General features: G+C 56.9%; 1 protein-coding gene across 3 annotated transcripts; it reads left to right on the forward strand.

The window, feature by feature from the left end:
* Positions 1-25,278: 25,278 nt before the first annotated feature.
* Positions 25,279-43,683, forward strand: LOC136605485 (autophagy-related protein 13-like). Of its 3 annotated transcripts, XM_066588959.1 has the most exons (11): positions 25,279-25,371; positions 25,621-25,719; positions 28,597-28,687; positions 31,122-31,220; positions 35,569-35,679; positions 36,625-36,752; positions 36,836-36,953; positions 38,418-38,495; positions 38,618-38,725; positions 40,648-40,773; positions 42,586-43,683. In XM_066588959.1, the coding sequence occupies exons 1-11, from the start codon at positions 25,361-25,363 to the stop codon at positions 42,661-42,663; spliced, it is 1,047 nt and encodes a 348-aa protein (XP_066445056.1). In that variant the 5' UTR covers positions 25,279-25,360; the 3' UTR covers positions 42,664-43,683. The 3 variants fall into 3 exon arrangements, with proteins under 3 accessions (XP_066445056.1, XP_066445057.1, XP_066445058.1); XM_066588960.1 differs by lacking the exon at positions 25,621-25,719; XM_066588961.1 differs by lacking the exons at positions 31,122-31,220; positions 35,569-35,679.
* The last annotated feature ends 24,311 nt before the right edge of the window (positions 43,684-67,994 follow it).

A 67,994-nucleotide genomic window follows, 5' to 3' on the forward strand; every position in this document is an offset into this window, starting at 1 on the left:
GCTGGTGGGGTGCTGCGTATGCCAAAAGGCAGGTAACCTCCAGCAGCCGGTGGGATTCTGTGGGTGCCAAAAGACAGGTAACCTCCAGCAGCCAGTGGGGTGCTGCGGGTGCCAAAAGGCAGGTAGCCTGCAGCCAGGGTGCTGAAAGGGGGGCCAAAAAGCAGGGAGCCTGCAGCAGCCGGTGGGTTGCTGCGGGTGCCAAAAGGCAGGTAGCCTGCAGCAGCCAGTGGAGTGCTGCGGGTGACAAAAGGCAGGTAGCCTGCAGCAGCCGGTGGGGTGCTGCAGGTGCCAGAAGGCAGGTAGCCTGCAGCAGCCGGTGGGGTGTTGCGGGTGCCAAAAGGCAGGTAGACTGTAGCAGCTGGTGGGGTGCTGCGTATGCCAAAAGGCAGGTAACCTCCAGCAGCCGGTGGGATTCTGTGGGTGCCAAAAGACAGGTAACCTCCAGCAGCCAGTGGGGTGCTGCGGGTGCCAAAAGGCAGGTAGCCTGCAGCCAGGGTGCTGAAAGGGGGGCCAAAAAGCAGGGAGCCTGCAGCAGCCGGTGGGTTGCTGCGGGTGCCAAAAGGCAGGTAGCCTGCAGCAGCCAGTGGAGTGCTGCGGGTGCCAAAAGGCAGTTAGCCTGCAGCAGCCAAAGGGGTGCTGCAGGTAACAAAACGCAGGTAGCCTCCAGCAGCCGGTGGGATGCTGTAAGTGCCAAAAGGCAGGTAGTCTGCAGCAACCGGTGGGGTGCAGGATATGCCAAAAGGCAGGTAGCCTGCAGCATCCTTGGGATGCTGCGGGTGCCAAGGGCAGGTAGCCTGCAGCGGGGGTGCTGCGGGTGCCAATGCAGGTAGTCTGCAGCAGCTGGGGTGCTGTGGTTGCCAAAAAGTAGGTAGCCTGCCGCAGCCAGTGGGGTGCTGCGGGTGCCAAAAGGCAGGTAGCCTGCAGCCGGGGTGCTGCGAATGCCAAAAAGCAGGGAGTCTGCAGCAGCCGGTGGGGTGCTGCGGGTGGCAAAAGGCAGGTAGCCTGCAGCAGCCGGTGGGGTGCTGCGGGTGGCAAAAGGCAGGTAGTGTATAGCCGGGGTGCTGCGGGTGCCAAAAGGCAGGTAGGCTGCAGCAGCCGGAGGGTTGCTGCAGGTGGCAAAAGGCAGGTAGCCTGCAGCAGCCGGTGGGGTGCTGCCAGTGCCAAAAGTAGGTAGTCTGTAGCAGCCGGTGGGGTGCTGGATGTGCCAAAAGGCAGGTAGCCTGCAGCCGGGGTGCTGCGGGTGCCACTGCAGATAGTCTGCAGCAGCCGGTGGGGTGCTGGAGGTGCCAAAAGGCAGGTAGCCTGCAGCAGCCGGTGGGATGCTGCGGGTGCAAAAACGCAGGTAGCCTGCAGCAGCCGGTGGAGTGCTGCGGGTGCCAAAAGGCAGTTAGCCTGCAGCATCCGGTGGGGTGCTGCAGGTGCCAAAAAGCAGGTAGCCTGCAGCAGCTGGTGGGGTGCTGCCGGTGGCAAAAGGCAGGTAGCCTGCAGCAGCCGGTGGGGTGCTGCGGGTGCCTAAAGGCAGGTAGCCTACAGCAGCCGGTGGGGTGCAGCGGGTGCCACAAGGCAGGTAGCCTGCAGCAGATGGTGGGGTGCTGCGGGTGCGAAAAAGCAGGGAGCCTGCAGCTGGGGTGCTGCGGGTGCCAAAAGGCAGGTAGCCTGCAGCAGCCGGTGGGGTGCTGCGGGTGACAAAAGGCAGGTAGCCTACAGCAGCCGGTGGGGTGCTGCAGGTGCCAGAAGGCAGGTAGCCTGCAGCAGCCGGTGGGGTGTTGCGGGTGCCAAAAGGCAGGTAGCCTGTAGCAGCCGGTGGGGTGCTGCGTATGCCAAAAGGCAGGTAACCTCCAGCAGCCGGTGGGATTCTGTGGATGCCAAAAGGCAGGTAACCTCCAGCAGCCAGTGGGGTGCTGCGGGTGCCAAAAGGCAGGTAGCCTGCAGCCAGGGTGCTGAAAGGGGGGCCAAAAAGCAGGGAGCCTGCAGCAGCCGGTGGGTTGCTGCGGGTGCCAAAAGGCAGGTAGCCTGCAGCAGCCAGTGGAGTGCTGCGGGTGCCAAAAGGCAGTTAGCCTGCAGCAGCCAAAGGGGTGCTGCAGGTAACAAAACGCAGGTAGCCTCCAGCAGCCGGTGGGATGCTGTAAGTGCCAAAAGGCAGGTAGTCTGCAGCAACCGGTGGGGTGCAGGATATGCCAAAAGGCAGGTAGCCTGCAGCATCCTTGGGATGCTGCGGGTGCCAAAGGGCAGGTAGCCTGCAGCGGGGGTGCTGCGGGTGCCAATGCAGATAGTCTGCAGCAGCTGGGGTGCTGTGGTTGCCAAAAAGCAGGTAGCCTGCCGCAGCCAGTGGGGTGCCGCGGGTGCCAAAAGGCAGGTAGCCTGCAGCCGGGGTGCTGCGAATGCCAAAAAGCAGGGAGTCTGCAGCAGCCGGTGGGGTGCTGCGGGTGGCAAAAGGCAGGTAGCCTGCAGCAGCCGGTGGGGTGCTGCGGGTGGCAAAAGGCAGGTAGTGTATAGCCGGGGTGCTGCGGGTGCCAAAAGGAAGGTAGGCTGCAGCAGCCGGAGGGGTGCTGCAGGTGGCAAAAGGCAGGTAGCCTGCAGCAGCCGGTGGGGTGCTGCGGGTGGCAAAAGGCAGGTAGCCTGCAGCAGCCGGTGAGGTGCTGCGTGTGCCAAAAGGCAGGTAGCCTGCAGCAGCCGGTGGGGTGCTGCCAGTGCCAAAAGTAGGTAGTCTGTAGCAGCCGGTGGGGTGCTGGATGTGCCAAAAGGCAGGTAGCCTGCAGCCGGGGTGCTGCGGGTGCCACTGCAGATAGTCTGCAGCAGCCGGTGGGGTGCTGGAGGTGCCAAAAGGCAGGTAGCCCGCAGCAGCCGGTGGGATGCTGCGGGTGCAAAAACGCAGGTAGCCTGCAGCAGCCGGTGGAGTGCTGCAGGTGCCAAAAGGCAGTTAGCCTGCAGCATCCGGTGGGGTGCTGCAGGTGCCAAAAAGCAGGTAGCCTGCAGCAGCTGGTGGGGTGCTGCCGGTGGCAAAAGGCAGGTAGCCTGCAGCAGCCGGTGGGGTGCTGCGGGTGCCTAAAGGCAGGTAGCCTGCAGCAGCCGGTGGGGTGCAGCGGGTGCCACAAGGCAGGTAGCCTGCAGCAGATGGTGGGGTGTTGCGGGTGCGAAAAAGCAGGGAGCCTGCAGCTGGGGTGCTGCGGGTGCCAAAAGGCAGGTAGCCTGCAGCAGCCGGTGGGGTGCTGCGGGTGACAAAAGGCAGGTAGCCTGCAGCAGCCGGTGGGGTGCTGCAGGTGCCAGAAGGCAGGTAGCCTGCAGCAGCCGGTGGGGTGTTGCTGGTGCCAAAAGGCAGGTAGCCTGTAGCAGCTGGTGGGGTGCTGCGTATGCCAAAAGGCAGGTAACCTCCAGCAGCCGGTGGGATTCTGTGGGTGCCAAAAGACAGGTAACCTCCAGCAGCCAGTGGGGTGCTGCGGGTGCCAAAAGGCAGGTAGCCTGCAGCCAGGGTGCTGAAAGGGGGGCCAAAAAGCAGGGAGCCTGCAGCAGCCGGTGGGTTGCTGCGGGTGCCAAAAGGCAGGTAGCCTGCAGCAGCCAGTGGAGTGCTGCGGGTGCCAGAAGGCAGTTAGCCTGCAGCAGCCAAAGGGGTGCTGCAGGTAACAAAACGCAGGTAGCCTCCAGCAGCCGGTGGGATGCTGTAAGTGCCAAAAGGCAGGTAGTCTGCAGCAACCGGTGGGGTGCAGGATATGCCAAAAGGCAGGTAGCCTGCAGCATCCTTGGGATGCTGCGGGTGCCAAAGGGCAGGTAGCCTGCAGCGGGGGTGCTGCGGGTGCCAATGCAGGTAGTCTGCAGCAGTTGGGGTGCTGTGGTTGCCAAAAAGCAGGTAGCCTGCCGCAGCCAGTGGGGTGCTGCGGGTGCCAAAAGGCAGGTAGCCTGCAGCCGGGGTGCTGCGAATGCCAAAAAGCAGGGAGTCTGCAGCAGCCGGTGGGGTGCTGCGGGTGGCAAAAGGCAGGTAGCCTGCAGCAGCCGGTGGGGTGCTGCGGGTGGCAAAAGGCAGGTAGTCTATAGCCGGGGTGCTGCGGGTGCCAAAAGGCAGGTAGGCTGCAGCAGCCGGAGGGGTGCTGCAGGTGGCAAAAGGCAGGTAGCCTGCAGCAGCCGGTGGGGTGCTGCGGGTGGCAAAAGGCAGGTAGCCTGCAGCAGCCGGTGAGGTGCTGCGTGTGCTAAAAGGCAGGTAGCCTGCAGCAGCCGGTGGGGTGCTGCCAGTGCCAAAAGGCAGGTAGCCTACAGCCGGGGTGCTGCGGGTGCCACTGCAGGCAGTCTGCAGCAGCCGGTGGGGTGCTGCGTGTGCTAAAAGGCAGGTAGCCTGTAGCAGCCGGTGGGGTGCTGGATGTGCCAAAAGGCAGGTAGCCTGCAGCCGGGGTGCTGCGGGTGCCACTGCAGGTAGTCTGCAGCAGCCGGTGGGGTGCTGGAGGTGCCAAAAGGCAGGTAGCCTGCAGCAGCCGGTGGGATGCTGCGGGTGCAAAAACGCAGGTAGCCTGCAGCAGCCGGTGGAGTGCTGCGGGTGCCAAAAGGCAGTTAGCCTGCAGCATCCGGTGGGGTGCTGCAGGTGCCAAAAAGCAGGTAGCCTGCAGCAGCCGGTGGGGTGCTGCCAGTGCCAAAAGTAGGTAGTCTGTAGCAGCCGGTGGGGTGCTGGATGTGCCAAAAGGCAGGTAGCCTGCAGCCGGGGTGCTGCGGGTGCCACTGCAGATAGTCTGCAGCAGCCGGTGGGGTGCTGGAGGTGCCAAAAGGCAGGTAGCCTGCAGCAGCCGGTGGGATGCTGCGGGTGCAAAAACGCAGGTAGCCTGCAGCAGCCGGTGGAGTGCTGCAGGTGCCAAAAGGCAGTTAGCCTGCAGCATCCGGTGGGGTGCTGCAGGTGCCAAAAAGCAGGTAGCCTGCAGCAGCTGGTGGGGTGCTGCCGGTGGCAAAAGGCAGGTAGCCTGCAGCAGCCGGTGGGGTGCTGCGGGTGCCTAAAGGCAGGTAGCCTGCAGCAGCCGGTGGGGTGCAGCGGGTGCCACAAGGCAGGTAGCCTGCAGCAGATGGTGGGGTGTTGCGGGTGCGAAAAAGCAGGGAGCCTGCAGCTGGGGTGCTGCGGGTGCCAAAAGGCAGGTAGCCTGCAGCAGCCGGTGGGGTGCTGCGGGTGACAAAAGGCAGGTAGCCTGCAGCAGCCGGTGGGGTGCTGCAGGTGCCAGAAGGCAGGTAGCCTGCAGCAGCCGGTGGGGTGTTGCTGGTGCCAAAAGGCAGGTAGCCTGTAGCAGCTGGTGGGGTGCTGCGTATGCCAAAAGGCAGGTAACCTCCAGCAGCCGGTGGGATTCTGTGGGTGCCAAAAGACAGGTAACCTCCAGCAGCCAGTGGGGTGCTGCGGGTGCCAAAAGGCAGGTAGCCTGCAGCCAGGGTGCTGAAAGGGGGGCCAAAAAGCAGGGAGCCTGCAGCAGCCGGTGGGTTGCTGCGGGTGCCAAAAGGCAGGTAGCCTGCAGCAGCCAGTGGAGTGCTGCGGGTGCCAAAAGGCAGTTAGCCTGCAGCAGCCAAAGGGGTGCTGCAGGTAACAAAACGCAGGTAGCCTCCAGCAGCCGGTGGGATGCTGTAAGTGCCAAAAGGCAGGTAGTCTGCAGCAACCGGTGGGGTGCAGGATATGCCAAAAGGCAGGTAGCCTGCAGCATCCTTGGGATGCTGCGGGTGCCAAAGGGCAGGTAGCCTGCAGCGGGGGTGCTGCGGGTGCCAATGCAGGTAGTCTGCAGCAGTTGGGGTGCTGTGGTTGCCAAAAAGCAGGTAGCCTGCCGCAGCCAGTGGGGTGCTGCGGGTGCCAAAAGGCAGGTAGCCTGCAGCCGGGGTGCTGCGAATGCCAAAAAGCAGGGAGTCTGCAGCAGCCGGTGGGGTGCTGCGGGTGGCAAAAGGCAGGTAGCCTGCAGCAGCCGGTGGGGTGCTGCGGGTGGCAAAAGGCAGGTAGTCTATAGCCGGGGTGCTGCGGGTGCCAAAAGGCAGGTAGGCTGCAGCAGCCGGAGGGGTGCTGCAGGTGGCAAAAGGCAGGTAGCCTGCAGCAGCCGGTGGGGTGCTGCGGGTGGCAAAAGGCAGGTAGCCTGCAGCAGCCGGTGAGGTGCTGCGTGTGCTAAAAGGCAGGTAGCCTGCAGCAGCCGGTGGGGTGCTGCCAGTGCCAAAAGGCAGGTAGCCTACAGCCGGGGTGCTGCGGGTGCCACTGCAGGCAGTCTGCAGCAGCCGGTGGGGTGCTGCGTGTGCTAAAAGGCAGGTAGCCTGTAGCAGCCGGTGGGGTGCTGGATGTGCCAAAAGGCAGGTAGCCTGCAGCCGGGGTGCTGCGGGTGCCACTGCAGGTAGTCTGCAGCAGCCGGTGGGGTGCTGGAGGTGCCAAAAGGCAGGTAGCCTGCAGCAGCCGGTGGGATGCTGCGGGTGCAAAAACGCAGGTAGCCTGCAGCAGCCGGTGGAGTGCTGCGGGTGCCAAAAGGCAGTTAGCCTGCAGCATCCGGTGGGGTGCTGCAGGTGCCAAAAAGCAGGTAGCCTGCAGCAGCCGGTGGGGTGCTGCGGGTGCCTAAAGGCAGGTAGCCTGCAGCAGCCGGTGGGGTGCAGCGGGTGCCACAAGGCAGGTAGCCTGCAGCAGATGGTGGGGTGCTGCGGGTGCGAAAAAGCAGGGAGCCTGCAGCTGGGGTGCTGCGGGTGCCAAAAGGCAGGTAGCCTGCAGCAGCCGGTGGGGTGCTGCGGGTGACAAAATTGGCAGTTAGCCTGCAGCAGCCGGTGGGGTGCTGCAGGTGCCAGAAGGCAGGTAGCCTGCAGCAGCCGGTGGGGTGTTGCGGGTGCCAAAAGGCAGGTAGCCTGTAGCAGCCGGTGGGGTGCTGCGTATGCCAAAAGGCAGGTAACCTCCAGCAGCCGGTGGGATTCTGTGGGTGCCAAAAGACAGGTAACCTCCAGCAGCCAGTGGGGTGCTGCAGGTGCCAAAAGGCAGGTAGCCTGCAGCCAGGGTGCTGAAAGGGGGGCCAAAAAGCAGGGAGCCTGCAGCAGCCGGTGGGTTGCTGCGGGTGCCAAAAGGCAGGTAGCCTGCAGCAGCCAGTGGAGTGCTGCGGGTGCCAAAAGGCAGTTAGCCTGCAGCAGCCGAAGGGGTGCTGCAGGTAACAAAACGCAGGTAGCCTCCAGCAGCCGGTGGGATGCTGTAAGTGCCAAAAGGCAGGTAGTCTGCAGCAACCGGTGGGGTGCTGGATATGCCAAAAGGCAGGTAGCCTGCAGCATCCTTGGGATCCTGCGGGTGCCAAAGGGCAGGTAGCCTGCAGCCGGGGTGCTGCGGGTGCCACTGCAGATAGTCTGCAGCAGCCGGTGGGGTGCTGGAGGTGCCAAAAGGCAGGTAGCCTGCAGCAGCTGGTGGGTTGCTGCGGGTGCAAAAACGCAGGTAGCCTGCAGCAGCCGGTGGAGTGCTGTGGGTGCCAAAAGGCAGTTAGCCTGCAGCATCCGGTGGGGTGCTGCAGGTGCCAAAAAGCAGGTAGCCTGCAGCAGCTGGTGGGGTGCTGCCGGTGGCAAAAGGCAGGTAGCCTGCAGCAGCCGGTGGGGTGCTGCGGGTGCCTAAAGGCAGGTAGCCTGCAGCAGCCGGTGGGGTGCAGCGGGTGCCACAAGGCAGGTAGCCTGCAGCAGATGGTGGGGTGCTGCGGGTGCGAAAAAGCAGGGAGCCTGCAGCTGGGGCGCTGCGGGTGACAAAAGGCAGGTAGCCTGCAGCAGCCGGTGGGGTGCTGCGGGTGACAAAAGGCAGGTAGCCTGCAGCAGCCGGTGGGGTGCTGCAGGTGCCAGAAGGCAGGTAGCCTGCAGCAGCCGGTGGGGTGTTGCGGGTGCCAAAAGGCAGGTAGCCTGTAGCAGCTGGTGGGGTGCTGCGTATGCCAAAAGGCAGGTAACCTCCAGCAGCCGGTGGGATTCTGTGGGTGCTAAAAGACAGGTAACCTCCAGCAGCCAGTGGGGTGCTGCGGGTGCCAAAAGGCAGGTAGCCTGCAGCCAGGGTGCTGAAAGGGGGGCCAAAAAGCAGGGAGCCTGCAGCAGCCGGTGGGTTGCTGCGGGTGCCAAAAGGCAGGTAGCCTGCAGCAGCCAGTGGAGTGCTGCGGGTGCCAAAAGGCAGTTAGCCTGCAGCAGCCAAAGGGGTGCTGCAGGTAACAAAACGCAGGTAGCCTCCAGCAGCCGGTGGGATGCTGTAAGTGCCAAAAGGCAGGTAGTCTGCAGCAACCGGTGGGGTGCAGGATATGCCAAAAGGCAGGTAGCCTGCAGCATTCTTGGGATGCTGCGGGTGCCAAAGGGCAGGTAGCCTGCAGCGGGGGTGCTGTGGGTGCCAATGCAGGTAGTCTGCAGCAGCTGGGGTGCTGTGGTTGCCAAAAAGCAGGTAGCCTGCCGCAGCCAGTGGGGTGCTGCGGGTGCGAAAAGGCAGGTAGCCTGCAGCCGGGGTGCTGCGAATGCCAAAAAGCAGGTAGCCTGCCGCAGCCAGTGGGGTGCTGCGGGTGCCAAAAGGCAGGTAGCCTGCAGCCGGGGTGCTGCGAATGCCAAAAAGCAGGGAGTCTGCAGCAGCCGGTGGGGTGCTGCGGGTGGCAAAAGGCAGGTAGTGTATAGCCGGGGTGCTGCGGGTGCCAAAAGGCAGGTAGGCTGCAGCAGCCGGAGGGGTGCTGCAGGTGGCAAAAGGCAGGTAGCCTGCAGCAGCCGGTGGGGTGCTGCGGGTGGCAAAAGGCAGGTAGCCTGCAGCAGCCGGTGAGGTGCTGCGTGTGCCAAAAGGCAGGTAGCCTGCAGCAGCCGGTGGGGTGCTGCCAGTGCCAAAAGTAGGTAGTCTGTAGCAGCCGGTGGGGTGCTGGATGTGCCAAAAGGCAGGTAGCCTGCAGCCGGGGTGCTGCGGGTGCCACTGCAGGTAGTCTGCAGCAGCCGGTGGGGTGCTGGAGGTGCCAAAAGGCAGGTAGCCTGCAGCAGCCGGTGGGATGCTGCGGGTGCAAAAACGCAGGTAGCCTGCAGCAGCCGGTGGAGTGCTGCGGGTGCCAAAAGGCAGTTAGCCTGCAGCATCCGGTGGGGTGCTGCAGGTGCCAAAAAGCAGGTAGCCTGCAGCAGCTGGTGGGGTGCTGCCGGTGGCAAAAGGCAGGTAGCCTGCAGCAGCCGGTGGGGTGCTGCGGGTGCCTAAAGGCAGGTAGCCTGCAGCAGCCGGTAGGGTGCAGCGGGTGCCACAAGGCAGGTAGCCTGCAGCAGATGGTGGGGTGCTGCGGGTGCGAAAAAGCAGGGAGCCTGCAGCTGGGGTGCTGCGGGTGCCAAAAGGCAGGTAGCCTGCAGCAGCCGGTGGGGTGCTGCGGGTGACAAAAGGCAGTTAGCCTGCAGCAGCCGGTGGGGTGCTGCAGGTGCCAGAAGGCAGGTAGCCTGCAGCAGCCGGTGGAGTGTTGCGGGTGCCAAAAGGCAGGTAGCCTGTAGCAGCCGGTGGGGTGCTGCGTATGCCAAAAGGCAGGTAACCTCCAGCAGCCGGAGGGATTCTGTGGGTGCCAAAAGACAGGTAACCTCCAGCAGCCAGTGGGGTGCTGCGGGTGCCAAAAGGCAGGTAGCCTGCAGCCAGGGTGCTGAAAGGGGGGCCAAAAAGCAGGGAGCCTGCAGCAGCCGGTGGGTTGCTGCGGGTGCCAAAAGGCAGGTAGCCTGCAGCAGCCAGTGGAGTGCTGCGGGTGCCAAAAGGCAGTTAGCCTGCAGCAGCCGAAGGGGTGCTGCAGGTAACAAAACGCAGGTAGCCTCCAGCAGCCGGTGGGATGCTGTAAGTGCCAAAAGGCAGGTAGTGTGCAGCAACCGGTGGGGTGCTGGATATGCCAAAAGGCAGGTAGCCTGCAGCATCCTTGGGATGCTGCGGGTGCCAAAGGGCAGGTAGGTTGCAGCGGGGGTGCTGCGGGTGCCAATGCAGGTAGTCTGCAGCAGCTGGGGTGCTGTGGTTGCCAAAAAGCAGGTAGCCTGCCGCAGCCAGTGGGGTGCTGCGGGTGCCAAAAGGCAGGTAGCCTGCAGCCGGGGTGCTGCGAATACCAAAAAGCAGGGAGTCAGCAGCAGCCGGTGGGGTGCTGCGGGTGGCAAAAGGCAGGTAGCCTGCAGCAGCCGGTGGGGTGCTGCGGGTGGCAAAAGGCAGGTAGTCTATAGCCCGGGTGCTGCGGGTGCCAAAAGGCAGGTAGGCTGCAGCAGCCGGTGGGGTGCTGCGGGTGGCAAAAGGCAGGTAGCCTGCAGCAGCCGGTGGGGTGCTGCGGGTGGCAAAAGGCAGGTAGTGTATAGCCGGGGTGCTGCGGGTGCCAAAAGGCAGGTAGGCTGCAGCAGCCGGAGGGGTGCTGCAGGTGGCAAAAGGCAGGTAGCCTGCAGCAGCCAGTGGAGTGCTGCGGGTGCCAAAAGGCAGTTAGCCTGCAGCAGCCGAAGGGGTGCTGCAGGTAACAAAATGCAGGTAGCCTCCAGCAGCCGGTGGGATGCTGTAAGTGCCAAAAGGCAGGTAGGCTGCAGCAGCCGGTGGGGTGCTGCGGGTGGCAAAAGGCAGGTAGCCTGCAGCAGCCGGTGGGGTGCTGCGGGTGGCAAAAGGCAGGTAGTTTATAGCCCGGGTGCTGCGGGTGCCAAAAGGCAGGTAGGCTGCAGCAGCCGGAGGGGTGCTGCAGGTGGCAAAAGGCAGGTAGCCTGCAGCAGCCGGTGGGGTGCTGCGGGTGGCAAAAGGCAGGTAGCCTGCAGCAGCCGGTGAGGTGCTGCGTGTGCCAAAAGGCAGGTAGCCTGCAGCAGCCGGTGGGGTGCTGCCAGTGCCAAAAGTAGGTAGTCTGTAGCAGCCGGTGGGGTGCTGGATGTGCCAAAAGGCAGGTAGCTTGCAGCCGGGGTGCTGCGGGTGCCACTGCAGGTAGTCTGCAGCAGCCGGTGGGGTGCTGGAGGTGCAAAAACGCAGGTAGCCTGCAGCAGCCGGTGGAGTGCTGCGGGTGCCAAAAGGCAGTTAGCCTGCAGCATCCGGTGGGGTGCTGCAGGTGCCAAAAAGCAGGTAGCCTGCAGCAGCTGGTGGGGTGCTGCCGGTGGCAAAAGGCAGGTAGCCTGCAGCAGCCGGTGGGGTGCTGCGGGTGCCTAAAGGCAGGTAGCCTGCAGCAGCCGGTGGGGTGCAGCGGGTGCCACAAGGCAGGTAGCCTGCAGCAGCCGGTGGGGTGCTGCGGGTGACAAAAGGCAGTTAGCCTGCAGCAGCCGGTGGGGTGCTGCAGGTGCCAGAAGGCAGGTAGCCTGCAGCAGCCGTGGGGTGTTGCGGGTGCCAAAAGGCAGGTAGCCTGTAGCAGCCGGTGGGGTACTGCGTATGCCAAAAGGCAGGTAACCTCCAGCAGCCGGTGGGATTCTGTGGGTGCCAAAAGACAGGTAACCTCCAACAGCCAGTGGGGTGCTGCGGGTGCCAAAAGGCAGGTAGCCTGCAGCCAGGGTGCTGAAAGGGGGGCCAAAAAGCAGGGAGCCAGCAGCAGCCGGTGGGTTGCTGCGGGTGCCAAAAGGCAGGTAGCCTGCAGCAGCCAGTGGAGTGCTGCGGGTGCCAAAAGGCAGTTAGCCTGCAGCAGCCAAAGGGGTGCTGCAGGTAACAAAACGCAGGTAGCCTCCAGCAGCCGGTGGGATGCTGTAAGTGCCAAAAGGCAGGTAGTCTGCAGCAACCGGTGGGGTGCAGGATATGCCAAAAGGCAGGTAGCCTGCAGCATCCTTGGGATGCTGCGGGTGCCAAAGGGCAGGTAGCCTGCAGCGGGGGTGCTGCGGGTGCCAATGCAGGTAGTCTGCAGCAGCTGGGGTGCTGTGGTTGCCAAAAAGCAGGTAGCCTGCCGCAGCCAGTGGGGTGCTGCGGGTGCCAAAAGGCAGGTAGCCTGCAGCCGGGGTGCTGCGAATGCCAAAAAGCAGGGAGTCTGCAGCAGCCGGTGGGGTGCTGCGGGTGGCAAAAGGCAGGTAGCCTGCAGCAGCCGGTGGGGTGCTGCGGGTGGCAAAAGGCAGGTAGTCTATAGCCGGGGTGCTGCGGGTGCCAAAAGGCAGGTAGGCTGCAGCAGCCGGAGGGGTGCTGCAGGTGGCAAAAGGCAGGTAGCCTGCAGCAGCCGGTGGGGTGCTGCGGGTGGCAAAAGGCAGGTAGCCTGCAGCAGCCGGTGAGGTGCTGCGTGTGCCAAAAGGCAGGTAGCCTGCAGCAGCCGGTGGGGTGCTGAATGTGCGAAAAGTAGGTAGTCTGTAGCAGCCGGTGGGGTGCTGGATGTGCCAAAAGGCAGGTAGCCTGCAGCCGGGGTGCTGCGGGTGCCACTGCAGATAGTCTGCAGCAGCCGGTGGGGTGCTGGAGGTGCCAAAAGGCAGGTAGTCTGCAGCAGCCGGTGGGGTGCTGGAGGTGCCAAAAGGCAGGTAGCCTGCAGCAGCCGGTGGGATGCTGCGGGTGCAAAAACGCAGGTAGCCTGCAGCAGCCGGTGGAGTGCTGCGGGTGCCAAAAGGCAGTTAGCCTGCAGCATCCGGTGGGGTGCTGCAGGTGCCAAAAAGCAGGTAGCCTGCAGCAGCTGGTGGGGTGCTGCCGGTGGCAAAAGGCAGGTAGCCTGCAGCAGCCGGTGGGGTGCTGCGGGTGCCTAAAGGCAGGTAGCCTGCAGCAGCCGGTGGGGTGCTGCGGGTGCCTAAAGGCAGGTAGCCTGCAGCAGCCGGTGGGGTGCAGCGGGTGCCACAAGGCAGGTAGCCTGCAGCAGATGGTGGGGTGCTGCGGGTGCGAAAAAGCAGGGAGCCTGCAGCTGGGGTGCTGCGGGTGCCAAAAGGCAGGTAGCCTGCAGCAGCCGGTGGGGTGCTGCGGGTGAGAAAAGGCAGGTAGCCTGCAGCAGCCGGTGGGGTGCTGCAGGTGCCAGAAGGCAGGTAGCCTGCAGCAGCCGGTGGGGTGTTGCGGGTGCCAAAAGGCAGGTAGACTGTAGCAGCTGGTGGGGTGCTGCGTATGCCAAAAGGCAGGTAACCTCCAGCAGCCGGTGGGATTCTGTGGGTGCCAAAAGACAGGTAACCTCCAGCAGCCAGTGGGGTGCTGCGGGTGCCAAAAGGCAGGTAGCCTGCAGCCAGGGTGCTGAAAGGGGGGCCAAAAAGCAGGGAGCCTGCAGCAGCCGGTGGGTTGCTGCGGGTGCCAAAAGGCAGGTAGCCTGCAGCAGCCAGTGGAGTGCTGCGGGTGACAAAAGGCAGGTAGCCTGCAGCAGCCGGTGGGGTGCTGCGGGTGACAAAAGGCAGGTAGCCTGCAGCAGCCGGTGGGGTGCTGCAGGTGCCAGAAGGCAGGTAGCCTGCAGCAGCCGGTGGGGTGTTGCGGGTGCCAAAAGGCAGGTAGACTGTAGCAGCTGGTGGGGTGCTGCGTATGCCAAAAGGCAGGTAACCTCCAGCAGCCGGTGGGATTCTGTGGGTGCCAAAAGACAGGTAACCTCCAGCAGCCAGTGGGGTGCTGCGGGTGCCAAAAGGCAGGTAGCCTACAGCCAGGGTGCTGAAAGGGGGGCCAAAAAGCAGGGAGCCTGCAGCAGCCGGTGGGTTGCTGCGGGTGCCAAAAGGCAGGTAGCCTGCAGCAGCCAGTGGAGTGCTGCGGGTGCCAAAAGGCAGTTAGCCTGCAGCAGCCAAAGGGGTGCTGCAGGTAACAAAACGCAGGTAGCCTCCAGCAGCCGGTGGGATGCTGTAAGTGCCAAAAGGCAGGTAGTCTGCAGCAACCGGTGGGGTGCAGGATATGCCAAAAGGCAGGTAGCCTGCAGCATCCTTGGGATGCTGCGGGTGCCAAGGGCAGGTAGCCTGCAGCGGGGGTGCTGCGGGTGCCAATGCAGGTAGTCTGCAGCAGCTGGGGTGCTGTGGTTGCCAAAAAGTAGGTAGCCTGCCGCAGCCAGTGGGGTGCTGCGGGTGCCAAAAGGCAGGTAGCCTGCAGCCGGGGTGCTGCGAATGCCAAAAAGCAGGGAGTCTGCAGCAGCCGGTGGGGTGCTGCGGGTGGCAAAAGGCAGGTAGCCTGCAGCAGCCGGTGGGGTGCTGCGGGTGGCAAAAGGCAGGTAGTGTATAGCCGGGGTGCTGCGGGTGCCAAAAGGCAGGTAGGCTGCAGCAGCCGGAGGGGTGCTGCAGGTGGCAAAAGGCAGGTAGCCTGCAGCAGCCGGTGGGGTGCTGCGGGTGGCAAAAGGCAGGTAGCCTGCAGCAGCCGGTGAGGTGCTGCGTGTGCCAAAAGGCAGGTAGCCTGCAGCATCCGGTGGGGTGCTGCCAGTGCCAAAAGTAGGTAGTCTGTAGCAGCCGGTGGGGTGCTGGATGTGCCAAAAGGCAGGTAGCCTGCAGCCGGGGTGCTGCGGGTGCCACTGCAGATAGTCTGCAGCAGCCGGTGGGGTGCTGGAGGTGCCAAAAGGCAGGTAGCCTGCAGCAGCCGGTGGGATGCTGCGGGTGCAAAAACGCAGGTAGCCTGCAGCAGCCGGTGGAGTGCTGCGGGTGCCAAAAGGCAGTTAGCCTGCAGCATCCGGTGGGGTGCTGCAGGTGCCAAAAAGCAGGTAGCCTGCAGCAGCTGGTGGGGTGCTGCCGGTGGCAAAAGGCAGGTAGCCTGCAGCAGCCGGTGGGGTGCTGCGGGTGCCTAAAGGCAGGTAGCCTACAGCAGCCGGTGGGGTGCAGCGGGTGCCACAAGGCAGGTAGCCTGCAGCAGATGGTGGGGTGCTGCGGGTGCGAAAAAGCAGGGAGCCTGCAGCTGGGGTGCTGCGGGTGCCAAAAGGCAGGTAGCCTGCAGCAGCCGGTGGGGTGCTGCGGGTGACAAAAGGCAGGTAGCCTACAGCAGCCGGTGGGGTGCTGCAGGTGCCAGAAGGCAGGTAGCCTGCAGCAGCCGGTGGGGTGTTGCGGGTGCCAAAAGGCAGGTAGCCTGTAGCAGCCGGTGGGGTGCTGCGTATGCCAAAAGGCAGGTAACCTCCAGCAGCCGGTGGGATTCTGTGGGTGCCAAAAGGCAGGTAACCTCCAGCAGCCAGTGGGGTGCTGCGGGTGCCAAAAGGCAGGTAGCCTGCAGCCAGGGTGCTGAAAGGGGGGCCAAAAAGCAGGGAGCCTGCAGCAGCCGGTGGGTTGCTGCGGGTGCCAAAAGGCAGGTAGCCTGCAGCAGCCAGTGGAGTGCTGCGGGTGCCAAAAGGCAGTTAGCCTGCAGCAGCCAAAGGGGTGCTGCAGGTAACAAAACGCAGGTAGCCTCCAGCAGCCGGTGGGATGCTGTAAGTGCCAAAAGGCAGGTAGTCTGCAGCAACCGGTGGGGTGCAGGATATGCCAAAAGGCAGGTAGCCTGCAGCATCCTTGGGATGCTGCGGGTGCCAAAGGGCAGGTAGCCTGCAGCGGGGGTGCTGCGGGTGCCAATGCAGATAGTCTGCAGCAGCTGGGGTGCTGTGGTTGCCAAAAAGCAGGTAGCCTGCCGCAGCCAGTGGGGTGCTGCGGGTGCCAAAAGGCAGGTAGCCTGCAGCCGGGGTGCTGCGAATGCCAAAAAGCAGGGAGTCTGCAGCAGCCGGTGGGGTGCTGCGGGTGGCAAAAGGCAGGTAGCCTGCAGCAGCCGGTGGGGTGCTGCGGGTGGCAAAAGGCAGGTAGTGTATAGCCGGGGTGCTGCGGGTGCCAAAAGGAAGGTAGGCTGCAGCAGCCGGAGGGGTGCTGCAGGTGGCAAAAGGCAGGTAGCCTGCAGCAGCCGGTGGGGTGCTGCGGGTGGCAAAAGGCAGGTAGCCTGCAGCAGCCGGTGAGGTGCTGCGTGTGCCAAAAGGCAGGTAGCCTGCAGCAGCCGGTGGGGTGCTGCCAGTGCCAAAAGTAGGTAGTCTGTAGCAGCCGGTGGGGTGCTGGATGTGCCAAAAGGCAGGTAGCCTGCAGCCGGGGTGCTGCGGGTGCCACTGCAGATAGTCTGCAGCAGCCGGTGGGGTGCTGGAGGTGCCAAAAGGCAGGTAGCCTGCAGCAGCCGTTGGGATGCTGCGGGTGCAAAAACGCAGGTAGCCTGCAGCAGCCGGTGGAGTGCTGCAGGTGCCAAAAGGCAGTTAGCCTGCAGCATCCGGTGGGGTGCTGCAGGTGCCAAAAAGCAGGTAGCCTGCAGCAGCTGGTGGGGTGCTGCCGGTGGCAAATGGCAGGTAGCCTGCAGCAGCCGGTGGGGTGCTGCGGGTGCCTAAAGGCAGGTAGCCTGCAGCAGCCGGTGGGGTGCAGCGGGTGCCACAAGGCAGGTAGCCTGCAGCAGATGGTGGGGTGTTGCGGGTGCGAAAAAGCAGGGAGCCTGCAGCTGGGGTGCTGCGGGTGCCAAAAGGCAGGTAGCCTGCAGCAGCCGGTGGGGTGCTGCGGGTGACAAAAGGCAGGTAGCCTGCAGCAGCCGGTGGGGTGCTGCAGGTGCCAGAAGGCAGGTAGCCTGCAGCAGCCGGTGGGGTGTTGCTGGTGCCAAAAGGCAGGTAGCCTGTAGCAGCTGGTGGGGTGCTGCGTATGCCAAAAGGCAGGTAACCTCCAGCAGCCGGTGGGATTCTGTGGGTGCCAAAAGACAGGTAACCTCCAGCAGCCAGTGGGGTGCTGCGGGTGCCACAAGGCAGGTAGCCTGCAGCAGATGGTGGGGTGTTGCGGGTGCGAAAAAGCAGGGAGCCTGCAGCTGGGGTGCTGCGGGTGCCAAAAGGCAGGTAGCCTGCAGCAGCCGGTGGGGTGCTGCGGGTGACAAAAGGCAGGTAGCCTGCAGCAGCCGGTGGGGTGCTGCAGGTGCCAGAAGGCAGGTAGCCTGCAGCAGCCGGTGGGGTGTTGCTGGTGCCAAAAGGCAGGTAGCCTGTAGCAGCTGGTGGGGTGCTGCGTATGCCAAAAGGCAGGTAACCTCCAGCAGCCGGTGGGATTCTGTGGGTGCCAAAAGACAGGTAACCTCCAGCAGCCAGTGGGGTGCTGCGGGTGCCAAAAGGCAGGTAGCCTGCAGCCAGGGTGCTGAAAGGGGGGCCAAAAAGCAGGGAGCCTGCAGCAGCCGGTGGGTTGCTGCGGGTGCCAAAAGGCAGGTAGCCTGCAGCAGCCAGTGGAGTGCTGCGGGTGCCAAAAGGCAGTTAGCCTGCAGCAGCCAAAGGGGTGCTGCAGGTAACAAAACGCAGGTAGCCTCCAGCAGCCGGTGGGATGCTGTAAGTGCCAAAAGGCAGGTAGTCTGCAGCAACCGGTGGGGTGCAGGATATGCCAAAAGGCAGGTAGCCTGCAGCATCCTTGGGATGCTGCGGGTGCCAAAGGGCAGGTAGCCTGCAGCGGGGGTGCTGCGGGTGCCAATGCAGGTAGTCTGCAGCAGTTGGGGTGCTGTGGTTGCCAAAAAGCAGGTAGCCTGCCGCAGCCAGTGGGGTGCTGCGGGTGCCAAAAGGCAGGTAGCCTGCAGCCGGGGTGCTGCGAATGCAAAAAAGCAGGGAGTCTGCAGCAGCCGGTGGGGTGCTGCGGGTGGCAAAAGGCAGGTAGCCTGCAGCAGCCGGTGGGGTGCTGCGGGTGGCAAAAGGCAGGTAGTCTATAGCCGGGGTGCTGCGGGTGCCAAAAGGCAGGTAGGCTGCAGCAGCCGGAGGGGTGCTGCAGGTGGCAAAAGGCAGGTAGCCTGCAGCAGCCGGTGGGGTGCTGCGGGTGGCAAAAGGCAGGTAGCCTGCAGCAGCCGGTGAGGTGCTGCGTGTGCTAAAAGGCAGGTAGCCTGCAGCAGCCGGTGGGGTGCTGCCAGTGCCAAAAGGGAGGTAGCCTACAGCCGGGGTGCTGCGGGTGCCACTGCAGGCAGTCTGCAGCAGCCGGTGGGGTGCTGCGTGTGCTAAAAGGCAGGTAGCCTGTAGCAGCCGGTGGGGTGCTGGATGTGCCAAAAGGCAGGTAGCCTGCAGCCGGGGTGCTGCGGGTGCCACTGCAGGTAGTCTGCAGCAGCCGGTGGGGTGCTGGAGGTGCCAAAAGGCAGGTAGCCTGCAGCAGCCGATGGGATGCTGCGGGTGCAAAAACGCAGGTAGCCTGCAGCAGCCGGTGGAGTGCTGCGGGTGCCAAAAGGCAGTTAGCCTGCAGCATCCGGTGGGGTGCTGCAGGTGCCAAAAAGCAGGTAGCCTGCAGCAGCCGGTGGGGTGCTGCGGGTGCCTAAAGGCAGGTAGCCTGCAGCAGCCGGTGGGGTGCAGCGGGTGCCACAAGGCAGGTAGCCTGCAGCAGATGGTGGGGTGCTGCGGGTGCGAAAAAGCAGGGAGCCTGCAGCTGGGGTGCTGCGGGTGCCAAAAGGCAGGTAGCCTGCAGCAGCCGGTGGGGTGCTGCGGGTGACAAAAGGCAGTTAGCCTGCAGCAGCCGGTGGGGTGCTGCAGGTGCCAGAAGGCAGGTAGCCTGCAGCAGCCGGTGGGGTGTTGCGGGTGCCAAAAGGCAGGTAGCCTGTAGCAGCCGGTGGGGTGCTGCGTATGCCAAAAGGCAGGTAACCTCCAGCAGCCGGTGGGATTCTGTGGGTGCCAAAAGACAGGTAACCTCCAGCAGCCAGTGGGGTGCTGCAGGTGCCAAAAGGCAGGTAGCCTGCAGCCAGGGTGCTGAAAGGGGGGCCAAAAAGCAGGGAGCCTGCAGCAGCCGGTGGGTTGCTGCGGGTGCCAAAAGGCAGGTAGCCTGCAGCAGCCAGTGGAGTGCTGCGGGTGCCAAAAGGCAGTTAGCCTGCAGCAGCCGAAGGGGTGCTGCAGGTAACAAAACGCAGGTAGCCTCCAGCAGCCGGTGGGATGCTGTAAGTGCCAAAAGGCAGGTAGTCTGCAGCAACCGGTGGGGTGCTGGATATGCCAAAAGGCAGGTAGCCTGCAGCATCCTTGGGATCCTGCGGGTGCCAAAGGGCAGGTAGCCTGCAGCCGGGGTGCTGCGGGTGCCACTGCAGATAGTCTGCAGCAGCCGGTGGGGTGCTGGAGGTGCCAAAAGGCAGGTAGCCTGCAGCAGCTGGTGGGTTGCTGCGGGTGCAAAAACGCAGGTAGCCTGCAGCAGCCGGTGGAGTGCTGTGGGTGCCAAAAGGCAGTTAGCCTGCAGCATCCGGTGGGGTGCTGCAGGTGCCAAAAAGCAGGTAGCCTGCAGCAGCCGGTGGGGTGCAGCGGGTGCCACAAGGCAGGTAGCCTGCAGCAGATGGTGGGGTGCTGCGGGTGCGAAAAAGCAGGGAGCCTGCAGCTGGGGCGCTGCGGGTGACAAAAGGCTGGTAGCCTGCAGCAGCCGGTGGGGTGCTTCGGGTGACAAAAGGCAGGTAGCCTGCAGCAGCCGGTGGGGTGCTGCAGGTGCCAGAAGGCAGGTAGCCTGCAGCAGCCGGTGGGGTGTTGCGGGTGCCAAAAGGCAGGTAGCCTGTAGCAGCTGGTGGGGTGCTGCGTATGCCAAAAGGCAGGTAACCTCCAGCAGCCGGTGGGATTCTGTGGGTGCCAAAAGACAGGTAACCTCCAACAGCCAGTGGGGTGCTGCGGGTGCCAAAAGGCAGGTAGCCTGCAGCCAGGGTGCTGAAAGGGGGGCCAAAAAGCAGGGAGCCAGCAGCAGCCGGTGGGTTGCTGCGGGTGCCAAAAGGCAGGTAGCCTGCAGCAGCCAGTGGAGTGCTGCGGGTGCCAAAAGGCAGTTCGCCTGCAGCAGCCAAAGGGGTGCTGCAGGTAACAAAACGCAGGTAGCCTCCAGCAGCCGGTGGGATGCTGTAAGTGCCAAAAGGCAGGTAGTCTGCAGCAACCGGTGGGGTGCTGGATATGCCAAAAGGCAGGTAGCCTGCAGCATCCTTGGGATGCTGCGGGTGCCAAAGGGCAGGTAGGTTGCAGCGGGGGTGCTGCGGGTGCCAATGCAGGTAGTCTGCAGCAGCTGGGGTGCTGTGGTTGCCTAAAAGCAGGTAGCCTGCCGCAGCCAGTGGGGTGCTGCGGGTGCCAAAAGGCAGGTAGCCTGCAGCCGGGGTGCTGCGAATACCAAAAAGCAGGGAGTCAGCAGCAGCCGGTGGGGTGCTGCGGGTGGCAAAAGGCAGGTAGCCTGCAGCAGCCGGTGGGGTGCTGCGGGTGGCAAAAGGCAGGTAGTCTATAGCCCGGGTGCTGCGGGTGCCAAAAGGCAGGTAGGCTGCAGCAGCCGGTGGGGTGCTGCGGGTGGCAAAAGGCAGGTAGCCTGCAGCAGCCGGTGGGGTGCTGCGGGTGGCAAAAGGCAGGTAGTGTATAGCCGGGGTGCTGCGGGTGCCAAAAGGCAGGTAGGCTGCAGCAGCCGGAGGGGTGCTGCAGGTGGCAAAAGGCAGGTAGCCTGCAGCAGCCAGTGGAGTGCTGCGGGTGCCAAAAGGCAGTTAGCCTGCAGCAGCCGAAGGGGTGCTGCAGGTAACAAAATGCAGGTAGCCTCCAGCAGCCGGTGGGATGCTGTAAGTGCCAAAAGGCAGGTAGGCTGCAGCAGCCGGTGGGGTGCTGCGGGTGGCAAAAGGCAGGTAGCCTGCAGCAGCCGGTGGGGTGCTGCGGGTGGCAAAAGGCAGGTAGTGTATAGCCCGGGTGCTGCGGGTGCCAAAAGGCAGGTAGGCTGCAGCAGCCGGAGGGGTGCTGCAGGTGGCAAAAGGCAGGTAGCCTGCAGCAGCCGGTGGGGTGCTGCGGGTGGCAAAAGGCAGGTAGCCTGCAGCAGCCGGTGAGGTGCTGCGTGTGCCAAAAGGCAGGTAGCCTGCAGCAGCCAGTGGGGTGCTGCCAGTGCCAAAAGTAGGTAGTCTGTAGCAGCCGGTGGGGTGCTGGATGTGCCAAAAGGCAGGTAGCTTGCAGCCGGGGTGCTGCGGGTGCCACTGCAGGTAGTCTGCAGCAGCCGGTGGGGTGCTGGAGGTGCAAAAACGCAGGTAGCCTGCAGCAGCCGGTGGAGTGCTGCGGGTGCCAAAAGGCAGTTAGCCTGCAGCATCCGGTGGGGTGCTGCAGGTGCCAAAAAGCAGGTAGCCTGCAGCAGCTGGTGGGGTGCTGCCGGTGGCAAAAGGCAGGTAGCCTGCAGCAGCCGGTGGGGTGCTGCGGGTGCCTAAAGGCAGGTAGCCTGCAGCAGCCGGTGGGGTGCAGCGGGTGCCACAAGGCAGGTAGCCTGCAGCAGCCGGTGGGGTGCTGCGGGTGACAAAAGGCAGTTAGCCTGCAGCAGCCGGTGGGGTGCTGCAGGTGCCAGAAGGCAGGTAGCCTGCAGCAGCCGTGGGGTGTTGCGGGTGCCAAAAGGCAGGTAGCCTGTAGCAGCCGGTGGGGTACTGCGTATGCCAAAAGGCAGGTAACCTCCAGCAGCCGGTGGGATTCTGTGGGTGCCAAAAGACAGGTAACCTCCAGCAGCCAGTGGGGTGCTGCGGGTGCCAAAAGGCAGGTAGCCTGCAGCCAGGGTGCTGAAAGGGGGGCCAAAAAGCAGGGAGCCTGCAGCAGCCAGTGGAGTGCTGCGGGTGCCAAAAGGCAGTTAGCCTGCAGCAGCCGAAGGGGTGCTGCAGGTAACAAAACGCAGGTAGCCTCCAGCAGCCGGTGGGATGCTGTAAGTGCCAAAAGGCAGGTAGTCTGCAGCAACCGGTGGGGTGCTGGATATGCCAAAAGGCAGGTAGCCTGCAGCATCCTTGGGATGCTGCGGGTTTAAAAGGGCAGGTAGCTTGCAGCGGGGGTGCTGCGGGTGCCAATGCAGGTAGTCTGCAGCAGCTGGGGTGCTGTGGTTGCCAAAAAGCAGGTAGCCTGCCGCAGCCAGTGGGGTGCTGCGGGTGCCAAAAGGCAGGTAGCCTGCAGCCGGGGTGCTGCGAATACCAAAAAGCAGGGAGTCTGCAGCAGCCGGTGGGGTGCTGCGGGTGGCAAAAGGCAGGTAGCCTGCAGCAGCCGGTGGGGTGCTGCGGGTGGCAAAAGGCAGGTAGTCTATAGCCCGGGGGCTGCGGGTGCCAAAAGGCAGGTAGGCTGCAGCAGCCGGAGGGGTGCTGCAGGTGGCAAAAGGCAGGTAGCCTGCAGCAGCTGGTGGGGTGCTGCGGGTGGCAAAAGGCAGGTAGCCTGCAGCAGCCGGTGAGGTGCTGCGTGTGCCAAAAGGCAGGTAGCCTGCAGCAGCCGGTGGGGTGCTGCCAGTGCCAAAAGTAGGTAGTCTGTAGCAGCTGGTGGGGTGCTGGATGTGCCAAAAGGCAGGTAGCCTGCAGCCGGGGTGCTGCAGGTGCCACTGCAGGTAGTCTGCAGCAGCCGGTGGGGTGCTGGAGGTGCCAAAAGGCAGGTAGCCTGCAGCAGCCGGTGGGATGCTGCGGGTGCAAAAACGCAGGTAGCCTGCAGCAGCCGGTGGAGTGCTGCGGGTGCCAGAAGGCAGGTAGCCTGCAGCAGCCGGTGGGGTGTTGCGGGTGCCAAAAGGCAGGTAGCCTGTAGCAGCCGGTGGGGTGCTGCGTATGCCAAAAGGCAGGTAACCTCCAGCAGCCGGTGGGATTCTGTGGGTGCCAAAAGACAGGTAACCTCCAGCAGCCAGTGGGGTGCTGCGGGTGCCAAAAGGCAGGTAGCCTGCAGCCAGGGTGCTGAAAGGGGGGCCAAAAAGCAGGGAGCCTGCAGCAGCCGGTGGGTTGCTGCGGGTGCCAAAAGGCAGGTAGCCTGCAGCAGCCAGTGGAGTGCTGCGGGTGCCAAAAGGCAGTTAGCCTGCAGCAGCCGAAGGGGTGCTGCAGGTAACAAAACGCAGGTAGCCTCCAGCAGCCGGTGGGATGCTGTAAGTGCCAAAAGGCAGGTAGTCTGCAGCAACCGCTGGGGTGCTGGATATGCCAAAGGGCAGGTAGCCCGCAGCGGGGGTGCTGCGGGTGCCAATGCAGGTAGTCTGCAGCAGCTGGGGTGCTGTGGTTGCCAAAAAGCAGGTAGCCTGCCGCAGCCAGTGGGGTGCTGCGGGTGCCAAAAGGCAGGTAGCCTGCAGCCGGGGTGCTGCGAATGCCAAAAAGCAGGTAGGCTGCAGCAGCCGGTGGGGTGCTGCAGGTGGCAAAAGGCAGGTAGCCTGCAGCAACCGGTGGGGTGCTGCGGGTGGCAAAAGGCAGGTAGCCTGCAGCAGCCGGTGTGGTGCTGCGTGTGCCAAAAGGCAGGTAGCCTGCAGCAGCCGGTGGGGTGCTGCCAGTGCCAAAAGTAGGTAGTCTGTAGCAGCCGATAGGGTGCTGGAGGTGCCAAAAGGCAGGTAGTCTGCAGCAGCCGGTGGGGTGCTGGAGGTGCGAAAAGGCAGGTAGCCTGCAGCAGCCGGTGGGGTGCTGGAGGTGCCAAAAGGCAGGTAGCCTGCAGCAGCCGGTGGGATTCTGTGGGTGCCAAAAGACAGGTAACCTCCAGCAGCCAGTGGGGTGCTGCGGGTGCCAAAGGGCAGGTAGCCTGCAGCCAGGGTGCTGAAAGGGGGGCCAAAAAGCAGGGAGCCTGCAGCAGCCGGTGGGTTGCTGCGGGTGCCAAAAGGCAGGTAGCCTGCAGCAGCCGGTGGAGTGCTGCGGGTGCCAAAAGGCAGTTAGCCTGCAGCAGCCGAAGGGGTGCTGCGGTTGCCAAAAGGCAGGTAGCCTGCAGCAACCGGTGGGGTGCTGGACTTGCCAAAAGGCAGGTAGCCTGCAGCAGCCGGTGGGGTGCTGCCGGTGCCAAAAGGCAGGTAGCTTGCAGCTACTGGTGGGATGCTGCGGGTGCCAAAAGGCAGGTAGCCTGCAGCAGCCTAAGGGGTGCTGGATGTGCCAAAAGGCAGGTAGCCTGCAGCCGGGGTGCTGCGGGTGCCAATGCAGGTAGTCTGCAGCAGCCGGGGTGCTGTGGGTGCCAAAAGGCTGGTAGCCTGCAGCAGCCGGTTGGGTGCTGCGGGTGCAAAAAGGCAGGTAGCCTGCAGCAGCCGGTGGGGTGCTGCGGGTGCGAAAAGGCAGGTAGCCTGCAGCAGCCGGTTGGGTGCTGCGGGTGCGAAAAGGCAGGTTGCCTGCAGCAGCCGGTGGGGTGCTGCGGGTCGCAAAAGGCAGGTAGCCTGCAGCCGGTGGGGTGCTGCGGGTGCCAAAAGGCAGGTAGCCTGCAGCAGCCGGTGGGGTGCTGCGTGTGCCAAAAGGCAGGTAGTCAGCAGCAGCCGGTGGGGTGCTGGAGGTGCCAAAAGGCAGGTAGCCTGCAGCAGCCGGTGGGGTGCTGCAGGTGCCAAAAGGCAGGTAGCCTGCAGCAGCCGGTGGGGTGCTATGGTTGCCAAATGGCAGGTAGCCTGCAGCCGGTGGGGTGCTGCGGGTGCCAAAAGGCAGGTAGCCTGCAGCAGCCGGTGGGGTGCTGCGGTTGCCAAATTGCAGGTAGCCTGCAGCAGCCGGTGGAGTGCTGCGGGTGCCAAAAAGCAGGTAGCCTGCAGCAGCCGATGGAGTGCTGCGGGTGCCAAAAAGCAGGTAGCCTGCAGCAGCCGGTGGGGTGCTGCGGGTGTCAAAAGGCAGGTAGCCTGCAGCAGCCAGTGAGGTGCTGCGGGTGATAAATCGCAGGTAGCCTCCAGCAGCCGGTGGAATGCTGCGGGTGCCAAAAGACAGGTCACCTGCAGCAGCCAGTGGGGTGCTGCGGGTGCCAAAAGGCAGGTAGCCTGCAGCAGCCGGTGGGGTGCTGGATGTGCCAAAAGGCAGGTAGCCTGCAGCTGCCGGTAGGGTGCTGGACGTGCCAAAAGGCAGGTAGCCTGCAGCAGCCGGTGGGGTGCTGGACGTGCCAATAGGCAGGTAGCCTGCCGCTGCAGGTGGGGTGCTGCGGGTGCCAAAAGGCAGGTAGTCTGCAGCAGCCAGTGGGGTGCTGGAGGTGCCAAAAGGCAGGTAGCCTGCAGCAGCCGATGGGGTGCTGGAGGTGCCAAAAGGCAGGTAGCCAGTAGCAGCTGGTGGGGTGCTGCCGGTGGCAAAAGGCAGGTAGCCTGCAGCAGCCGGTAGGGTGCTGCAGGTGCCGAAAGGCAGGTAGCCTGCATCAGCCGGTGGGGTGCTGCGGGTGCCGAAAGGCAGGTAGTCTGCAGCAGCCGGTGGGGTGCTGCGGGTGCCAAATGTTGCGGATTTTCCGTGTGGAAAATTTGGATGGAAAATCTGCTCCATGTAGATGTAGCCTAAAGGAATGCTAAATCTGGAAGTACATAAAGCCAAAATACCGAAAACCCGTTTTTAAGTCGGTGGAGGGAAATTGTCCTAAAAGCCAATAAGGCATGCTGCAGTTTGATGTCACAAAAACTGCATTATTGAAGTGAACTGTGGTGGATTATGTGCAGTTTATTCGTGTAGCGTTCTAAGTAATGAGCATCTTATGAAACTATTCTGGATAGACCCTTAAAGAATGCTCTTACATACAAGCTCCTTTTTACTCCTATAGTAATCTGCTGTGCAAAGCTCGCTGCACATGGTTGGCAGTCCATGACCTAAAGCCCTAGGGCAGCACAGATTTTAATTCTATTGCTATTTCATGTGACTGAACTGTAATTGTCAGTGTATCTACAGATCACTCTAGTCCTTGGTGTAGTTGTCACTATCAGTCCTCATTGCTGTTTCTTTTTTGCAGGTTTCCAAGCAGTATGTGTCGGGACCGTAGGGACCCCCATTGGAACCCTAACATTGACCTGCGCCTATAGAACCAATCTGGCTTTCATGTCTACTCGGTAAGCCAAGTCGCCACAGGTATGCAGTTATACGGTAGACTCCCGATAAAATAACGTGTACGTCATTATTCACAATGCACACTTCTAGACTAGTTCAGTGCCTTATCATGCACTTCCATTATACTAGATTTGTATGCCAATACCCCTACACCCAAGGATAAATTTAGCTACAAGATAGATGGCAGTAAGCGTCTATAGGACAACTAGGCCCAGCAGCTCAATAACATCAATGTGTTTGTTGCATTTCAGGCAGTATGAAAGGACCCAGCCCATCATGGGGATTATTATTGATCATTTTGTTGACCGACCTTTCCCCAGTACCTCACACATGCATCCCTGCAACTACGGGTGAGGACACAGGCAGCATGCACACATACCGTCTAGAGCCACAGAGGACATCAGCTCAGAATCTACTCAGATTACACACATCTTGTAAATGTATAACAACTGATAGGACATATGTTGTAGCTCGTTTTAACCTTTCTGATCTCTTGTGGAAGTCAAGACACTATCTCTGCTGGTACATGTAGATTCACAGTTCGTGGAAATTGTCATTTTCTTTAAAATCAGGATCTATGGATCTCCCCTAATTACTTGACTTGTAAAAGAAAATACAGTAAAACCATAGGTCTTGTTATGGGAAATACATCATATCCCTCTGACTTCACTGTACTGCTCCAAATTGGTTACAATGAGAAGTGCATGCATGCAGAGTAATTGACACTGACACAATGTTTGTCAACATCAGTAAGCTTCTGATCTATTAATAGCATCACTATCTCAAATGACATAGCAATAGAGATACATGCCCCTAAAGTCATAACAACTCATGATTGGCTTAGTTTGCAATGACTAACATATGTTAACGCCTTAAGGTGTGTGTTACTACTAAAATACGTGATTCCTAAGAAAATAAACTTATCCTGTGTTCATTATCCTTTAAAATGCGATGGTGGGGGCCTCAGAGTGCTCTCAACAACTTTTGTCCTGGGAAAGAAGTGTGGGAGTCACAGAAGCATCTTGTACATTCCAGCATACAAAACGTTAACCATTTAGATGGAAGGAAGATATATATATATATATATATAATGTGTGTCTGCATAGGCTGATGTGAGAAGCATAGAAAATATATATAATATAGAATATATATTATTACTGTAACAGTCTATTCAGGTAGATGTCTAGTAATGGCCATGATGTCTTATCTGTTAACGATAACTACGTTATGGCGCTCAAACATGATGGAAGGAGTGGTGGTGTTTGATGCTCACCAGGCACCCAATTCCTGCGCTGTGCCCCCCTGAAGTTGGCACGTGCGTAGTGATACTTTTTTCAGCTTGCTGTTTGCATGCACTCTCCAATTTATATGTAGTAGAGCGTGCACACTGTGAGCAGAAAAGAGGTAAGCTGTGTTGCTGGCAGAGACAGCGCAGGAGTGTGGCATCCGGTATCAAACGCCACTCCGCATTCCTTCATGTCTGAGCCCCATAACATAGTTTATGGGGCTCAAACGTGATGACAAGTTAAAGAAGCACTCAGAAGTTATCCTGTTTGTACTCCCATTTGTAAACTTTAGGTAAAAGGTAGTTCTGGGAATTGTCTTACCCAGTGCTTTATCGCAGAATTATTAGCTCTCATCTTGGTCGCTGTTGACTATGTGACAATGCCAAACCTCCACAAACGCACATACAGACGCGCTGACAACCCAATTTGCACAGCGCGTACTGTGTGGACTAGCATTCAGTCTCACTGCACATCTATGAGAGCCTTGATGTGGATCTCCAAAGCTTGAATAGAAAAGACTGACTTCTAAGCTAAACAGCAGGAACTATGGGATTTAGGTTTTAAAATGTCCACATGGTATATAGAGAGGTCCATGTCCCGGGACCCCCCTATCTAGGGGGTATAACGTGACCTAGAGGATGTGGGGAGGACCCATGTGTTGGCTAGAGGCGCGTTATTGAAAGCAATAGCTCGGGCTTACCTGAGAATAGTGAGAGTGATCACTGAGTTGAACAGGTTACCACGGGAGGTGGTGAGTTCTTCTTCCATAGAAGTGTTCAAACAAAGGCTGGACAAATATCTGTCTGGGATGATTTAGTGAATCCTGCACTGAGCAGGGGGTTGGACGCGATGACCCCAGGGATCCTTCCAACTTTACCATTCTATGATTCTATGAATATATGCGAGAGAGGAGAGAAGCAAGAAATGGAACTAGTAATAAGTAGGGTGTCAACTTAGTTTATTGTTATTTGTACAGTTGTAAAGGATCAAACGATCAGACCCAAAGTTTGTGCCCCCCTCCACTCCAGTTTTCCCTCCCTTTCCATTTCTCCCCCTTCCCTTCACCCATTTCTATGCCCCCCTTACTCTTCCCTTTCATGCAAGACAGGCTGAAAAATATGGCAAGAGTTCCGAAATTCCATTGAATCGATGAAAGGTCATCTGACATGAACCCCCATCCCCCCGGAACATAACTCACACCGCAGTGGATATGACTGGGTATGCGAGGGGAAAATTTTGCATAATTGTTAAAAGGAAAAATTTCTTTCAATAAAAATATTTTGAGGTAAAACAACCCTAACTGCAGCCTGGACCATAGCTATTAACCCTTTCCAATCCACTATATGACGTCTAAAGACATTCTGAATGAAGGCTGTACAGCTTCTGATATCGGAAGACGTACGGCAGGGTATTCTTACTGTATATTACTGGCCGCTCTGTTGTCAGGGGGCCTCTCCAGAATACCGCAGTACTGGCTCTAGCCAGCAGGGGGTGTCATTGTGTAATGGCAGAAAGAGAAAATTCCCTAAAAAACCCTGAATTCAAAATTGGACTGCAAAGGGTTAATTCTGCATTAAAGCATCGGGTAAGCAATCGTTTACCTAATTCACTAACATCTGGATGCAATTTATGCCTGAACAACGTGCATTGCAACCAATGTCGCCATGTAGCCTTAGCTAAGAAGCCAAATTACCCCTTTCAGTGCAGACTTTGTACCTCGGGTATGTGCTTTGTTTTAGTTTGTGGTAAAAGACCTTAATAGGTGTCTTTGTGGCTACTGAAGCCACCAATCTGGTCAGTTCGGCCAGATAAGCAGATCTTTTGTGTCCGTCCTATAGCAGTGCTGGGTTTATCACACACTAAATAAGTATGGTGTTTGCACTTCTATAATAGTCTGGGATCATTCTTTTGCATGGGCTTTGTTTTAATGTATCCCAACAGGGCACCCGAGGAGCCAGGAGCTGCATACCCATCTGTGGAGGATTCCCAGGATGTCTGTGCCACATCCTTTTCTACATCCCCTCCATCACAGGTAAGTGTGCGCTGCATTTACAGCATAACCCATCATCCTGCCATGTGCAGATACTCACTGTAGCAGATTTCATTAACCACATCTCTTAAGAAAACTGAAGCCTTTCAGATGGTTGTGATGGTATACTTTCAATTTATAAAGTTGGTTCCTTCATGGTTTATTTAAAAAAGTATTTTAGCAGCGTGAGGTTTCAAAGCGAATGTCAACCCTTGACTACCCTTGTTAGAGTTAAAGAAAAGAAAGCGTTCAAAAACCGCTGAAGATTATATTCTTTATATCTTGATTATAGGAGGGGCTCAGTTTTTCTGACACAGCTGCATATTTGCTGCAGACATAGATTTAAAAGCTACCTGGAGCCACCACTAGAGGGAGCTGACTGCATAGTATTACAGACTAGACCCAATGACAACACAATATGTAGTCAGCTCATTTTAGTGGTGGCTGCAGAAGTCAAAACATCATCATTATTTTTAAAGATTGTGGGTGTATTCACGCAGGCAATATTTTTTCCCCGTTCAAGTTCTGCCAGATTTCAAGATGGAAAAAGAACTCCTTTTAGAGATGAGCGAGCACCAAAATGCTCGGGTGCTCGTTACTCGGGACGAAATTATCGCGATGCTCGAGGGTTCGTTTCGAATAACGAACCCCATTGAAGTCAATGGGCGACCCGAGCATTTTTGTATATCGCCGATGCTCGCTAAGGTTTTCATTTGTGAAAATCTGGGCAATTCAAGAAAGTGATGGGAACGACACAGCAACGGATAGGGCAGGCGAGGGGCTACATGTTGGGCTGCATCTCAAGTTCCCAGGTCCCACTATTAAGCCACAATAGCGGCAAGAGTGGGCCCCCCCCCTCCCAACAATTTTTACACACTGCCTATTTTTGCCTTTTGCACACTGCCTATTTTCTATTAATACGTCTTCTGTCCCTGCCTCACCAGCACTACTGGCCCTGGACGATGTATAATAATTACTGCAGGGCGCAATGCTCTGCACAGCCGATATACAAAAAAAAAAAAAAAGTGCAACACTGCAAAAAGCAGCCTCCACAGTACTGCACACGGTTAGATGTGGCCCTAAGAAGGACCGTTGGGGTTCTTGAAGCCTAAAATACTCCTAACACTCTCCCTATAGCAGCTCCGGCATCAGCAGCACTGTCCCTGAGCTATGGCAGAACGCATCTGTGGCGAGCCGCGGAAGGGGCCGATTTATATACTCGGGTGACACCTGATCTCGCCAGCCACTCACTGCAGGGGGTGGTATAGGGCTTGAACGTCGCAGGGGGAAGTTGTAATGCCTTCCCTGTCTTTCTATTGGCCAGAAAAGTGCGCTAACGTCTCAGAGATGAAAGTGAAAGTAACCCGAACATCGCGTGGTACTCGTTACGAATAACGAGCATCCCGAACACGCTAATACTCGAACGAGCATCAAGCTCGGACGATTACGTTCGCTCATCTCTACTCCCTTTTTCTTCATTGATCCAGGGAATATTCTGACTGCCATTATGGAGTCGGGAAGGAATGTTTTCCCCCAGATGGGCTAATTGTCTTCTGCCTCATTCGGGGTTTTTTGCCTTCCTCTGGATCAACAAGGAGGAGGTGGAAACAGGCTGAACTAGATGGACACTGTCTCCCTTCAGCCTAACATACTATGTTACTATGTATTTCAATGGGTTTAATTTTCTCTTTGACCAATTGTCCGAGTTTGAAAAATCGCTGCATGTTCTGTTTCTTTGCCCTTTTTTCCCAATATGAAAGCGTGGAGGAAAAAAAATTGCAGAACATTTGAGTGCGATCTGTTTTTTTATATTGGAACCAGATGCGATTGTTTTTTTTTTTTTTTTTTCTCCACACGCGAAACGTTTAATATAAATCAGATTGTGTTTTTTGCGCAAAAACGCTTCGCCTGTGTGAATACCGCCTAACTGCAACTTCCAAAAGCTTTTGAGATGTCATAGAAACATGTCAAACGTTTTGATCATGATGAGAAACAATCGCTAGAACAAAACAGCTGAAACCCTCATCCGAGTGCTGTCACTGCTGGCTGACGACTGGCTCAATGGAAGGTCTATGAGCCCATCTTCAGCTAGAGAATGGTGGCAGCGCTCCGATGACTTCTTCAGCTGGTTTGTTCTAGTGATCATTGGGGGTCTCTGCAATCCAAACTTGACATGTAACTGCGCTTTCCATAGCACATAGGTACACATGTAATCTAAGTACACGCAGGTGATTTAGTGCTCTGTGTCAAATAAATGGAGCGCCGACACATTAAGAAATCCAATCTACACAGAATTTTTGGATCTAATATTGACACGTTGTTAAACAGGTGGAGATTCAGTTCGAGGGTTCAGTAAAGTGAAGCCTGGTATCTGCAGCCATATCTTACCTGTCTGCTCTCTCTTTCTGTCCGTCTCTCTCTGGCTTATTGTGTGTAGTGTGTGTTCACTCTCAGTAAGGCACAGTGTCAGACAGCCACTCCTGTGGTTACAGACTCCCACAGGGTCCTGACCATGGGACTGACCTTCCCTCACCAAGTGAGTCCAATACTGTGTGAGCCTGTGTATTGCTGTAATGCATAGAGAGTAAACTGCAGTACTTATAAAGATTGACCTCTCATATTATTCGGGGTGGGGGTTGGGGGCCATTTTTTTGACACTAATATTCAACATTTTAGTTTTTAAAATCTCACAAAGAATTTGGTGAAAACGTAAAAATAACTCGTGAAATTCTGTCATTTAATACTTTTTGTCTGCTAGCCCCCACTCAACACGGCCATCTTTTATTTTCTTGTTTTGCTTCCTGCTCTCCAAAAGCCACACATTTTATTTTTCCCACAACTTGCTTATGAAGGCTTGTTTTTTTTTGCATGTGGTGTTTTTTTTTTTTTTATTTATAACGCTATTTTAATATATGTTATATTGAAAAACTTTTATACATTTTTAAGTTGGGTCCAATGAATATTGCAATTGCACCATAAATACTTGGGTTTAGGCCTCATGCACACGGGGCAAATTGAGCAGCGGATTCCACGCTTTTCAGCAGGCACGGGCGATCCGCTGCTAAATGTGACCATCAATTTGTGTGGAGATTCCTCTCTCCACGCACACCAGGGATTTTTATTTGCGGACGTTGCGTGCCGAAAATAAAACGCAGCATGCCCTATTTTTAGAGTGGATACGTAGGGACTGCTTCCATTGAAGTCAATGGTAGCCATCTCTTCTGTGGCACTTCTGCGATCAGCATTGCAGAAGTGTCGCGGATCTGCATCATCGCCTATGCAATGGCGCTGGGAAATCTGTACTGCGCATGTGCACCAGAGCGCCGGCTGCACATCCGCTGTATAGAAGAAGAAAGCATCTGACAGGGTTGCAGGCAGCGGAAATGGGAGTATTCCGTGCGAGATTTCCCGCACTGAATCCGTGCATGAGACTTTAGTTGTTACAGTGTCCATTGTGCGGTGTAAAGGTAATGATAATTTTGTCCTGAGGGGCATTACGATTACAGCAACACAAACTTTATATAAAACCTTTTTTTGTTCGTTTTACTATTTTTGAAACAATTTCCGTGTGTCATATTCTCAGACCCATAACTTTTTGCTCACCTGTACAACTTTTTGAATACTTTTTTTTTTGGTCTGGTAGGTGAGGGGACCACAAAATGCAATTCTACTATTACCGTATATACCGGCGTATAAGGCGACGGGGCGTATAAGACGACCCCCCAACTGTCACCTTATACGCCGGTATACAGTGGAGAAAAAAAAAAAATTCATTACTCACCTCCCCCGGCGTTCTGTCGCACTCCGGCAGGATGTCGCTCGCTCCTCGTCCCCGGCGCAGCATTGCTTTCTGAATGCGGGGCTTGAAATCCCCGCTTCCAGAAAGCTAATACACACGCCGGCAGCCATGACATCATTGAATGGCTGTGATTGGCTAAAACACACGTGGCTTCAGCCAATCACACTATTCAATGACATCATTGAATGGCTGTGATTGGCTAAAACACACGTGGCTTCAGCCAATCACACTATTCAATGACATCATTGAATGGCTGTGATTGCTAACACGTGCGCCTTCAGCCAATCACAGCCATTCAATGCTGTCATGGCTGCCGGCGTGTGTACTAGCTTTCTGGAAGCGGGGATTTCAAGCCCTGCATTCAGAAAGCAATGCTGCGCCGGGGACGAGGAGCGAGCGACATCCTGCCGGAGCGCGACAGAATGCCGGGGGAGGTGAGTAATGAAATTTTTTTTTTTTACACTTTTTTTTTTGTATTACCGGCGCATAAGACGACCCCCGACTTCAGACCCGATTTTTCGGGGTTCAAAAGTCGTCTTATACGCCGGTATATACGGTATGCCTTTTTTCCCCCTACCTGGTGTCTAAAACACAACATTTTAATAGTTCAAACTTTTAAGGATGCAATGATACCAATTATGTATGTTTGTATTTTCATATGATAAATGGGGGGGAAGTGGTTAACACGTATTTCGGGATATTTATATTATATACATAAATAATCTACCGTATAAGCCGACCCTAATATAAGCTGAGGAACCTAATTTTACCACAAAAAACTGGGAAAACTTAATGATTCGAGTATAAGCCGGCACCCCCTCCCCGCCCCCCGCAGTGATTTTCAGGGAAGGGCTTTAAATATAAGCCCTTCCCTGAAAAATCATCCCTAGTTGTAGTAAAAAAAAATTCTATACTTACCTCTCGGCTGCTGCCGGCGCTCAGACTCGTCTAGCCGCTTGGGTCCCGTCAGTGTAATGAAGTTCTTTCAAAGAATGGCCGAGCTGTAATTCGCTGAGTGCTATGACCAATCACAGGCCAATCACATTCATTCAATGAATGGCTGAACGCTCAGCCAGTCAGACGCAGCCCTTTCAGCAGGCGGGGATTTAAAGAAAGAAAGAACTTTATTACAGTGACTGGACCGAAGCGGCGGAGAGACGAGTATAGATTTTTTTTTTCATGTTAATGAGGCCTGAGTACGGGACCCTGGCTCGAGTATAAGCCGAGGTGGCTTTTTTCAGCATAAAAAATGTGGTGAAACAGTCGGCCTATACTAGAGTATATACGGTATATATATATGTGTGTGTGTGTGTGTGTGTATGTGTATATATATATATATATATATATATATATATATATATATATATATATATATATATATATATATATATATATATATAACTATAACTTTTTCTTTTTTTTAAAGGTCGTTTTTTTTTTTGCACTTCAGTCCTACTAGGCAACTTGAATATATAATTGCTTGATTGCTCACATGATACCCTGCAGTACTTCTGTATAGAAGTATATTGTCCTGTTAGCGCTATCCTATTATATGATATATACCCTCTGACAAGGGTGTAGGCTTGGAGGTTTACACTAGGTCCCAGGCTCACATAAAATAAACACTCGGCACTCCATGTTGAATCCAGGGCAAGCAGTCAGGAACACCCCCTTCCCCACCCCGCTAATGGCTTAGATGTCACGGTCGCTATTGATCGCAGCATTTACCGTAAGAGGTTTAAACCATTGTTGCGGGCAAGTATTGTCAATATACAACACAGCCAGCACCTACCCGTATAGTGGGGTCAGCTTATTGAGCCGGCTTCATACACCACTTCCAACATTCTGACATAGTTATCACCTTCCCAACATATCACATACAATGTGGACCCAGTCTTGTGCTTTACTATAGCACAGATATGTGTGGAACGTAAGGCTGAGTTCATATGGGGCGGAATTGCCGTGCAGACTTTCCGCCTGCAATCTTAAGCCCAAGACTAAGCAGCAGAGTAGACGAGATTTGCAAAACTCTCATCCACACACTATGGGCAGTCCGCTGCGGCCAAGCCGCGCTGAAACTGACATGCTGTGTGGAATTGAAAGCGGCAACATGTCAATTGTATCGCCGTTTCCACTGCGGGCTCTCTTCTCTCTATGGGGAGAGATTCCCACAGTAGAATACAGGAAGTCTAGCCGCCTCATACCCATGCGAATGGTGTAGGTTTTGAAGCTGCCTTTCCGCTGCGGAAATCTCACAGAATCTCCATGCGGTCCCCCTGTGGACATTCTGTGAGATTTCCGCAGGATTTCTGCCCCGTGTGAACCCAGCCTAACTCAGCATATTTATGCACACATGCATACAGAAATGTAAATGGCAACACTTGTCAAACTCTGCATAATTCTTGCAGTTTTACCTTCTCTCCATCTTCTAACTTCGCCTTTTAGACTTTGGTCTGACCCCGCCAGCAATCACTAGTCTGAATCTACAAAACACCACGGTTCTTCATCACATAGCTTGGGGAGAAATCTATATGAAATGTTGACAGCTGCTTCAGTGACTTCTGGCCTTCACAGATGATTGCTCTGGAGGGCAGGGTAGTATCTGCCTGTAGTGGGTTTTTTAAAAATCCAAGCGATATTGTTTCCCCAGGAATAAAGTGCAGCGGCCAATGTGCACGTCTGTTATATCTGCCCCTCTGTTGTAGTAGACAATGTGCAAAACGACCTAGAATTGTCTTTCCTGCATTGGCTAATGAGTACAGACACGGCTCTTGGGGTACTTTTAGTACATTCGGTATACATGTTCCCATGGATAGTATGATGCAGCAGAAATAGTGAATTAATTATATTGATAACATTCTTTTCCTACTTCATGACTTTAAAGCCAAAAAACAACCTACCGGAAAACTCACTTAAATACAAGGTTAATATTCCTTTAACGTGAGTTGGATCACAAGTCCTACCCACAATCTCTTCATACAGCTTCACATTGAGCAAAGCATAAGGGAGTGTGATAATTGCTTATTAATCTTGCGTTTCCTTTCTTCCATCTCTTTATCTCTTCCTTTCTCTCATCGCTTTCTAGCTGTACAGCTCTCGCCTTTCTTACCAGCCAACTGTCCTTGGAGCTGCATCCTCAGACCTGGGCTACCCTGTGGCCTTGGCTGCTGGAGTGAGCGCTACCCTTCCATACCAGGTACTCCTCGGGAAGAGGAGACGGGCTTAATGCACAAGAATAGGATTAATGAAACACGTTTATGGGGAGGTGGCGAATCTCATGGGTTCTGGTAACGTGAATAATGGCATCACAGAGAGTTTATCTGTCCTAAGCTCTAGTGCACCCAGATCAATGGGAGGAAAATTTGGATGGGGATCATGTATTGATTCTGGCGGCCAAAAGATGCGCCAGCTTATTTTGAAGTGTGAGCCCTTGCAAAGAATCCTGCTTGAATCCAAGGTTTAAAGTGTGTTTCCACAACTTGGAGCTGTGTTCTCAACTCCGTATAAGGAAACAGCATTCCTAGCCATTCCTGAATATACTTGTATTAGCAGATTTGCTTAAAGGGGTTGTTCAGGACTTTTACTGTTGATAATCTATCCTCAGGATAAGTCATCAATAGTTGAACAGTGGGGGTCCGCCACTCGGGATCTTTTCTCATCTGCTGTTTTCTGGGCTGCTGTCAGTGTGAACAGCCCTGGAAGCAGATAGCGCTGTCTGTATTGCAGTGGTCGGGGTTGGTACTGCAGGTACAGAATTGATTCAATGCAGTACCAACCCGGGTTGCTGCAATGTTGACAGTGCTACTTGCTTCCAGCGCTGTCAGCAGGCCTGGCGAACAGCTGATCGGTATGTATCCCAAGTGGCAGATCATCAATAGTGTAGAGAGAAGGAAAAAAATTCCCTGACATCTCCCTTAATTTCTGTATCAGGTTAAACGGAATGTAACGGGCCAACAACTGCAGGAATTAAAAATTTCCAAGGTGACTTGTCCATTAGCAGGCATGAATGGTCTGTAGTCAGTCAGGGGTATAGTAAGCAGCCAGAACTATGAATTCCAGCAGCAAGTTTCCTTATATATAGTGAAGAGTGTAACTCCAAGGTCCTAATTGTTCGTTAACCCATTTTTTTTTGTATTAATAGATGATGGTGCCAGGAAAGGAGGGTGGGTTGCCCAATATTACTGCCCAACCTGCACATGGTACTCAAGCAGATCATGACAGAGCGGTTTTGACTTCACCATCACATGTAACTGGCACTACCTCCAGCAGGTAAGTCCTCAGCCTATGAGTCCATAGACCTTCCAATCTTACTGTGACTTAGTTTTTACATTTATCCTTGCTTTTCTGTGCAGTGAGGAAGCAGCCATCCCATCTGGGAGCAGCACTGCGGGGAGGAGCTCTCCCAATAAGTCTCCCCATATTCTTTTCACCCGTAAAGTTGGGGCTTTTGTGGAAAAACCTTCCCCTCAGGTGAGTGAACACAGCTTTAGAGGATGTCCAAGTGGATATCTGTGCTGATCCTATTAACCCCTTAAGGATATGGCCTCATTTGGTTCTTAGACTATCAGGCAAAAGCCAGAAGCCAAGTGCCCTGGCTTAATACTATGTTATTCACATAGAAAGTGGTAACCTTAAAGCAACCCTGCAATTTCGGAACAGGGGATTTATTGCCTACAGTTGTTCTTCTCTGCCAGCACTCCAATCCCCAAGTTTTGGGCCCTCTTTTCGGCTGTCCAAGATGGCAGGATCAATTTTCTGTCTACCTAATGTTGATCACGATAGCCGTTCTGGCCAATCACAGAGCTGGTATAGTGCATTGGTAGTCTAACACTACCAATGCACTGTGGGAATTAGGTAGTCTAAAGATTGTCAGCCATCTTGGATGACTGAAAACAGGACCTGGAATCTGTGGAGGGAGGGACAACAGAGAAAAACAGCTGTAGGTAATATGCCCCCTTCTGGTTCTGAGACAGAATTTTGTTCTTCCGGAAGGTTGTTTAAAGCAAGAAACAAAACTAACTCAAAGCTTCCTGGATCTTAGATTCTAGAAAAGTATGGTTTAATGAACAAAAACTATAAAATAAAATGTTTTAAAAAAACTAGTAAAAAACATTAAAAATAAAAACCATACATCAAGCTTCAGAACTTCAACCTGTTATGGGCTCCTTGCAGCCAAAATGCTAGTAATACAAATGTCTTGTACTGTGAGTATAATTCCTCATAAGGCTGCGTTCACACAGGGGATGTCCTGCGGGTTTTACAGAGCAGAAATATCCACGTCAAAATCTGCACCATTTGATAGAGGTTTTGGTGCAGATCTGTACAAGATTTCACCTTTTTGCTTTAATTCAAATCAATAGGGTGAGATCTGCTGCGGATTTACACTAAATAGTGCAGGTTTATTTCTACTATAAAGAATGTGTTGCAAATCCGCCACTTGTGAAGGCAGCCTTACAGACAAAGATCTCATATTTATAATGATTGTGTCCTATTGGTATTCATAGGTAATGCAGTCACACAATTGTTGTAGGTCACCTCCCACGCGTATGCGCCCTTCACACTCTTTGGTGTACATATGTGTGAGACTCCTTTTTGCTAAAATGTCAATGGATGAAATTCCCAAAGTGGGTTATTGGTGCCATGTGAGACGTTGATGGGGCCAACTCGTTTGTCTTCTCATGACAGTTTCTACCAGCCATGATTTCCATTACTCACCAGCTATGTACTGCATGTAGCAGTGTGTGTCATTGGAGACGCCAGCGCATGTGCAGTGGTGTCCTTCAAAGCTCTGGGTGCAGTAGTAAAAGCTCCGGTCACAGTGGTTCACATTAAATGCATAGCTGCCACAACGACCTAGGAGAGAATGAGTTAAACCACTGCCCATTGCTATATACACACTGTGAAAAGCATGAATTGTTTCTGATCTATTCTCAGGTCACTTATGCCAGCACAGATATACCATTCGCTGTGTTTGCACCCAGACTGATTGATGTGGAGGACACCGACCACATGGTATGTCCTCACCCCTGATCCTAGTACTTTAGTGCTATGAGTGTAGCTCATAAGGATTGACTTACAGATTTTCCACTGATTTATGATACATGGTTTACGGTAATTTTTTTCTTTTATTTTAGGTGGTTTGTCCCGAGACTCCGGAAGAGGTGACACCAGATGCTCGCAGTTTGCAAAGCTCCTGCTCAAGCAATGAAGTACCCCAGGATGACTTTGTTATGGTGGACTTTGTAAGTGCTGCCCACTCTACCAATTAAATATACTCATTTCAATATGGGATTGGAAGTCGCCAAAGTGTATATATGCTATTTATGGCATAATGCTGGCAGTGCACACGATCAGGGATGTCTATTGATAGCTGGTGCACACAGAGGATCCGAGATATGACAAAGACAATATTCCGTTGCGGAATATTGGCAGCGATATTCTACCGCGAGGGAGGAGGGGGGCTGCTGTCAGTTCTCTGCAGTGAGCCTATCTGACAGATAGACTCACCGTGGAGAATCGCGGCATGCTGTGATTTAGAACCCGCAAGCGGAGAATCGCTATCATTCTCCGCTCATGGATGCTACAGCTGCGCTTTCCATAGCCATGCCGGATTATTGCTGCGGGTAACGCAATGAACAATCACCGGTGGACAGGCAGCCTAATATATAAAAAAGGATGCACCTTTTCATGTTTTAGGCGTATCGTCAACCAACAGCAATAATATTTAATACTGTTATATGGATACCTTGTGTTATTCTTATACACTAAGGCCAGTATTTGGTAGAAATGCCAAACAAATCAGTATTCCGTATCACTCCACCATATATTAAGCACAAAAGAATGTAGTGAGAACTACATACTATATATTTTTTATTATACAAAACACACAATACATTATAAGGATTTAATAGGAACAACACATTTAAAGAATCAATCATAGGTGGAATCACAATCGTATAAAATGTAAAGCAGGGTAAAGAGAGGCTATATATTTTTTGTGCCGAAAAAGCCCCCCTCGGCTTATACTTGAGTCAGGGAAGAGTTTAAAAAAAAAAACCCTCCATACTCCCCTCCCAGCCGGCATCCGTGTCCCCAGCGGTGGTGCCAAGCTGCTTGAATTCCTGTGTTACCGGTGGTGATGCGGCAAGCTGCTTGAATTCTTCCCGCTGTCCTCTCTGCTCGGCTCTGTCATCCCCTGCCGTCAACGCTGTGATGTGATTGAGCGCCAGACAATCACAGCCAGCGCTTGATCTTTCACAGCCAATCAGTGAATGACATTCACTGATTGGCTGGCGCTCGATCCCATCACAGTGCTTACTTACACGGCGCTGACAGCAAGGGATTTCAAAGCCGAGCAGGGAGATGACAGCAGCGAGAATTCTAAAGCAGCTTGCCGCACTTACTGTGTAAGTAAGCGCTGTGATTGGATCAAGTGCCGGCTGTGATTGGCTGGTGCTCAATCCAATCACAACGCTTACTTACAAAGCGATGACAGCGGGGAGAATTCAAGCAGCTTGCCGCACAGACACAGGCGCTGGCTGGGAGGTGAGTTTGTTGTGTTTTTTTTTTTACCCAGTATATACGAAAGTATAGCTCAGCTTATACTCGAGTCAATAAGTTTTCCCAGTTTTTTTGTGTTAAAATGTATTGAGTCGGCTAATACTCGAGTATATATGGTACCCTATTATTTCAGCCAAGCTACTCTGAATCCTGAGCAGTAGAACTATATGACTTAGAGAAACTGTATTTTTAAAAAACTTTTGATTTGTCGGAGCAAGCTTGGATGAGTGTGGGTTCGGGACCCTCATTGATTGATTGCTGAAACAAAGAGGCTGCAGCGCTAACCTGAGTGCTGCGCCCCTTCAGCTATCTCACTGTCTGTCAGCTCCTCTCTGCAGCGGAAGACTGATGCATACCTGTCTATTGAAGTCTGTGCGTCAGGCGCCTTCTGCTGCTGAGAAGAGCGAGCCAGCAAGTAACGAAGACAGCCGAAGGGGCACAGTGCTACAGCTCCTTCATCTCAGTGATCAGTAGGAGTTTCAGCACTCGGACCCAGGCTAATTAAAACTTCTAACATGTCAAAAGTTTTTAAAAAGTGCAAATACTTTTTAAACTTAGTAACGTTTTTCCTTAACAAAAAGTGAGACTTTATTCCATTTTCTAGCGACCGGCTTTTTCTAAGGATGACCTTCCTATGGATGTGGGAACCTTCTACCGGGAGTTTCAGAACCCGCCTCAGCTGAGCAGCCTTTCTATTGACATTGCTGTCCAGTCAATGGCAGAAGACCTGGTGAGAAATTCTCTTTAAAGGTTATGCTTCTTAGACTTTATTAGTTGTAACCGCAGGTATAAATATTCAGTGGTGTATGTTTTACACGGAGGGTTCTCTGACAGTTTCCATCATGATTAAATATACGGTTTTGCTCATACTATAGGGCAGACCTCAGCAGCAACTGATTAAAATTGCTGCAAAAGTAAAGCCCTGTTCGCATACACAGCCACCATGGGTTTTAGTGGACAGACAAATGTCTAACTTGTGTCCTTTCTTGAAAAACTTTTAGTTTTTTTTTTAAACAAGGTTACTAAAAAGTATATGCAACTACTCGATACAACAAATAAGTAGAACACACAGTATGTGTGTTAATCCATCAGCAGATGTCAGATATATACTTGCTTTTGGCAGATAATTTTCAGGTGTCCGCCTCTGGATTCCGCAGCAATAACCCTCCGTAGCATGCTATGGAAAAACAATTCTTCATGCACATGAGCGGAAACCGCACTCTGTTTCCACTTGCGGATGAAAAATCGCAGCATGCTCCATTTTATTGCGGTTCCTGCACGGACAGCTTCCATTAAAGTCAATGGAAGCTGTCCAACCCGCAGCCAGTCTGCAATTGACATTGTGACTAGGCCACGGATTCTACAGGAGATTAAAAAAAAAAAAAAAATCTGTACTGCGCATGCGCGTCGGCACGTCCGCACACATCTGCAGTACAGAAGAAAGAAGACGGGCAGGTGCACGTGCCATGGACATGATGCCTTTAGGTCACATTCAGAATGCTGTTATGTGGTTACATCTTGGCATCCGTATTACTCCTGCAGGACACCCCACTATGGTTCAAGTTTAGTTGACATCGTGTCTAGATCCTACGTCAGGAGGGTCTCTGATGTAAACCTCTGATGGAAGGCTGCGACGTATCCCACTGTATAGGCATAGAATGGGATACATCACCTATAGTCTTCTATTGTGTGTATTTTAAATAAAAAGATCTACGCTGTTCCTTTATCACAAAACGTATGCCAGCTTATACTGGTCTGACAAAAAGGGCTCAGGTGAAAGAAGTGGAAATTTGTGGCTCCAAACGTAATCTGAACAGGACCTCAGATCATCCTAGAACCTTATAGTGAGCCAACTGCACATCGCTTTACTGCCATAAGAAAGATGCAGAAATGCAGCCACATTATGGCCATCAAATTACTGAATGAATGTTTCTTTTTTGTTTTTTTTGCGATGGGAAGGCAAGTGAGGAAGTAATAGGAGAAACCTGTTTGGAAGGAGTTGCCCTTAAAAAGGATGATCCACTTTAAAATAAACTACTTAAAAAAAAAAAGCACGTAAATCACACATTTGATCTGGATTCGCCATCGCTTCTGCTTTCTTATTGGACAGATGGACAACCCTGAAGATTCAGTGACTTTAGGTTATTCTGTGATGTTTATGGGTGTATTCACACAGGTACGGTTTGGATACTATAAAGACCGCACCACAAACTGCGGCGGGATAACAGTGCTTGCTTTTGCCGCTGTTTGCCGATGCAGTTATGGTTGTGGTAAGTGTTCCCTTAACTATCTTTTAAGTCAGTCATTCCCTTGACAAATGGAGTCACTTTGTTAGCAGACTAGAGGTGGAGGTTTACTTTACATTGACTCCAGGTAAAAGCTCAATTTATTTGGCTTTTGCCTAGAGGGTCACACATTTCTGTGCACTTTTTCTTCAGCATTTTCCATCAATGTAGATGAATTCTGTCACCAGCACAACACAAACTTTAATATATGGTCATTGCCTACTGCACTAAATTCACCCTCTGTCTCCTCTCCATAGGATTCGCTGCCGGAAAAGTTGGCCATGCATGAAAAAAACATGGAGGAGTTTGATGCCTTTGTGGATTCCCTGCAGTAAGCTGGAGTGTCTCCAGTTGCTCAGCCCTGCTCTTCAAACTCAGGCCATTTTTTGTTGTGCCCCTACTTGTAATTCTTATTTCCAGAAGCACTTTGTGGACTTCTGTAAGGCATTCTTGTAGCACAGCTGCTATAACTGTACAGGACTCGCAGATTGAGGAATGTGGTAATCCTACCACCAGGGAACTGGTTTCTTCAGGGAGACTTGACCATTTCTGAGTCACTGTTAAGAAATGAACAAGACGACCAGAGGAAGGATGAGAAAGCGAGATGTTGAGAATAACTCTACAACACTTGTATCTTCGCATTACTGTAAATATAATGCTGTGGTCCAGGACAGAGACTGCCAGGCTGCACTGCACCTTAAATGCCCCATGTGGGCAAAGTGCGCTTGTAAGATCAGCACTACCATTATATGGGAATCCCAGCGCGTCTTGCCTGTCTTCGTCTCAGGTATGTCAGTATGAAGGGGTTTCCTTATTTTACACAGGGTCAGCTATGGCTGACGTTGTGTAATACAATCACAAATGTTCATGGAAGTCATATTGTTTCTTAACATCTCCAGCCCTTGTGCTTTTTAACTCACTCACCACTGCCCCAAGTGGTGAAAAATGTAATTACAGCAGCACGGTCACCGGCATCTATCTGCAGACCCCTCCGACTTTTTCTCCTCACTCTCCTTCGCATTCTGATTTATCTGCCACTCAGCAAATGTAAGACATTGTACATTATAACACTAATAAGTGTTGGCACAAAGCAAAACGCTTCAGATCAGCATAATAGGAGGCGCTCAGGTACTCCGTAGATTAGGTGTGTCTGCAGGAGATGCATTACTCTGTGGGCTTCGTCACACACACATTTTGATGTTTTAATGTTAGTAGAAATCTTCGAAGGGTTTAATGCTGCTACCCCATCCCCTCCCAATACGTCCTTTGCATCCAGAAGGAGGAAATCCAGCACTGTAATAATGAAAGATGTCATAATTATATGTATTATAAAATAAATATATGTATTTCCAAGATCTGTGCAGTTTGTTGGTTCTGTACATCATTCATGTCGGTTGCACTTGTGGTGTATTAAATTTAATATTGAGTAGATCACCTTTCTTTGAATGTCAGCAGCGAATAGAGAACATGAACAGGAAGAAATCTCAGCATCAAAATGGTGCCTGATAAGTATCAGACAGGAGGCTGCACTGCATGCAAGTTACTGCAATATACATTAGAGACCGCCAGAGTGTGATAGGCAATAAAAGTGTGGGGGACAGAGATAGAAAAATGTATTTTTCACCGGAGCGGCCCTTTAAGGTGGCCATAAACATTAGATGTATAGCATGTATGGGGCCTCCTGACTGTCCCCCTCACAGCAGATGTCGGGACAGATAAGGGTCAAGCAGTTAAATTTCAACAGTCTAATGTGTTTTTTTTTTTTTTGAAGATAAGCCTTAGGTTCTGACAGCAACGTACACTTCGCTGTACATTCACTACACATGCGTGCTTCACTGAGCAAGAACCCACTTGGGATGAGTGGTTTGGACACAATCAGTCTCCTTACCCTTCTGGCAGCTGACTTTTTACTTCACTGCAAAATCAGTCTTCTCATCTCTACTGCCATGGCAGAAAACTATTTCTACTGGCTGCCCTGCAGTGAACGGAGAATCACTATGCAGAGACCTGGCTGTGGGGAAAGGGACCGAGCATGTATGTCCTCCAGGACTCGTAGTAACATAGTATGATAGGCTGAAAGAAGACAACGTCCATCTAGTTCAGCCTGTTTCCACCCCCACCCCTGCCTTGTTGATCCAGGGAAAGGCAAAAAAAATGCAATAAGGCAGAAGCCAATTTTAGTCCATTTGGGGGAAAAATTCCTTCCCTACTCCATAATGGCAGTCAGAATAATCCCTGTCAATTACGCGGATCCACAGCGATTTGGAAATTGACATTTTGAAATCCCCGTGGGAAGGACTGCTTGCATTGACTGCAATGGAAACTGTCAGTGCAAGTCTCACACAAAAATAGAGTATGCTGCGGTTCTTCCTCGCGAGCGGAAATCAAAAGGAATTTGCGCTCCTGTGATTGGAAGAATCATTTTACGTTGCATGCTACGGACGGACATTGCTGCAGAACTCGCGAGCGGTGTGTGGCGGCGAATTCCATAGCAAAACTCCGTCCGTGTGCATTGGGCCTTAACCGCCCAATTTTTTTTTTCAGTGTGAATGATCCCAGTTTTGATCGCCTCTCTGGGTATTCCAGTCCTCCCATTCTGTTTATTAATTTAGTTGCCCTTCTTACCCCTCAAGCACTGCAACATCTTTCCTGAGCACCGGTGTCCAGAACTGTACACAGTATTCCATGTAGGGCCTGACAAGTGCCTTATATAGTGGAAGAATAATGTTCTCGCCCCTATACCTCTTTTGATGCACCCCAAAACTTTATTTGCTTTTCCAGCAGCTGACTGGCATTGACTGCTCCCGTTAAGTCTACAGTCAACTAATACCCCCAGGTCTTTTCCCATAGAATTGAAGGGTGACTACTCCCTACTGATCCTACTCGATCTCTCTGCAGCGTTTGACACTGTTGACCACAAACTCCTCCTCAGTATGCTTCGCTCCATTGGCCTAAAGGACACTGCTCTCTCCTGGTTCTCCTCCTACCTGTCTAACCGCCTCTTTAGTGTCTCCTTTGCTGAGTAGTAGCCTTCGTGTAATGAGCATTGTATGCCGCAAAGTGTTTAGCGAGGCGGCGTGGGACTGGGGGCGGGGCGTGAAGGTGAGGGAGATTTAAAAATAGTGAGGTTTTAGAGGGAAGGGGAGGAGCTACAGACAGGAAAAGACGAGAGCGGGGAGCGGGAAAGCAGTAGGGTGTTAGACAGCGAGAGAGAAGGAGCGCTAGAGGACAAACGGGATTAAAAGTGAAAGATTGCGAGAAGAACGGTGAGAGCGGAGTGAAGAGACGGCCGGAGAAAGCCAGGAGTATCGGGTGGAAGAGGACGCCAGAGGATAAGAAAAGGAGGACCGGGACGAGCGGGTGGAAGAAGTCGGCCGGCGAAAGGAGAAGAGCGGGATTATCGGGTGGAAGTACAGGCCGAGGAGGCGAAGAGAGTGCGGGACTATCGAGAGAGGAAGCGTGCAGCGGAAGAAGAGGATCGTGCCAGCGCCAGCCCAGAGGAAAAGTTTCCCTTGGATTTACAAATATGGAGGACTTACAAGGCCTGATCAAGGAGGCGGTGAAGAAAGACGGGACCCGGTGGCTCGAGGAGCTGCTGGCGACATGCCGGACACCCGCGGTCCAGGCAACGAACACCGGGCAAGAGGAACTTCGCCAGGAATCGGGAGAAGATGGCGGCATCCAGGAAGAGGCTCCACGAGGTCGGCCGAGGAGAAGGAAACAGCCGCCGGTAAGGCTCAGCCCGAGCCCAGCAAGGAAGAGGGGGGGGCGGAGGGACAGCCGTGTCGGCGATTGCCCGAGAGGGTCCGGTAGCCCCGGCGGAGGAGGGGCGCCGGTACCTCGGCGCGCGACAGAGAGACCGGCAGCACAAGCCCTACGGTCGGCAGTCAGCGGGGACACCGAAGGCGGAGGACGGGCTTCGGCAACTGGGACTGGCTCCAGGCATCGCCATGAGCGCGCATCCGGGCGCAGGACCACAACGGCGGCAGCAGGTGAGCTCAGGCCGAGCGAAGAGCGGCAGGGAAGCGCGCGGTTAGGCCGCTCGTCCTCCCAAGATGGCGGCCCAGCACGTGGGGGGGGGAGGGTAGCGCACGAGGTGTGCAGCAGCTTTGGCCCAGGCAGGCATATAGGAGGCAGGGGTAAGGGGAAGGGAAAGGAAAAGGCAGCCAGCAGGCCTGCATATAATCCCCCTACACATAGTCCGGAGAGTTTTAGCAGCGAGTATAGCAGCAGCAGGGAGGGGGGGAGCAGCTTAGGGGAGCCCATAGGGGAACCAGCTAGTTCTGAAGAGGAAGGCCACACAGGTAGGGGGAAAGGGGCAAGGAGGCGACAGTACTTTCCCGCCAGCAGGCCTAGCAATCGCTTACAGCTGCAGTCACCCCGACACGTAGCAACCCCTTCACAGGATATAGCCGTAGCGAGGCAGCAGCCTCCGGGCCAGATGCCATTCTATGACCCTCACGAGCCAACGGTTTCCTACCGTCGGTGTTATGTTAACCCACGATACACTGCCCCGCAAGCTGATTACACTGATTACACCTACCCACAACCCCAGCCCCCGTGCAGGAGCTCCAAGAGGCAGGGCCAGGGGGCAAGGCAGAGGCAGAAGGCGCGAGCCAGGCAGGAGAGGCAGGAGCGGTTAGAGCGGCAGCGAGCGCAGCAGTCAGGCTTGGCATGCGTCGGCAGGGAGAGGGGCCGCGAGTCAAGTACCAGCAGCGGGCTAGAGGAACCGCAGCGATTGGTGGAACAGCCTCGGCAGTCGGACCCGCAGTTATCCCTCTATCGCGAGGAACGGGAACGTCAACGGTGGCGAGACCACGATCACAGTCGCTCAAGGCGGGAACAGCCTGGCTCGTCGCAACCACACAGCGGAGGAAGGGCACTGTATACGGCAGTGCATCAGCCCGGATATGAATCGGTCAGGAGCCGCGGGAGCGGTACAGCGGGGACAGCACCCTTGGCAACGCCGGAGGTCGGTCCAGCTGGTGAGTCCGAAATTTATGATGTGATAAAATGTTTTATGGATCCCGCAGCGGGTGCGGAGAGGAGTGATGTGGTCGAGTTGTTGCGGTCGCTGCTGAGCCGGATGGAACAAAAAAGAGGGCTTTTAGTGTCCTGCGCTCCAGGGGGTTCAGGCCCGCCTGTGGGTAGCACCGGTGGTAGCTCAGCAGCGGGTTCGGAAATAGACCCGTCAGCGGGTTTACAGTTTGGAGATTCAATGTATTGTGGTGTCGCCCCACTGGGGGTGGGTTTGACGGATGAGTTGTTGGAAAAGATTAGGAATGGTTTGTATATAGATATATGGTCCTTGCTTTCGGCGGACCACGTAATGGTCGATAAGGAGCGTGGTTCAGAGCGCGGTTCTGACAAAAAGCCTAAAATTGCGAAGACCTTCGGTAACTGGTTGCAGGCGTATATGGTGATGGTACACGTTACGTGCCAGCACCAGCCCGCAAAAGGTCCGGAGATGATGGTGTACTTAAACACCATCTATAGCGCTTATCGGCTGCACGGGGGTGCGGCTTGGTGGCGCTATGACGAGGACTTTAGGCGTCGTATTTCGGGAAAGAGTCACATCAGTTGGGCCTCTAAGGCCACTGATGTGTGGATACAACTAATTTTAGCACAGCGTCCGGCTAAGGCGTCCTTTCCAGGGGCAGCCGCGGGGGGCACATCCCAGCAGCCCGCGGCCTCCTCTAGACCAAATGGCTCTTGTTGGCTATACAACGAGGGCCACTGCAGGTTTTACGCCACCTGCAAGTTTAGACACGAATGCTCGGTTTGCGGGGGCCAGCACGCGGCAGTGCGCTGCTTCCGCAAGCAAAGAGCAACGCCCGTGGTGGGTGGCGCCGGCGGCCATGCGAACGCCGGTGAGAAGCCGCTTCCTGGATCCGTGGTTAGACAGATACCACAGGAAACAGGAAGCAAAAATCCTTAGAGCGGGATTTTTGGAGGGCTTTAGAATACCTTTTTATGAGCAGCAGATGACGACGCTATGCCCTAACTTAAAGTCGGCAAGAGACGACATTGAGTTGGTGACAGAGAAGGTGATGAAGGAGGTGCAGCTGGGCCGTATGGCTGGGCCCTTTGATGTTCCTCCATTCGAAAATTTACGGGTATCCCCGTTGGGCCTCGTGCCTAAGAAGGAATCCGGAAAGTTTCGGCTCATCCATCATTTATCGTTCCCAAGCGGGGGATCGGTAAATGACGGTATTTCGAAGGCAGAGGCAGCCGTGGCTTACACGTCGTTCGACTGCGCGGTACGTTTAGTGAGGTCAGCGGGCAGGTTTGCCCAGCTGGCAAAAACCGACATAGAATCGGCTTTCCGGCTGCTGCCGGTTCACCCGGACTGTTTTCATTTGCTAGGTTGTAGGATCGAAGATAGGTTTTTCGTGGACATGTGTTTGCCGATGGGATGCTCCATTTCATGTTATTTTTTCGAATTGTTTAGTTCATTCTTGGAATGGATGGTACGTTATGAAACGGGCATCTCATCGGTGATACATTACCTGGACGATTTTTTGTTCGTCGGTTCAGAGACATCGGGCGATTGCGGTTTCCTATTGGCTAATTTTCAAAGGCTGATGCGTTTAGCGGGGGTCCCGCTGTCGGCAGAAAAAACGGCGGGTCCGGTCACGTGCCTGACCTTCTTAGGCATCGAGATCGATTCGGAAAACATGGTTTTTCGGCTACCGGCGGAAAAAGTCGCAAAGCTGCGCCAAGCGGTGGGGGACGTGGCCCACTGCAAGAAAGCGACACTGCGCCAGATGCAGAGTCTCTTGGGCTTATTGAACTTCGCGTGCAAGGTTATTCCGATGGGGCGGGTTTTTTCCAGGAGATTGTCCCTAGCGACGGTGGGAGTTCGCGAGCCGCATCACTTCATACGGGTGACAGCAGGAATGAGGACAGACCTGCACATATGGAGGGTTTTCCTCCAGTCCTTCAACGGGCAGGTGGTATGCCCCAAGGAGGATGTGGAAAGCCCGGCGATCAGTTTGTTCGCCGATGCGGCGGGATCGGGCGGGATCGGGCGGTTTCGGCGTAATTTTTACCACCCATTGGTGCAGGGAACCCTGGCCGATGCTATGGAAAGAGAGAGGTTGGACAAAAAATATAACGTTGCTGGAATTCTTTCCGGTGGTGGTGGCCATCGAGGTATGGGAACCAGAATTACGGGACCGGAAGATTTGCTTTTGGTCCGACAATGCGGCTGTGGTGCAAACCATAAACAAGCAAACTTCGGCGTCCCCGCCGGTGTTGTCATTGTTGAGACACGTGGTATTGCGGTGTTTGCAAAGTAACATTTATTTGCGTGCAAAACACGTCCCGGGTTGTGACAACGGAGCGGCTGACGCACTCTCTCGTTCACAGATGGACCGGTTCAGGGAGCGGCACCCAGAGGCGGATGCCGAAGGGGTACGGTGCCCGCCTTCCTTGTGGAACCTGGCCGAGGAGAGCTGCTGAGGCTGGTGGAATCATCGGTGTCTGGGTCAACGTGGAAAAGCTATAATGCGGTTTGGGCAGCGTGGTTGAGTGTGGTAGGAGGAACGGTAGTAGGAGGTGCTAGAGCAAGGGCGGCAACGTTGGACTTGTTGGCGAGAGTGCGGGATAATGGGTCGTCCGTGTATGTGGCCAAAAAACAGCTGGCAGGGGTGGCCTTCCTATTGAAGTTACACGGGGTGGCAGACGTGACAAAGGAATTTGTGTTCCAGCAGATTATCCGAGGTTGGAAAAAGGAGAAGGCGGGCGTGGATGCACGGCGACCCATTACGAAAAAATTGCTATTTAAGTTGCTTCAGGCGTTGGAGAAAGTGTGCTCGGATGCATTTGAAGTTTTGTTATTTAGATCAGCCTTTGCGCTCGCTTTTTTCGCGGCGCTGCGCATTGGCGAGCTGGTCCCAGCGAGCAAAGCAAAACCAGGTGGCTTGGGGCAAAGGGACGTGATTGCCACGGAGTCAACGGTCAAAGTTTGCGTCAGAAAGTCTAAAACGGATTTGTACGGTAGAGGCGACTGGCTGACCATTAGCAGTTTGCAGGATAGATGGTGTCCGGTGGGCATATTGAGGCGTTTTATCACAAAGCGCCCAGCGGTAGGCAATTTTTTAGCCCACGCATCAGGGGCACCGCTTACCCGTTTTCAGTTTGCGGCGGTGTTGCGTTCGGCGCTGAGGGAGTTGGGACTAAATCCGATGGAATTTGGAACCCACTCGTTCAGGATCGGGGCCGCTACGACTGCGGAGGCGCACGGCATGTCAGAAGATGGTTTAAAAAAGTTAGGAAGATGGAAATCGCAGGCCTATAAGTCGTATGTTAGACCAGATCGGGTGATTGAAGTAGGTGAAGATTGAGAGGCATTTCAGCGGCGTGGAATTTTCGTCGGTCATATGGCATTGTAGTTATATGTTTTAAGATATTTTGGGTTTTTTGTTTTGCTATATCACCTCTCTATTGCAGCGCACGAGCCATGGCATGTGTGGATCATTGGACACTCGTTCATATATTGGGCGGAGAAGAGAGCGGCAACACGACCCATGGGCAGGAACTTGGGTCTGAGCGGAGCGCTGGTAAATTGGGTGGGAGTGCGGGGGCTGCTTTGGCCCCGTTTGCTACAATTGGTGCTAAGGATTAGCAAGTGGACCCCCCGGAAGGTTATACTGGTCGTTCATGCCGGGGGGAACGACTTAGGATGCACTAAGATGAATGACTTGTTGGTACTCATGAAGCAGGATTTGCTTCGTTTCCGGGACTGTTTTAATGATTGCACCCTGGTCTGGTCGGACATAGTGGCTCGGAGAGTTTGGAGAGGGGCCAGGAACACGGACGCCATCGAACGTGTAAGGAAGGTAATAAACCTGCGCATGTCTCGTTTTGTGCAATCGCTGGGTGGAGTGGCAGTCCGCCACTGGGAGCTGGAGGACAAGGAAAAAGGGGCCCTGAGGATGGACGGCGTGCACCTCAATGAGGTGGGTTTGGACACCTTTTTGTCCGGACTGCAGGACGGAGTGGAGATGGCACTGGAGAGGGTTGGCGGGGGGGGCGGTATGCGCCATAGGCGTACGGCGCATGCCGCGTGGCCGGGAGCTTCCCATGCGGGCTACGGCGCAATAGGAAGGTTTACAGGCCCATGTATAGGGGCTTACGAACGTCCTCTGGGCCGTTACAGTTTTGACAAGAGTTCAGTTAGGCATGGGAGGTTTAGAGTTAAAAAAGTTAGCAAAGTTAAATTTAAATAGTAAAGTTAATATATATGTTGGTATTATTTAATAAAGCTGTGGCCAACCCACGTTTTTTCAGCAAGAAGTTGTGTTTGTATGTTTTTTGGTTACAGGTCAAACGAACTATAGGTAAGTAAAAAGTGCCCCCAGTCTTGTATGCCGCAAAGTGTTTAGCGAGGCGGCGTGGGACTGGGGGCGGGGCGTGAAGGTGAGGGAGATTTAAAAATAGTGAGGTTTTAGAGGGAAGGGGAGGAGCTACAGACAGGAAAAGACGAGAGCGGGGAGCGGGAAAGCAGTAGGGTGTTAGACAGCGAGAGAGAAGGAGCGCTAGAGGACAAACGCCCACCCGCCCGCCCAGGGGAGGGTAAAAAGGGGGGTTGTTTTTGTAGGGAAGTAGGAGTAGGTAGGAAGTTGTCACAGCAGGAGGTAAGGCCGGGAGCTTCCCATGCGGGCTACGGCGCAATAGGAAGGTTTACAGGCCCATGTATAGGGGCTTACGAACGTCCTCTGGGCCGTTACAGTTTTGACAAGAGTTCAGTTAGGCATGGGAGGTTTAGAGTTAAAAAAGTTAGCAAAGTTAAATTTAAATAGTAAAGTTAATATATATGTTGGTATTATTTAATAAAGCTGTGGCCAACCCACGTTTTTTCAGCAAGAAGTTGTGTTTGTATGTTTTTTGGTTACAGGTCAAACGAACTATAGGTAAGTAAAAAGTGCCCCCAGTCCTATTCAATGAAGCAGAGGATTTTTTACTTTCATAAACCCAAGCTCCTATTTTACGTCTGTCTATGAAACGAAGAGCTACTGGGATGGAGTGGCTTAGGGTAGAAAGGATTGCCTGCTGAAAGAAGGATATGAAACAAACATAAGATGAAAGCAAGCACAACCTGATGCAAAGGTGAGAAAAATTTTATTTTTCATCTCCTTCGCTGACTCTACCTCCTCTACTTTTCCCCTCACTGTTGGGATGCCCCAGGGCTTGGTTTAAACTTGCCACCTTCACCCATAAAGCTCTCCACAGCACCGAGCTGCCATACATTGCTTCCCTCATCTCAATCCACCACCCAGCCCGGGCTCTCCGCTCTGCTAATAAAATCAGACTGAGTGCCCCTTTAATTAGAACCTCTCATTCTCGCTTCCAAGACTTCTCCAGAGCAGCACCTGTCCTCTGCAACGCGCTACCCCAAACTATCCGGGCAATTCCTGACACAAAACTTCAGGCGTGCTGTAAAAATGTACCTCTTCAGGGAGGCGTACCGCATCCCCTAAACCAAACCCCTCTGTACTCCACCTGATTATATGCTGCCTGTCCTACTGACTGCAATCCCTACCATCTGCCATCAACTCCCCCTGCAGTCACACCGATTCTGCCACCACACAGCTCGAGTCTGACCATTGTCTGTGTATAGCACCCCTCACTCTCCACTCCACCATACCGTGCACATCTCCAGCCCCTTTACCTTCTGTATCACCCCCTTATTTGTAACATGTAAGCTCATTGGAGCAGGACCCTCACCCCTACTGTCTCCATCAACTGATTACTACACGTAACCATGGTTTTTGTACTTTTGTCATTCTGTATCCTCCTGTTATTGTGAGCGCTGCGGAATATGTTGGTGCTATATAAAGATTATTAAATCCCTTTTCCCTAGCAGTACCCCATTTAGTGTATATTGGTGACATCCGTTTCTCCTGCCCATGTGCATAACCTTACATTTATCCACATTGAACTTAATTTGCCATTTTTCCACCCAAGTCCCCAGCTTATCTAGGTCTGTTTGTAGCCGTACAAACATTGCATTGATTATATTGTATAATTTTGTGTCATCTGCAAATATTGATATTTTACTGTGTAGTCCCTCTATCAGGTCATTGATAAATATATTGAACAGAATGGGGACTAATACTGAACCTGTGGCCCCCCACTAGCAACAGTGGTCCAATCAGAGTACGAACCGTTTATTACCATCCTCTGCTTTCTATCTCTGAGCCAGTTCTTTACCCAGATACACACGTTCTTGCCTATACTGAGCTGTGTCATGTGACCTATACGGGGAGGAGGTGAGCTGTGACCATCACTTATAGACTTGCTGTGTGGACATGCTTTGTGATCTGTGCCAGGAGGTGAGCTGTGACATAATTTATAGACTTCTATGGGAGAGTGTTGTACATATGCTCTGTGACTTATGCAGGCAGGAGGTGAGCTGTGATCATCTCCTATTGACGTCTGTGGGGGAGATCTGTGGGCATGCTCTGTGACTGTGCAGGGAGGTGGTAGGAGGTGAGCTGTGACATCACCTATTGTAAATGTTGGATATTTATGTATATAAGGACGGCTCCACACTGGAACCTAGGGAAACCTGTCTCGCCCTGGATGGTAACAGGCAGGAACACCAGACAAGGACGTAGCGTACAACAAACACAGTTGAGAATACTCCATTCAATTTTAAGAGAACTGTGAAAATCAGACAACGGCCATAGGCTGTGCAATGTTTGTTTGTGTCCAATTTTGCGGACAGAACAGATCCACGTCCCGTTACTTTCAGTCTAAACGTGTGATTTCTTTTCCATGCATGAAGCCACATGCTAAATAAAAAAAATAATGTCACTTCCTGACCCAGACTTCACGCTAGATCCACGTCAGGAGTTCCAGAAGCAGATTTACCCATTTAAAAGGGCTGAATCTGCAGGTATACATGTGCATAGCTTCTGCCGAAATCCACAGCTCTGCCACGTGGCTTCTGCCATGAAAATTAGTAAAATTACCAAAAATATTTATGTATATTTAGACATTTTTAAACATACTGGGGTGATTTACTGATGCTAGTACTCTGGTGTCAAAAACGTCAAATTTTGGTGCACGTGAGGTTTTTTCACAAAACATTACTTTTTGCAGCTACCGTATGTGCAGCCTCTACCACTTTTCTGAATAATGGACAGGGCGCAGCAGTGTGGCCTCTTGCAGCACAAGACGGCTGGACATGCGAGAAATTTATTAAGATGCATGCCACCTAAACTTTACCCATCTAACATCGGCAGGCACATTATTACAACCAGTCTTCGTAAACATACCCAGTTTAATAATTTTGTACAATTTAACCCTAATAGAAAAAAAAACTAATAATAAAAAAAAAATTTATGAAAAAAAAATGTAATCGACCAACAAAAAGCTTTGGCCATTAAACCACGATGTGCGCAAAACTTTAGAAACGTGTCTGTTCAGTAAGAGCTTGTTCACGTCCGCATTAACCTCGTTTGAAACAGAGAAACGTAATTCCCTTTCTTGTAGCATATTTTTTGTAACGATGTGCCGCCTCTGCCGCCGTCGCACCATCTCGCATCCAGCAAAACCAAACGTTACCACCGGCCTGATTCACTGGGATAGATGTTGTCTCAAGCTATATATCAGCAGGGATGCGGCAGCCATCTTGGAAAATAGTGAGGTGGGGAAACATCAGAAATGGGGGACAGGATAAGAAAGTAACGGCTGTGTGATTTATACCCATAAAATGGCGCATACCCCTTTTATATATGGAAGTATTGTAAATTTCCTTCACAAGTGGAAAACCACTTTAAAGGGAACCCGTCACCTCCGAACAGCACCTTAAACTAAGTTATGGGTGCTGTGGGTGCCAAGGCAGGTAGCCTGCAGCCGTAGTGCTGTGGGTGCCGGGGCAGGTAGCCTGCAACTGGGGTGCTGTGGGTGCCAGGGCAGGTAGCCTGTAGCCTGCAGACACGTACTGTATATTAGATTGTAGGCTCTCAGGATCAGGACACATACTGTATATTAGATTGTGAGCTCTCAGGATCAGGACACATACTGTATATTAGATTGTGAGCTCTCAGGATCGGGACATGTACTGTATATTAGATTGTGAGCTATTAGGGCCAGGCAGTGAACCATATGGTAGGTTAAAAAAGCCTTTGCTGGCCTTATATATATATTAGGTTACCAACTCGTAGAGAAAAAAAAAACAGCAGTAGAATGTATGTTGACATCACGAGTCACATGATGTTACAGGGCTTATGACATCTTAGACAGGACATGACATCATAATGGACCAGAATGTGAAAGTTCTAAAGCAAAAGCTTCTTGTGTCAACTCAGCAGGACAGCCTGGCGAGGACGGTTCCAGGTAAGTAGCTCCTCACTCAGCGCTGAGGCCGTGTTCACACATCGTGTAGCCGGGGGACAAGTGGTGAAGTTCAGTACTGCACCATTTTCTCCCCCCACATCTCAGCACAGACACCTGTAGGACGTGTTACTTGCTGCGATTTTCAGGAAAAAAACTTTGAAAGGAAATATTTTAAAGAACTGATCTTTGACCGGATTTTATGGAGAATGTGCGCATCTGGGCGCCATGTGTTCTGTCTCTCCAAAAAGAACAAAATGCGCCCTGTGTGAATCCGGACTCACAGGGGTTTCCTATAAAGCTATAGTAGACAGACAGGGTACAGTAGACAGGGAGGTAGCCTGCACCCGGAGTGCTGTGGGTGCCAGGGCAGGTGGCCTGCAGCCTAGGTGCTGTGGGTGCCAGTGCACGTAGCCTGCACCCGGAGTGCTGTGGGTGCCAGGGCAGGTAGCCTTCAGCCGGGGTGCTGTGGGTGCCAGGGCAGGTGGCCTGCAGCCTAGGTGCTGTGGGTGCCAGGGCAGGTAGCCTGCAGCCGGGGTGCTGTGGGTGCCAGGGCAAGTAGCCTGCCGCCGGGGTGCTGTGGGTGCCAGGGCAAGTAGCCTGCAGCTGTGGTGCTGTGGGTGCCAAGGCAGGTAGCCTGCAGCCGGGGTGCTGTGGGTGCCAAGGCAGGTAGCCTGCAACCGGGCTGCTGTGGGTGCCAAGGCAGGTAGCCTGCAACCGGGGTGCTGTGGGTGCCAAGGTAGGTAGCCTGCAACCGGGGTGCTGTGGGTGCCAGGGCAGGTAGACTGTAGCCTGCAGACACGTACTGTATATTAGATTGTACGCTCTTAGCATCAGGACACGTACAGTGTTTTAGATTGTAGGCTCTCAGGATTGGCACATGTACTGTATATTAGATACTAAGCTCTCAGGATCAGGAAATGTACCGTATATTAGATTGTGAGCTCTCAGGATCGGGACATGTACTGTATATTAGATTGTGAGCTCTCAGGATCAGGACATGTACTGTACATTAGATTGTGAGCTATTAGGGCCAGGAAGTGAACCATATGGTAGGTTAAAAAAGCCTTTACTGGCCTTATATATATTATGTTAGCAACTCGTAGAGAAAAAAAAAAACAGCAGTAGAATGTATGATGACATCACAAGTCACATGATGTCACAGGGCTTATGACATCATAAACACATTACCTCATAATGATGTCACAGGCCTTATGACATCATAAACACTACATGACCTCATAATGGGCCCAGAATGTTTAAATTCTAAACCAGATGCATCTTGTGTCAGTTCAGCAGGACAGCCTGGCGAGGATGGTTCCAGGTAAGTAGCTCTTAGCCTGAAGGTAAGGGGGGTGCGGGTGCCAAAAGCAGCCGGTGGGGTACTGCGGGTGCCAAAAGGCAGGTAGCCTGCAGCAGCCGGTGGGTGCTGCGGGTGCCAAAAGGCAGGCAGCCTGCATAGCCTGAAGGTAAGGGGGGTGCGGGTGCCAAAAGCAGCCGGTGGGGTACTGCGGGTGCCAAAAGGCAGGTAGCCTGCAGCAGCCGGTGGGGTACTGCGGGTGCCAAAAGGCAGGTAGCCTGCAGCAGCCGGTGGGGTGCTGCGGGTGCCAAAAGGCAGAGCCAGCCTGCAGCAGCCCGTCCGGGGTGCTGCGGGTGCCTTTTTAAAAGGCAGAGCCAGCCTGCAGCAGCCCGGCCGGGGTGCTGCGGGCTGCGGGTGCCAAAAGGCAGAGCCAGCCTGCAGCAGCCCGGCGCCTTTTCGAAAAGGCAGAGCCAGCCTGCAGCAGCCCGGCCGGGGTGCTGCTGGTGCCTTTTCGAAAAGGCAGAGCCAGCCTGCAGCAGCCCGGCCGGGGTGCTGCGGGTGCCTTTTCGAAAGGGCAGAGCCAGCCTGCAGCCGCCCGGCACTGGGGGCTGCGGGCGCCTTTTCGAAAGGGAAGAGCCAGCCTGCAGCCGCCCGGCCAGGGGGCTGCGGGCGCCTTTTCGAAAGGGAAGAGCCAGCCTGCAGCGCCCGGCCGGGGTGCTGCGGGCGCCTTTTCGAAAGGGCAGAGCCAGCCTGCAGCAGCCCGGCCGGGGTGCTGCGGGAGCCTTTTTAAAAGGCTTTCGAAAAGGCAGAGCCAGCCTGCAGCAGCCTGGCCGGGGTGCTGCGGGCGCCTTTTTAAAAGGCTTTCGAAAAGGCAGAGCCAGCCTGAAGCAGCCCGGCCGGGGGGCTGCGGGCGCCTTTTCGAAAGGGCACAGAGCCAGCCTGCAGCCGCCCGGCACTGGGGGCTGCGGGCGCCTTTTCGAAAGGGCACAGAGCCAGCCTGCAGCCGCCCGGCACTGGGGTCTGCGGGCGCCTTTTCGAAAGGGCACAGAGCCAGCCTGCAGCCGCCCGGCACTGGGGTCTGCGGGCGCCTTTTCGAAAGGGCACAGAGCCAGCCTGCAGCCGCCCGGCACTGGGGTCTGCGGGCGCCTTTTCGAAAGGGCACAGAGCCAGCCTGCAGCCGCCCGGCACTGGGGTCTGCGGGCGCCTTTTCGAAAGGGCACAGAGCCAGCCTGCAGCCGCCCGGCACTGGGGTCTGCGGGCGCCTTTTCGAAAGGGCACAGAGCCAGCCTGCAGCCGCCCGGCACTGGGGTCTGCGGGCGCCTTTTCGAAAGGGCACAGAGCCAGCCTGCAGCCGCCCGGCACTGGGGTCTGCGGGCGCCTTTTCGAAAGGGCACAGAGCCAGCCTGCAGCCGCCCGGCACTGGGGTCTGCGGGCGCCTTTTCGAAAGGGCACAGAGCCAGCCTGCAGCCGCCCGGCACTGGGGTCTGCGGGCGCCTTTTCGAAAGGGCACAGAGCCAGCCTGCAGCCGCCCGGCACTGGGGGCTGCGGGCGCCTTTTCGAAAGGGCACAGAGCCAGCCTGCAGCCGCCCGGCACTGGGGGCTGCGGGCGCCTTTTCGAAAGGGCACAGAGCCAGCCTGCAGCCGCCCGGCACTGGGGGCTGCGGGCGCCTTTTCGAAAGGGCACAGAGCCAGCCTGCAGCCGCCCGGCACTGGGGGCTGCGGGCGCCTTTTCGAAAGGGCACAGAGCCAGCCTGCAGCCGCCCGGCACTGGGGGCTGCGGGCGCCTTTTCGAAAGGGCACAGAGCCAGCCTGCAGCCGCCCGGCACTGGGGGCTGCGGGCGCCTTTTCGAAAGGGCACAGAGCCAGCCTGCAGCCGCCCGGCACTGGGGGCTGCGGGCGCCTTTTCGAAAGGGCACAGAGCCAGCCTGCAGCCGCCCGGCACTGGGGGCTGCGGGCGCCTTTTCGAAAGGGCACAGAGCCAGCCTGCAGCCGCCCGGCACTGGGGGCTGCGGGCGCCTTTTCGAAAGGGCACAGAGCCAGCCTGCAGCCGCCCGGCACTGGGGGCTGCGGGCGCCTTTTCGAAAGGGCACAGAGCCAGCCTGCAGCCGCCCGGCACTGGGGGCTGCGGGCGCCTTTTCGAAAGGGCACAGAGCCAGCCTGCAGCCGCCCGGCACTGGGGGCTGCGGGCGCCTTTTCGAAAGGGCACAGAGCCAGCCTGCAGCCGCCCGGCACTGGGGGCTGCGGGCGCCTTTTCGAAAGGGCACAGAGCCAGCCTGCAGCCGCCCGGCACTGGGGGCTGCGGGCGCCTTTTCGAAAGGGCACAGAGCCAGCCTGCAGCCGCCCGGCACTGGGGTCTGCGGGCGCCTTTTCGAAAGGGCACAGAGCCAGCCTGCAGCCGCCCGGCACTGGGGTCTGCGGGCGCCTTTTCGAAAGGGCACAGAGCCAGCCTGCAGCCGCCCGGCACTGGGGTCTGCGGGCGCCTTTTCGAAAGGGCACAGAGCCAGCCTGCAGCCGCCCGGCACTGGGGTCTGCGGGCGCCTTTTCGAAAGGGCACAGAGCCAGCCTGCAGCCGCCCGGCACTGGGGTCTGCGGGCGCCTTTTCGAAAGGGCACAGAGCCAGCCTGCAGCCGCCCGGCACTGGGGTCTGCGGGCGCCTTTTCGAAAGGGCACAGAGCCAGCCTGCAGCCGCCCGGCACTGGGGTCTGCGGGCGCCTTTTCGAAAGGGCACAGAGCCAGCCTGCAGCCGCCCGGCACTGGGGTCTGCGGGCGCCTTTTCGAAAGGGCACAGAGCCAGCCTGCAGCCGCCCGGCACTGGGGTCTGCGGGCGCCTTTTCGAAAGGGCACAGAGCCAGCCTGCAGCCGCCCGGCACTGGGGTCTGCGGGCGCCTTTTCGAAAGGGCACAGAGCCAGCCTGCAGCCGCCCGGCACTGGGGTCTGCGGGCGCCTTTTCGAAAGGGCACAGAGCCAGCCTGCAGCCGCCCGGCACTGGGGTCTGCGGGCGCCTTTTCGAAAGGGCACAGAGCCAGCCTGCAGCCGCCCGGCACTGGGGTCTGCGGGCGCCTTTTCGAAAGGGCACAGAGCCAGCCTGCAGCCGCCCGGCACTGGGGTCTGCGGGCGCCTTTTCGAAAGGGCACAGAGCCAGCCTGCAGCCGCCCGGCACTGGGGTCTGCGGGCGCCTTTTCGAAAGGGCACAGAGCCAGCCTGCAGCCGCCCGGCACTGGGGTCTGCGGGCGCCTTTTCGAAAGGGCACAGAGCCAGCCTGCAGCCGCCCGGCACTGGGGTCTGCGGGCGCCTTTTCGAAAGGGCACAGAGCCAGCCTGCAGCCGCCCGGCACTGGGGTCTGCGGGCGCCTTTTCGAAAGGGCACAGAGCCAGCCTGCAGCCGCCCGGCACTGGGGTCTGCGGGCGCCTTTTCGAAAGGGCACAGAGCCAGCCTGCAGCCGCCCGGCACTGGGGTCTGCGGGCGCCTTTTCGAAAGGGCACAGAGCCAGCCTGCAGCCGCCCGGCACTGGGGTCTGCGGGCGCCTTTTCGAAAGGGCACAGAGCCAGCCTGCAGCCGCCCGGCACTGGGGTCTGCGGGCGCCTTTTCGAAAGGGCACAGAGCCAGCCTGCAGCCGCCCGGCACTGGGGTCTGCGGGCGCCTTTTCGAAAGGGCACAGAGCCAGCCTGCAGCCGCCCGGCACTGGGGTCTGCGGGCGCCTTTTCGAAAGGGCACAGAGCCAGCCTGCAGCCGCCCGGCACTGGGGTCTGCGGGCGCCTTTTCGAAAGGGCACAGAGCCAGCCTGCAGCCGCCCGGCACTGGGGTCTGCGGGCGCCTTTTCGAAAGGGCACAGAGCCAGCCTGCAGCCGCCCGGCACTGGGGTCTGCGGGCGCCTTTTCGAAAGGGCACAGAGCCAGCCTGCAGCCGCCCGGCACTGGGGTCTGCGGGCGCCTTTTCGAAAGGGCACAGAGCCAGCCTGCAGCCGCCCGGCACTGGGGTCTGCGGGCGCCTTTTCGAAAGGGCACAGAGCCAGCCTGCAGCCGCCCGGCACTGGGGTCTGCGGGCGCCTTTTCGAAAGGGCACAGAGCCAGCCTGCAGCCGCCCGGCACTGGGGTCTGCGGGCGCCTTTTCGAAAGGGCACAGAGCCAGCCTGCAGCCGCCCGGCACTGGGGTCTGCGGGCGCCTTTTCGAAAGGGCACAGAGCCAGCCTGCAGCCGCCCGGCACTGGGGTCTGCGGGCGCCTTTTCGAAAGGGCACAGAGCCAGCCTGCAGCCGCCCGGCACTGGGGTCTGCGGGCGCCTTTTCGAAAGGGCACAGAGCCAGCCTGCAGCCGCCCGGCACTGGGGTCTGCGGGCGCCTTTTCGAAAGGGCACAGAGCCAGCCTGCAGCCGCCCGGCACTGGGGTCTGCGGGCGCCTTTTCGAAAGGGCACAGAGCCAGCCTGCAGCCGCCCGGCACTGGGGGCTGCGGGCGCCTTTTCGAAAGGGCAGAGAGCCAGCCTGCAGCCGCCCGGCACTGGGGGCTGCGGGCGCCTTTTCGAAAGGGCAGAGAGCCAGCCTGCAGCCGCCCGGCACTGGGGGCTGCGGGCGCCTTTTCGAAAGGGCAGAGAGCCAGCCTGCAGCCGCCCGGCACTGGGGGCTGCGGGCGCCTTTTCGAAAGGGCAGAGAGCCAGCCTGCAGCCGCCCGGCACTGGGGGCTGCGGGCGCCTTTTCGAAAGGGCAGAGAGCCAGCCTGCAGCCGCCCGGCACTGGGGGCTGCGGGCGCCTTTTCGAAAGGGCAGAGAGCCAGCCTGCAGCCGCCCGGCACTGGGGGCTGCGGGCGCCTTTTCGAAAGGGCAGAGAGCCAGCCTGCAGCCGCCCGGCACTGGGGGCTGCGGGCGCCTTTTCGAAAGGGCAGAGAGCCAGCCTGCAGCCGCCCGGCACTGGGGGCTGCGGGCGCCTTTTCGAAAGGGCAGAGAGCCAGCCTGCAGCCGCCCGGCACTGGGGTCTGCGGGCGCCTTTTCGAAAGGGCAGAGAGCCAGCCTGCAGCCGCCCGGCACTGGGGTCTGCGGGCGCCTTTTCGAAAGGGCAGAGAGCCAGCCTGCAGCCGCCCGGCACTGGGGTCTGCGGGCGCCTTTTCGAAAGGGCAGAGAGCCAGCCTGCAGCCGCCCGGCACTGGGGTCTGCGGGCGCCTTTTCGAAAGGGCAGAGAGCCAGCCTGCAGCCGCCCGGCACTGGGGTCTGCGGGCGCCTTTTCGAAAGGGCAGAGAGCCAGCCTGCAGCCGCCCGGCACTGGGGTCTGCGGGCGCCTTTTCGAAAGGGCAGAGAGCCAGCCTGCAGCCGCCCGGCACTGGGGTCTGCGGGCGCCTTTTCGAAAAGGCAGAGGCAGCCCGGCCGGGGGACTGCGGGCGCCTTTTCGAAAGGGCAGAGCCACCGGGGTGCTGCGGGCGCCTTTTCGAAAGGGCAGAGCCAGCCTGCAGCCGCCCGGCACTGGGGGCTGCGGGCGCCTTTTCGAAAAGGCAGAGCCACCGGGGTGCTGCGGGCGCCTTTTCGAAAGGGCAGAGCCAGCCTGCAGCCGCCCGGCACTGGGGGCTGCGGGCGCCTTTTCGAAAGGGCACAGAGCCAGCCTGCAGCCGCCCGGCACTGGGGGCTGCGGGCGGCTTTTCGAAAGGGCACAGAGCCAGCCTGCAGCCGCCCGGCACTGGGGGCTGCGGGCGCCTTTTCGAAAGGGTGTCACAGAGCCAGCCTGCAGCCGCCCGGCACTGGGGGCTGCGGGCGCCTTTTCGAAAGGGCACAGAGCCAGCCTGCAGCCGCCCGGCACTGGGGGCTGCGGGCGCCTTTTCGAAAGGGCACAGAGCCAGCCTGCAGCCGCCCGGCACTGGGGGCTGCGGGCGCCTTTTCGAAAGGGCACAGAGCCAGCCTGCAGCCGCCCGGCACTGGGGGCTGCGGGCGCCTTTTCGAAAGGGCACAGAGCCAGCCTGCAGCCGCCCGGCACTGGGGGCTGCGGGCGCCTTTTCGAAAGGGCACAGAGCCAGCCTGCAGCCGCCCGGCACTGGGGGCTGCGGGCGCCTTTTCGAAAGGGCACAGAGCCAGCCTGCAGCCGCCCGGCACTGGGGGCTGCGGGCGCCTTTTCGAAAGGGCACAGAGCCAGCCTGCAGCCGCCCGGCACTGGGGGCTGCGGGCGCCTTTTCGAAAGGGCACAGAGCCAGCCTGCAGCCGCCCGGCACTGGGGGCTGCGGGCGCCTTTTCGAAAGGGCACAGAGCCAGCCTGCAGCCGCCCGGCACTGGGGGCTGCGGGCGCCTTTTCGAAAGGGCACAGAGCCAGCCTGCAGCCGCCCGGCACTGGGGGCTGCGGGCGCCTTTTCGAAAGGGCACAGAGCCAGCCTGCAGCCGCCCGGCACTGGCGGCTGCGGGCGCCTTTTCGAAAGGGCACAGAGCCAGCCTGCAGCCGCCCGGCACTGGGGGCTGCGGGCGCCTTTTCGAAAGGGCACAGAGCCAGCCTGCAGCCGCCCGGCACTGGGGGCTGCGGGCGCCTTTTCGAAAGGGCACAGAGCCAGCCTGCAGCCGCCCGGCACTGGGGGCTGCGGGCGCCTTTTCGAAAGGGCACAGAGCCAGCCTGCAGCCGCCCGGCACTGGGGGCTGCGGGCGCCTTTTCGAAAGGGCACAGAGCCAGCCTGCAGCCGCCCGGCACTGGGGGCTGCGGGCGCCTTTTCGAAAGGGCACAGAGCCAGCCTGCAGCCGCCCGGCACTGGGGGCTGCGGGCGCCTTTTCGAAAGGGCACAGAGCCAGCCTGCAGCCGCCCGGCACTGGGGGCTGCGGGCGCCTTTTAGAAAGGGCGCCTGCAGCCGCCCGGCACTGGGGGCTGCGGGCCCCTTTTCGAAAGGGCGCCTGCAGCCGCCCGGCACTGGGGGCTGCGGGCGCCTTTTCGAAAGGGCACAGAGCCAGCCTGCAGCCGCCCGGCACTGGGGGCTGCGGGCGCCTTTTCGAAAGGGCACAGAGCCAGCCTGCAGCCGCCCGGCACTGGGGTCTGCGGGCGCCTTTTCGAAAGGGCACAGAGCCAGCCTGCAGCCGCCCGGCACTGGGGTCTGCGGGCGCCTTTTCGAAAGGCGCCCGGCACTGGGGTCTGCGGGCGCCTTTTCGAAAGGGCACAGAGCCAGCCTGCAGCCGCCCGGCACTGGGGTCTGCGGGCGCCTTTTCGAAAGGGCACAGAGCCAGCCTGCAGCCGCCCGGCACTGGGGTCTGCGGGCGCCTTTTCGAAAGGGCACAGAGCCAGCCTGCAGCCGCCCGGCACTGGGGTCTGCGGGCGCCTTTTCGAAAGGGCACAGAGCCAGCCTGCAGCCGCCCGGCACTGGGGTCTGCGGGCGCCTTTTCGAAAGGGCACAGAGCCAGCCTGCAGCCGCCCGGCACTGGGGTCTGCGGGCGCCTTTTCGAAAGGGCACAGAGCCAGCCTGCAGCCGCCCGGCACTGGGGTCTGCGGGCGCCTTTTCGAAAGGGCACAGAGCCAGCCTGCAGCCGCCCGGCACTGGGGTCTGCGGGCGCCTTTTCGAAAGGGCACAGAGCCAGCCTGCAGCCGCCCGGCACTGGGGTCTGCGGGCGCCTTTTCGAAAGGGCACAGAGCCAGCCTGCAGCCGCCCGGCACTGGGGTCTGCGGGCGCCTTTTCGAAAGGGCACAGAGCCAGCCTGCAGCCGCCCGGCACTGGGGTCTGCGGGCGCCTTTTCGAAAGGGCACAGAGCCAGCCTGCAGCCGCCCGGCACTGGGGTCTGCGGGCGCCTTTTCGAAAGGGCACAGAGCCAGCCTGCAGCAGCCCGGCACTGGGGTCTGCGGGCGCCTTTTCGAAAGGGCACAGAGCCAGCCTGCAGCCGCCCGGCACTGGGGTCTGCGGGCGCCTTTTCGAAAGGGCACAGAGCCAGCCTGCAGCCGCCCGGCACTGGGGTCTGCGGGCGCCTTTTCGAAAGGGCACAGAGCCAGCCTGCAGCCGCCCGGCACTGGGGTCTGCGGGCGCCTTTTCGAAAGGGCACAGAGCCAGCCTGCAGCCGCCCGGCACTGGGGTCTGCGGGCGCCTTTTCGAAAGGGCACAGAGCCAGCCTGCAGCCGCCCGGCACTGGGGTCTGCGGGCGCCTTTTCGAAAGGGCACAGAGCCAGCCTGCAGCCGCCCGGCACTGGGGTCTGCGGGCGCCTTTTCGAAAGGGCACAGAGCCAGCCTGCAGCCGCCCGGCACTGGGGTCTGCGGGCGCCTTTTCGAAAGGGCACAGAGCCAGCCTGCAGCCGCCCGGCACTGGGGTCTGCGGGCGCCTTTTCGAAAGGGCACAGAGCCAGCCTGCAGCAGCCCGGCACTGGGGTCTGCGGGCGCCTTTTCGAAAGGGCACAGAGCCAGCCTGCAGCCGCCCGGCACTGGGGTCTGCGGGCGCCTTTTCGAAAGGGCACAGAGCCAGCCTGCAGCCGCCCGGCACTGGGGTCTGCGGGCGCCTTTTCGAAAGGGCACAGAGCCAGCCTGCAGCCGCCCGGCACTGGGGTCTGCGGGCGCCTTTTCGAAAGGGCACAGAGCCAGCCTGCAGCCGCCCGGCACTGGGGTCTGCGGGCGCCTTTTCGAAAGGGCACAGAGCCAGCCTGCAGCCGCCCGGCACTGTGGTCTGCGGGCGCCTTTTCGAAAGGGCACAGAGCCAGCCTGCAGCCGCCCGGCACTGGGGTCTGCGGGCGCCTTTTCGAAAGGGCACAGAGCCAGCCTGCAGCCGCCCGGCACTGGGGTCTGCGGGCGCCTTTTCGAAAGGGCACAGAGCCAGCCTGCAGCCGCCCGGCACTGGGGTCTGCGGGCGCCTTTTCGAAAGGGCACAGAGCCAGCCTGCAGCCGCCCGGCACTGGGGGCTGCGGGCGCCTTTTCGAAAGGGCACAGAGCCAGCCTGCAGCCGCCCGGCACTGGGGTCTGCGGGCGCCTTTTCGAAAGGGCACAGAGCCAGCCTGCAGCCGCCCGGCACTGGGGGCTGCGGGCGCCTTTTCGAAAGGGCACAGAGCCAGCCTGCAGCCGCCCGGCACTGGGGGCTGCGGGCGCCTTTTCGAAAGGGCACAGAGCCAGCCTGCAGCCGCCCGGCACTGGGGGCTGCGGGCGCCTTTTCGAAAGGGCACAGAGCCAGCCTGCAGCCGCCCGGCACTGGGGGCTGCGGGCGCCTTTTCGAAAGGGCACAGAGCCAGCCTGCAGCCGCCCGGCACTGGGGGCTGCGGGCGCCTTTTCGAAAGGGCACAGAGCCAGCCTGCAGCCGCCCGGCACTGGGGGCTGCGGGCGCCTTTTCGAAAGGGCACAGAGCCAGCCTGCAGCCGCCCGGCACTGGGGGCTGCGGGCGCCTTTTCGAAAGGGCACAGAGCCAGCCTGCAGCCGCCCGGCACTGGGGGCTGCGGGCGCCTTTTCGAAAGGGCACAGAGCCAGCCTGCAGCCGCCCGGCACTGGGGGCTGCGGGCGCCTTTTCGAAAGGGCACAGAGCCAGCCTGCAGCCGCCCGGCACTGGGGGCTGCGGGCGCTTTTCGAAACGGCAGAGCCAGCCTGCAGCCGCCCGGCCGGGGGACTGCGGGCGCCTTTTCGAAAGGGCAGAGCCACCGGGGTGCTGCGGGCGCCTTTTCGAAAGGGCAGAGCCAGCCTGCAGCGCCCGGCCGGGGTGCTGCGGGCGCCTTTTCGAAAGGGCAGAGCCAGCCTGCAGCAGCCCGGCCGGGGTGCTGCGGGTGCCTTTTTAAAAGGCTTTTGAAAAGGCAGAGCCAGCCTGCAGCAGCCCGGCCGGGGTGCTGCGGGTGCCTTTTTAAAAGGCTTTTGAAAAGGCAGAGCCAGCCTGCAGTAGCCCGGCACTGGGGGCTGCGGGCGCCTTTTCGAAAGGGCAGAGCCAGCCTGCAGCTGCCCGGCACTGGGGGCTGCGGGCGTCTTTTCGAAAGGGCACAGAGCCAGCCTGCAGCCGCCCGGCACTGGGGGCTGCGGGCGCCTTTTCGAAAGGGCACAGAGCCAGCCGGCAGCCCTTTCGAAAGGGCAGAGCCAGCCTGCAGCCGCTCGGCACTGGGGGCTGCGGGCGCCTTTTCGAAAGGGCACAGAGCCAGCCTGCAGCCGCCCGGCACTGGGGGCTGCGGGCGCCTTTTCGAAAGGGCACAGAGCCAGCCTGCAGCCGCCCGGCACTGGGGGCTGCGGGCGCCTTTTCGAAAGGGCACAGAGCCAGCCTGCAGCCGCCCGGCACTGGGGGCTGCGGGCGCCTTTTCGAAAGGGCACAGAGCCAGCCTGCAGCCGCCCGGCACTGGGGGCTGCGGACGCCTTTTCGAAAGGGCACAGAGCCAGCCTGCAGCCGCCCGGCACTGGGGGCTGCGGGCGCCTTTTCGAAAGGGCACAGAGCCAGCCTGCAGCCACCCGGCACTGGGGGCTGCGGGCGCCTTTTCGAAAGGGCACAGAGCCAGCCTGCAGCCGCCCGGCACTGGGGGCTGCGGGCGCCTTTTCGAAAGGGCACAGAGCCAGCCTGCAGCCGCCCGGCACTGGGGGCTGCGGGCGCCTTTTCGAAAGGGCACAGAGCCAGCCTGCAGCCGCCCGGCACTGGGGGCTGCGGGCGCCTTTTCGAAAGGGCACAGAGCCAGCCTGCAGCCGCCCGGCACTGGGGGCTGCGGGCGCCTTTTCGAAAGGGCACAGAGCCAGCCTGCAGCCCTTTCGAAAGGGCAGAGCCAGCCTGCAGCCGCTCGGCACTGGGGGCTGCGGGCGCCTTTTCGAAAGGGCACAGAGCCAGCCTGCAGCCGCCCGGCACTGGGGGCTGCGGGCGCCTTTTCGAAAGGGCACAGAGCCAGCCTGCAGCCGCCCGGCACTGGGGGCTGCGGGCGCCTTTTCGAAAGGGCACAGAGCCAGCCTGCAGCCGCCCGGCACTGGGGGCTGCGGGCGCCTTTTCGAAAGGGCACAGAGCCAGCCTGCAGCCGCCCGGCACTGGGGGCTGCGGGCGCCTTTTCGAAAGGGCACAGAGCCAGCCTGCAGCCGCCCGGCACTGGGGGCTGCGGGCGCCTTTTCGAAAGGGCACAGAGCCAGCCTGCAGCCGCCCGGCACTGGGGGCTGCGGGCGC

This window comes from Eleutherodactylus coqui, unplaced genomic scaffold (assembly GCF_035609145.1).
Source record: "Eleutherodactylus coqui strain aEleCoq1 unplaced genomic scaffold, aEleCoq1.hap1 HAP1_SCAFFOLD_345, whole genome shotgun sequence".
In the NCBI taxonomy this organism is placed as follows: Eukaryota; Metazoa; Chordata; class Amphibia; order Anura; family Eleutherodactylidae; genus Eleutherodactylus; species Eleutherodactylus coqui.

Excerpts from the sequence above, each read along its gene's own strand:
- LOC136605485 (XM_066588959.1), top strand. Across the intron at positions 28,688-31,121 it reads CTACATCCCCTCCATCACAG|TGTGTGTTCACTCTCAGTAA; the intron begins GTAAGTGTGCGC and ends TATTGTGTGTAG. Across the intron at positions 40,774-42,585 it reads AGTCAATGGCAGAAGACCTG|GATTCGCTGCCGGAAAAGTT; the intron begins GTGAGAAATTCT and ends TCCTCTCCATAG.